Below are 71,448 nucleotides of genomic sequence, written 5' to 3'. Positions count from 1 at the left end.
GAAAAAGATATTCCATGCAAATGGAAATCAAAAGAAAGCTGGAGTAGCTATACTCATATCAGATAAAATAGACTTTAAAATAAAGAATGTTACAAGAGACAAGGAAGGACACTACATAATGATCCAGGGATCAATCCAAGAAGAAGATATAACAATTATAAATATATATGCACCCAACATAGGAGCACCTCAATACATAAGGCAACTGCTAACAGCTATAAAAGAGGAAATCGACAGTAACACAATAATAGTGGGGGACTTTAACACCTCACTTACACCAATGGACAGATCATCCAAAATGAAAATAAATAAGGAAACAGAAGCTTTAAATGACACAATAGACCAGATAGATTTAATTGATATATATAGGACATTCCATCCAAAAACGGCAGATTACACGTTCTTCTCAAGTGCACACGGAACATTCTCCAGGATAGATCACATCTTGGGTCACAAATCAAGCCTCAGTAAATTTAAGAAAATTGAAATCATATCAAGCATCTTTTCTGACCACAACGCTATGAGATTAGAAATGAATTACAGGGAAAAAAACGTAAAAAAGACAAACACATGGAGGCTAAACAATACGTTACTAAATAACCAAGAGATCACTGAAGAAATCAAACAGGAAATAAAAAAATACCTAGAGACAAATGACAATGAAAACACGACGACCCAAAACCTATGGGATGCAGCAAAAGCAGTTCTAAGAGGGAAGTTTATAGCTATACAAGCCTACCTAAAGAAACAAGAAAAATCTCAAGTAAACAATCTAACTTTACACCTAAAGAAACTAGAGAAAGAAGAACAAACAAAACCCAAAGTTAGCAGAAGGAAAGAAATCATAAAGATCAGAGCAGAAATAAATGAAATAGAAACAAAGAAAACAATAGCAAAGATCAATAAAACTAAAAGTTGGTTCTTTGAGAAGATAAACAAAATTGATAAGCCATTAGCCAGACTCATCAAGAAAAAGAGGGAGAGGACTCAAATCAATAAAATCAGAAATGAAAAAGGAGAAGTTACAACAGACACCGCAGAAATACAAAACATCCTAAGAGACTACTACAAGCAACTTTATGCCAATAAAATGGACAACCTGGAAGAAATGGACAAATTCTTAGAAAGGTATAACCTTCCAAGACTGAACCAGGAAGAAACAGAAAATATCAACAGACCAATCACAAGTAATGAAATTGAAACTGTGATTAAAAATCTTCCAACAAACAAAAGTCCAGGACCAGATGGCTTCACAGGTGAATTCTATCAAACATTTAGAGAAGAGCTAACACCCATCCTTCTCAAACTCTTCCAAAAAATTGCAGAGGAAGGAACTCTCCCAAACTCATTCTATGAGGCCACCATCACCCTGATACCAAAACCAGACAAAGACACTACAAAAAAAGAAAATTACAGACCAATATCACTGATGAATATAGATGCAAAAATCCTCAACAAAATACTAGCAAACAGAATCCAACAACACATTAAAAGGATCATACACCACGATCAAGTGGGATTTATCCCAGGGATGCAAGGATTCTTCAATATACGCAAATCAATCAATGTGATACACCATATTAACAAATTGAAGAATAAAAACCATATGATCATCTCAATAGATGCAGAAAAAGCTTTTGACAAAATGCAACACCCATTTCTGATAAAAACTCTCCAGAAAGTGGGCATAGAGGGAACCTACCTCAACATAATAAAGGCCATATATGACAAACCCACAGCAAACATCATTCTCAATGGTGAAAAACTGAAAGCATTTCCTCTAAGATCAGGAACGAGACAAGGATGTCCACTCTCACCACTATTATTCAACATAGTTCTGGAAGTCCTAGCCACGGCAATCAGAGAAGAAAAAGAAATAAAAGGAATACAAATTGGAAAAGAAGAAGTAAAACTGTCACTGTTTGCGGATGACATGATACTATACATAGAGAATCCTAAAACTGCCACCAGAAAACTGCTAGAGCTAATTAATGAATATGGTAAAGTTGCAGGTTACAAAATTAATGCACAGAAATCTCTTGCATTCCTATACACTAATGATGAAAAATCTGAAAGAGAAATTATGGAAACACTCCCATTTACCATTGCAACAAAAAGAATAAAATACCTAGGAATAAACCTACCTAGGGAGACAAAAGACCTGTATGCAGAAAACTATAAGACACTGATGAAAGAAATTAAAGATGATACCAACAGATGGAGAGATATACCATGTTCTTGGATTGGAAGAATCAACATTGTGAAAATGAGTATACTACCCAAAGCAATCTACAGATTCAATGCAATCCCTATCAAATTACCAATGGCATTTTTTACGGAGCTAGAACAAATCATCTTAAAATTTGTATGGAGACACAAAAGACCCCGAATAGCCAAAGCAGTCTTGAGGCAAAAAAATGGAGCTGGAGGAATCAGACTCCCTGACTTCAGACTATACTATAAAGCTACAGTAATCAAGACAATATGGTACTGGCACAAAAACAGAAACATAGATCAATGGAACAAGATAGAAAGCCCAGAGATTAACCCACGCACCTATGGTCAACTAATCTATGACAAAGGAGGCAAAGATATACAATGGAGAAAAGACAGTCTCTTCAATAAGTGGTGCTGGGAAAACTGGACAGCCACATGTAAAAGAATGAAATTAGAATACTCCCTAACACCATACACAAAAATAAACTCAAAATGGATTAGAGACCTAAATATAAGACTGGACACTATAAAACTCTTAGAGGAAAACATAGGAAGAACACTCTTTGACATAAATCACAGCAAGATCTTTTTCGATCCACCTCCTAGAGTAATGGAAATAAAAACAAAAATAAACAAGTGGGACCTAATGAAACTTCAAAGCTTTTGCACAGCAAAGGAAACCATAAACAAGACGAAAAGACAACCCTCAGAATGGGAGAAAATATTTGCAAATGAATCAACGGACAAAGGATTAATCTCCAAAATATATAAACAGCTCATTCAGCTCAATATCAAAGAAACAAACACCCCAATCCAAAAATGGGCAGAAGACCTAAATAGACATTTCTCCAAAGAAGACATACAGACGGCCACGAAGCACATGAAAAGATGCTCAACATCACTAATTATTAGAGAAATGCAAATCAAAACTACAATGAGGTATCACCTCACTCCTGTTAGAATGGGCATCATCAGAAAATCTACAAACAACAAATGCTGGAGAGGGTGTGGAGAAAAGGGAACCCTCTTGCACTGTTGGTGGGAATGTAAATTGATACAGCCACTATGGAGAACAATATGGAGGTTCCTTAAAAAACTAAAAATAGAATTACCATACGACCCAGCAATCCCACTACTGGGCATATACCCAGAGAAAACCGTAATTCAAAAAGACACGTGCACCCGAATGTTCATTGCAGCACTATTTACAATAGCCAGGTCATGGAAGCAACCTAAATGCCCATCAACAGACGAATGGATAAAGAAGTTGTGGTACATATATACGATGGAATATTATTCAGCCATAAAAAGGAACGAAATTGAGTCATTTGTTGAGAAGTGGATGGATCTAGAGACTGTCATACAGAGTGAAGTAAGTCAGAAAGAGAAAAACAAATATCGTATGTTAATGCATGTATGTGGAACGTAGAAAAATGGTACAGATGAGCCAGTTTGCAGGGCAGAAGTTGAGACACAGATGTAGAGAATGGACATATGGACACCAAGGGGGGAAAACTGCGATGAGGTGGGGATGGTGATGTGCTGAATTGGGCGATTGGGATTGACATGTATACACTGATGTGTATAAAACTGATGCCTAATAAGAACCTGCAGTATAAAAAAACAAACAAAACAACTAATACTAAACTTTCATTGGGTTATTTGTATGGAAATATGTTAATATAAATGTTTCAGACATTACATGAAATTTCTAAAAATCTTATATTTGTATTTGTATGGAAATATGTATGGAAATATGTTAATATAAATGTTTCAGACAGTACATGAAATTTCTAAAAATCTTATATTTGTATTTGTATGGAAATATGTTAATATAAATGTTTCAGACATTACAGGAAACGTCTAAAAATCTTATATGTTCTGGTATAATGTTATAAGTAATAATCCTAGTTATTACTTTAAAATGTATATCTCAGAAATAACTAATTTTCTTGTCAACTGCATTATTATGAACTTTCATCAAATCTTTAACCATGGTCATTTTTAAGTCTTTTGTCATTTACAGACAGTTCTGGGTGTACTCTGATGATTTTGCAAATATGTTCCTATAAAAGAGTTTCATCTTCGAGAAATTCATGGAAAAGACTCTGACAAGTACAGGTTTCTGGTAACTGACTGTACTGCTGAACTGAATGAATAAGCATTTTCAGAACTCTAATGAAAAACTGATGAACTCATAAAAGTGCTAACAAAAGATCAAGATGAAAAAAAAGAAATTAATTACATGGGACTGAGTGAACTGATGAGGATGAGTATAATTTTTGTGACTTTCTGTCTGAATTAAAAAAAAAAAAATCCCACAAGGACTCAGAGGAAAAGAATATACAAATCAATTTTCACTGCAAAGTAAAGGAGCTGTTACAGTGGAGGATTACTGGACTGAATGTCAATGTTATGACATAGTATAAGTGTGTTTCATGTTTGGTAATTGCAATCATTGTTGCTTTTGTTGTGGTCATCCATGTACAATGCTTGGTGTCAGTCTATCTATCTCTTGTAAAAATAAAATACAGTGTGTGCGTGTGGAAAAAAAAAAATTGTAGTATCATAATTACAAATTTTATGTGGGTCACATGTGGATGTGTTCATTTTCATTGTTTGCAGTTCTAAATATTTCATCCTCTTTTTCTTTTTCTCTTTCCAGCTCTTTTTCTTTTGTGAGCTCACATTTTTTCCTGCTGCCCTCCTCCCCCGCTGCTTTATTGAGATATAATCAATATATAACATTGTGTAAGTTTAAGGTGTATAACACATTAATTTGATACATTTATATATCGCAAAATGATACCACCATAGCATTGGCTAACACCTCCATCTTGTCACATAATTACAATTTCTTTTTTGTGGTGAGAACATTTAAGATCTAATCTCTTAGCAACTTTCAAGTATATAATACAGCATTATTAACTATAATCACCACGTTATACATTAGATTCCCTAGAACTTATTCATCTTATAAATGCAAGTTTGTACCCTTTAACCAATACCTCCCCATTTCCCCCACCCCCCAGCCCCTGGCAACCACTAATCTGTTCTCTATTTCTATGAGTTTGTTTTTTTTTAGATTCCATGTAAAAGTGATATACAGTATTTGTCTCTCTGTTGTCTGGCTTATTTCACTTAGAATAATGCCCTCAAGTTTCATCCAAGTTGTCAAAAATGGTAGAATTTCCTTATTTCTCGTGTCTAAGTAATATTCCATTGTATGTGTGTGTGTGTGTGTGTGTGTGTGTGTGTGTGTATCTCACATCTTCTCTTTATCCAGTCAACTGTTGATGGACATTTTCAAATTTCTTAATTCTTATTTATCACATTTTGACTTGTACTCGTTCTCATTGACCTAAAAAAATTTTAAATGTCTTCCTTCAAACTGTAAAAGATTTGAAGATATTTTCACCAAAAATGCAGATTAAAGTAAATGTAGAAGATTTTCCAAACAGAATAACTTTCATGTTTTCAAGAAAGTCATTTTCTTCTACAGTATTTAAATATGTTAAAGTTAAAAGGCAAATATGAATGATAATTGATAAATATAGAATTTTTCTGCAGCAGCCTGGGTGGGAGGGGAGTTTGGGGGAGAATGAATACATGTATATGTATGGCTGAGTCGCTTTGCTGTGCACCTGAAACTATCACAACATTGTTAATCGGCTATACTCCAATATAAAATAAAAAGTTTTAAAAAAATGAAAAAAAAACTACCTTTCTAAAAGCTCTGTCCAGTCTTTCGGTCTATAATTCTGCTCCATATCTGGCAAAAATAAGAATTCCTGCTTGTGATAAGACTTAGATGCTTAATCCTCTATAAAAATATTTCCCAAAGGAAAAGAAATATAAGATTTTTCATTAAAATTATTTTAAGCTGAAAGTTTATCTAATAGAAAAAAACTTTATTTAAATCATATTGAATACCTTTATAAAAATAAAACTATTTACAATTCTAGAGTTCAGTGTCTATTTATCTGCCAGTGTAAAGAATCAGTGCCTTGCTTTTTAAATATTATGCATATTATGCTAGCTACAAATGTCTAAACTTAAGAGTAATGTAAATTGTTTAACATGCAAAGCGTTTTTCATCTGCCATGTGCAACCTGGGCTAGTCTGTGCGTCTCTGTGTAACTACAAATTGGTATGCAAAGAGAAGCAACAAAATAGACAGTTGGGCACTACTGGGCAATGATAATTTTTTATACAAGAACTTCCTGCATTCATGTTTTCAGAGAGGACAAGTTTGACAAGTTAATTCATTTGTTTTTCTCTGTCTGAAGAGCTCCTGCCATTCAAACCTCTTCTCATGAGGTATCCACCTCATAGTGCCACAGCCCACCAACTTAACAGTATTTGGACACAACTGCTTTTTATTTTGAGGACAAAGGGCAAGAGGTGTGGATCAGCATTTCTCTGGGGGAGTAAAACATGTCAGTTACAAGGGTTCTATGTCCTTAGGCTATCACTGGACACTAGATCTTCAGGGTAGAAGCACCACTGTGTTTTTTAATAAGTCCATTTTGGGCTATGTTTATGATATGAGTCCCTCTAAAATATGAGGTGTAGGGCAGGATCCCTTTGCCAGAATCAGAGTGTTACTGACACTAGCAGTTGTCTTAAATATTGTTTAGTTTATTAGCATTGGTGATGAGCAGCCATACTTTTTTTGGCTTTACCTCAACTGTCAGCTATAACATCAACAGCCTTATTATATATCCTGAATTTCAAACTCTTTTCCAGTTATGCCATTGTTTTTTTTCTCTTTTTTTTTTCTTTATCTTTTTCTCCTCCATTTGGTAATAAAATTCTGCTTTTCTAGAAACTGTAGCTTCCTAACCCTGGGCTAGGTTCAGAGGATGGAATTTTCTGATGGACCAACCTGGATTATTCACCAAAGACAGCCTTGGAAGAGATGGGGTCGCACAACCGTGCTTGGCCATCAGAGTTGTCTTCCCCACTCCACACATGATGATTAGTTCAGAGATGGGCACATGGTCCCAGCAGGGACAGTTTTTTTTTCAGAGATTGATACAATCTTTGAGATTTCTCTGCTTCAAACTTATAAGCACTGAGGGCCATGTAAGCCTAAAGATGCCACCAGCTATTTTTTTCTACAAACTAAATAATGGTTACCTGAGAAAAAACCCACACAGAAGAATAAAGAGATAAGAGATTAAGAGGACAACTGATGACGTCATTTGAGCTCCTGGATCCATCCTCACCTACTGTGGATTTTTGAGTTGTATGAACAATTAAATTCTTTTATACTTGTCTTTAAAAAAAAAAATATCTAATTCAGGTTAAATTTCCATCATTTATCGCCAAAATGTTCCAAATAATACACAGTCTTCCTCCCATCTGGTTTCTGGTTTTGTTCTTTTATGTTCTTCACTTTAGCATTTTCAACATGACTTCCCCATTCAAGTCTCTGTGACATTGAATAAAAGAGTGAATGAAGCTAACAATGACTTACTGTTTTTTTCCCACATATGGAAACATTTACCACATCCTCCATGTTTAATTAATGTCTTTGAGATGTGAATTATTATTCTCATGATTACAAGTGAGGAAATATCTGCTCACAAAGTTTCAGTATCTTGCCCAAGATAGTGGGAAAACTGAAGCAGGATTTGGAGCCTGGAAGGACTGACTCCAAAGACTAAACTGTCCATCCCCCTTATACTGAATCACCATTTAAAAAAACAAAACAAAATAAACAAATAAATAAACCCTCCAAAACAACATTTGTTTGTTTTAGATGCCCTAGATGCAGTTGTTTCTTGCCTTTCTCTTCATAGTTCCATGGTTCTCTTTGCCACCATTTCTTCCCATTTACTTCTTTTCCTATTGTCTGAAAACCACTTAGTTTAATATTTCATAGTTTTCAGGTTTGCCTTTTATACTTAGGATTTTTAGGATTTTCCTTTAATATCCCCAGAACCAAGCATAGTCCCTGGCACATGGTAGGTTCTCTAGGCTACTGGTCTATGGACATATGTTGGGGAATTACTTGGACCATTGATTACTTGCTTCCCTATAAGATAACTCCTTCACCCTGTAAAAATAACTACTGTGTTCTCCTTGAGTCTCCTCTCTTTCCAGAGTAAACTTTCTTAGTCCTTTCAGTTCTTTCTGAAACAGGTTCCAGTTGAGGAGAGTTTAGGCTTACTGTAGTTTTATAAGTATAAAGATCCAATTCCCTAGGAAGATTAATTTTGTTTTCATTTACAAGTTGGCTAAAAGGGGAAAGAGGCAGGAAGCAAAAGGTCCAGTGATGTTCTATCACAGGAACAAGTTATGCATGTATCATGGCCCTTATCATCACATATAATATTCATTCATTTGTTTTTCTCCACAAACTGTAAACTTCTTGTGAATGGAAATACTGTCTTATTCTTTCTTTTTTTTTGAATGCCCAGCACAAAGCACATGACCTCATACCTGATATTAAGCACGTACACGGGCTTTGAAGCCAGACTACTGAGGTTCCAATCTTGGATCAACCACATATAGGCTCTAAGCAGTGGCAAGCCACCTAATTTCCAAAACTCTTTATTTCCTTATCTTTAAATGGGGATAATAATCATTCCTATCTCATATAGTCATTGTGAAGATCAAACTAGATAATCCATAGAAAGTGTTTAGCATAATGACTGGCACAGATGAAGCGCTCAGAAATGCCTGTTGCTGCTGTTGTTGTTATTAATACAGAGGTCCTTATAAGTATTTTGAAATGAATTAGTTACGTGGCTCCAGGCCCTCGCTTTTCCTGTCTCTAACCTCTCCATACTTAACCATATCGTAATGCTCCCCACATTTAACCAACATATCAGACAAGATGCAACCAATGAAAGGTCATGAACACTGGTCACCTCCCTTTTGCATGGTTATCTTTCTCATCTAATCAGGAGTTAACACATAGTGTGTATGCCAGACCCCTGGGCTTTCTCAAACATGTGCCATTTATCAACTTGTCCTGCGGAATCTAGGGGTAGAAATGATGGATTCACCAGCCTAAAATCTAGCACTTAGGATGATAGCATTGGCTTCGAAATGAGGTGTGGACCTGAGGGCAAGATAAAAAGGACATTGGTTCCTCAGTGACCCAGGAAAACAAGGAAAATAACTCTAGACCTGGGGCTGGGCGGGGGGAGAACAAAAGTTAAAACTAGAAAGCAGGATAAAGACAACAGTAAGGACTTGCTTTATGTGTCAGCAAATGCCAAGCTGAAGTAATAAAACTATGCTTATAAGGATTCACCCAGACGTAGTTTATACCCTGAGAGCTCTGTATGTATCCCCATAAAGCATCTTTGTACTCTGAAACAGCTGTGAGGGAGGGGCAGAGCAGAGGTGAAGGGGAAAGGATGTGGGTTCTGGGGCATGATCTTCGGAGGAGCCACTCACTCTTGCCTTCTGTGGTGGCAGTGGAAATGTACTCAGCAGCAAAAGTGGCCACAGAGCCTGCTGTTTGGGAGCTGCTCTGGGCACCCGCATTATCACATGTTCACAGATCATGTGCTTTCACCAGTCCAGATGGACGCCACCTGTTTCTGTGCCAACATCCTGAACTTGTGGTCACTGAGCAGTGGTCAAAATGTTATGCCCCGACCTAATCGTAGCTGTGGGCCTGAGCCCTGCCACTGAACTAAAAGTGTTTCTCCATGCCCTTGTTACTGCTCTCTCTGTGTGGAGAGGGGCCCACGGCTCAGGCACTAGTGGGCAAACACCAGTACCTCCCTGCTCTGAGGTGTATGTGGGACTGAGCCAGGAGAGCCTCTAGTTCAGATAGGGAGCTCGGTCCTCTTTTGAATAAATCTTTCTCCAGGTTTCAGATTTTAAAAATGCATAATAAATATTTATTTATGGGGTTGATTCATTGATTAATGAATTAAAATGTTGCTTCTAAACTTAATTTTTGGCTTCTGTAAGAAACATTTAAGCCTCCGTTTCCTCTGATCCGCCCAAAGATAAAAGTCCCCTTTCTCTCAAACTCAAAACTCCTTGAGAAAATGCCTTATGGGACCCAGTCCCAGATTGGTCCTTTTGGGACCAGTTTTTTCTCCTGGGTTGCATATAAAGACACTTTAAAAACAGAAAATAATTAAAGTCAGAAAGAAAATTGTCTGATCTCTATTTGATTCTCTCAAAGAACATTTAAGGAAATCCCATTCAGAATCCACATTTCTGGCACAGATCAAGCATTCCATACACAGCGGTTTTGCTTATGCTTTTATTACTAGTTTTCATTTATTGTTGTTCTCTTTTACAACGCCCCCCACCCCCAGAGTTCCGCCTCTACTGGGGCTCTGTCCTGGAACCCTAAATTCCTTTTGTGAAAGCTCTTGTTGAAACACACATCTTATATGAATCACACAGAAAGTCATTATCAGCCAGAACCATAGCTTACATTTTATCAGATTGGCTTCAACCACTTGCCAGAGACCAAAGTAGCAGAACCATGGAACCCAGTGAGTAAAAAAGAAGTGTCCTTGCCCCCAAATTGAAGAGCATTCAAAGTGGCACTGGTAAGAGGCTCAAATTTCCTAGTCTAAACAAAAACCAAATCCTTTGAATGACTATGACAGAAAAACAATAATCCACCCATAGTGGATGGAATTGCTTCTCATACACTTGGAGAAAGTAACCACCTCTAAATGCTGTGAATGTGAAAGAAGATGAATTTGCAGACTTTCTATGTCATAAGGCAAGTGATATAATACAAATGGAACAGTAAGGTTCTACTTTGTTACCTTCTACAAGAAGCACTGAAACGAAGAGTGTATGTCTCTAGCATTGACTTAAAGATGCAGTTCAATTATTCAATTATTGAAAAATATACCTTAACAAGAGAAGGTCAATTTACCAATCAACAGAAACTTTTAAAGTGTTAGCTTTTTTTTTTTTAACATCTTTATTGGAGTATAATTGCTTTACAATGTCGTGTTAGTTTATGCTGTATAACAAAGTGAATCAGCTATATGTATACATATATCCCCATATCCCCTCCCTCTTGTGTCTCCCTCCCACCCTCCCTACCCTACCCCTCTAAGTGGTCACAAAAAACAACAACAACAAAACAAACAAACAAACAAACAAATCTTGGGTATATCCATACAATGGAATATTACTTGGCCATAAAGAAGAAGGAAGTAATAATTCATGCTACAATGGGGAGGAATCTTAAAAGCATGCTGCTGAAAGAAACCAGTCAAAAATGCTACCTATTGTAAGATTCTATTTATATGTAATGCATGGAATGGACAAATATATAGGGACAAAAAGTAGATTCATGATTGTTTAAGACTAGGGGCACAGGCGGTGCTGGGAGATGAAAGCTGAAGGGTATGGAGCTTCTTTCTGAAGTGGTGAAAGTGTTTTAAAATTGATTGTGGTGATTGTTTCACAACTCTGTGAGTATACCAAAACCCACTGAATTATAGACTTTAAATGGGTGAACTGTATGGTATGTGAATTCTATTTTAATAAAGTGGTTGTTTAAAATTTTTTTTTTAAATTAGCTTTTAAGAACATTCCACTGCTTAAATTCTGAATTCTACAATTGCTAAATAGCTTTATGTTCTCTGCTTTGCCAACTGTGTGACCTTAGTCAAGGCACTTAAATTTCTGGGCATATCTTTAAACATTCAATGAAAAGGCTGGGCTACATAATCACTGCATGACTTTCAAGGGCTAAGAGATGTGTAAATTATAATCATTTATAATTTTATCTGCTGAGTAGAGCAACCTACCGCAAATCTAGTATAAGAGCGCTAGTCCCACTACTTTTTTCTAAATAAATTTATTTATTTATTTATTTTTGGCTCCGTTGGGTCTTCATTGCTGTGTGTGGGCTTTTCTCTAGTTGCAGCGAGTGGGGGCTACTCTTCATTGGGGTGTGCGGGCTTCTCATTGCGGTGGCTTCTCTAGTTGTGGAGCACGGGCTCTAGGTGCGTGAGCTTCAGTAGTTGTGGCTCGTGGGTTCTAGAGCGCAGGCTCAGTAGTTGTGGTGCACAGGCTTAGTTGCTCTGCAGCATGTGGGATCTTCCCGGACCAGGGATCGAACCCGTGTCCCCTGCATTGGCAGGTGGATTCTTAACCACTGTGCCACCAGAGAAGTCCTAGTTCCACTTCTTAATATTTATATGCAAACCTCATTTTATGGTGTTTTGCTTTATTGTGCTTCTCAAATACTGCATTTTTTACAAACCAAAGCTTTGTGGCAACCCTGCGCTGAGCAAGTCTATTGGCCCCATTTTTCCAACAGTATTTGCTTACTCTGTGTCTCTGTATCACATTTTGGTAATTCTTGCAATATTTCAAACTTTTTCATTATTTTTTTTTAACATCTTTATTGGAGTATAATTGCTTTACAATGGTGTGTTAGTTTCTGCTTTATAACAAAGTGAATCAGCTATATATATATATACATATATCCCCATATCTCCTCCCTCTTGTGTCTCCCTCCCACCCTCCCTATCCCACCCCTCTAGGTGGTCACAAAACACCAAGCTGATTTCCCTCTGCTATGCGGCTGTTTCCCACTAGCTATCTATTTTATATTTGGTAGTGTATATATGTCCATTCCATTATTCTTTTATTTGTTATGGTGATCTGTAATCAGTGAACTCTGATGTTACTATTGCAAAAAGATTATGACTCTGAAGGCTCAGATGATGGTTAACATTTTTTAGCAATAAAGTATTTTTTAATTAAGGTATATACATTTTTAAAAGACATAATGTTATTGCACATTTCATAGACTACAATATGGTATAAAAATAACTTTTATATGCACTGGGAAACCAAAAAGTTGTGACTCTCTTTATTGCGGTATTTGCTTTATTGCGGTGGTCTGGAACCTACAATATCTCTGAGATATGCATGTATGTAATGTGCATCTTTTTCTGTTTATGTTGCTACCTCTATTTATCTTTAGGCTGGACTGATTAGCCTACTTCTTGTGAACAATATTATTGTTCACACTGAATATCATATTATAGTTTACAAAGTGCTGTCAGGCTAGAAGACAGGCAATAGGGCATAATCATAAAAGAGTGGTGGCTCAGGAGCCACGTTGCCTGGTCTTGATACCTCCTCTACTACTTCCTAGTTGCATGACCTTGGAACAGGTCCTGGTGCCTCAGTGATGTCAGCTATACAAAAGGAATACAAAAATAGTTACATCGTAGGGTTACTGTGAAGATTAAATAAATTAATACTTTAAAGTGCTTCAGACAGTTGCACAGCCCATAGCAAACACTCAGTGACCATTAGCTACAATGTTAATTATTATCATGTCCCTTGTTCTTCACAAGGCTGAAGAGGCGTTTCCAGGGACACTTCAGAAGAAGCAGCTGTAGGTTAAGACAAGCTGGACTGATGGCCAAAAGTCACCAAATGCAGAAGTGTCTAGTGATGAGAGCAGACCTGAAGCACTCTAGTTTCCAATCCAGTGATCTCTCTATACACTGCTTCACTGTGAAACTAAGGGCTGGAGTTTGGCCATTCACTGGTCTGATGAGCTTCACTCCAGCAGAATCTGCCTGGTAGGTCAGACAGTACCCCACAGTGTTCCACCAGCCATCTCAAAGTTCTCAGCTTGAGAACCTTCAAACAAGGCTAATAACTATAAAGCTTTCTGTGTGAGGCACAAACCTGTACATATAGAACCTCCCAAAGACTGCTGCCTTTACTTCCTTTTCACTGGAAGTAATTCATCTCTTCTTTTAATAGCCACATCACTTTATCTGCACCTCTTCCATTTGGCATCATTCACTTCCCAGCACACGTTATGGCATCCTGCACACATGTCTTATCTGCTCTGCTACACTGCTCACTCGTTGAGTAAACTGTTGCTGCCTTATTCTTTTTATACCTGATTGTGTACTTTATCAGTATCTGTTGATTGAATGGATGGATGAATGAATGAATGAATGAAGGTATCCTTGAGGGATTGAAGTATTTGGGATCAGAATCAAACCCCTGCAGAAAGACACAGTTTAATTCAGCTCTAGTCAATTTTGAGTGGTGAAAATATCCCTGGCACTTTACCAGATGTTATAGGGGATCCAAAACATATGTCATAGTCTCTTAAAATTTTTTGGATGGGCAAAGACTTATCTTCATGGAGAAATTATACCTGAGGGAGAAAAAAGGAAATGATATAAGAGAGTCCTGGCAGTGCTTAAATTAGAAGCCTTCTCCAAAATTTCATTTTTTGTTAGTTGTTGGAAATTTGGAGTACATTTATGTATGAAAACATTGTCATAAATTGTGGTCTGTTTTCAATATTGGTCCACAATATTTTGCCAGAAAAGTCAAAGACGGAAAGGACTTCAGAATTTATCTGGTGAAAACCTTTCATTTTATAGAAAATACAGTGTGGCTTTCTCAGGATCACACAGTGAGTGAACTGAGACTAGAATCTGAATCTCTTGACTTCCTATTGTGTTCATTTTAGTAACACTCAGTACTAATGACAGAAAAAACCATCATTATGACAGTGTACTGTATTTATATAAATATTTATCAAACACCCATTATGTGACAGACACTGCAAATGTTTTTTCACCCAGACTACTGCAGACTCAGGCATCATCCTTGACTGCTCCATCTCCTTCCTCTACCTTCTCTCCTACCTTGTCCTGCTTATTTTACTGCCTAGATATTCCTCAGATCCATCCCCTTCTCCCCATCCCTACCATCACTTTCTTAGTTCAGGCCATCTTAACTCTTATCTGGCCAATTACAGCAGCTTTCTATACAATCTCCAAAGTGATTTGTCTCTGATATCTTAAAAACAAACCATATCATCTCATTTCTCTGCTCAAAATCTTTTCATGAGTCCACACTGTCAATAGGATAAAATGTACGCTCCCTAACTTGTTCTGCGAAGTTCCCCATAGTCTAGCCCTCCCTACCTCCCTGTCACTCCCTGCCTCCCACTGGGTGCTACAGTAACACACACCTGCTTGCCATTCTCTGCTCAGACCATGATGTTGTTCCTCCCTGTGTCAGCTCAGTCCTCCCTTCTGCCTGAATCCGCACCTCCCCACTCCTCTCACCTAGCTAGTCTTTATCTGCCCTTAGGTACCAGAAGTATCCATTTCACTCTCTCCAGGTTGCTTCCAACCATCTACTGAGTACAGGTTCTTGAACTCCTTACCCAACGGACTGTGATAGAGGAAAATTCAAAGCAATTCTTTCACCCCCTTATTAAATGACCAGAGAGTTTCTAAAGATTTAAAGTGTCCAAGAGCTTTGCTTGGGTAAGAATCCTCAGTATTGCTGGATGCACTGCACTGACTGAAGAGCTGTGGATGGCCTCTCTGAGGCAGAGACAGCTTGCATGCAGTGACTCTGAGTACCCAGAGAGCAAGAATGGTCAGGGTTCCAGATGTAGATGGCCAGCTACCCTGGCAGGAGGATTGTCCCCAGCAGCCACTGCTGGAGTGGTCCTCTATGTAGGTGCTACATCCAGGTAGCCAGTTCTCTTGTCCACCAGCCCTGGCCTTTCCTGGCCCAGTATCCCGCCTCTATAAACTGCTCTCTCAGGGACTTAGGACCCTGACACTTTTCTTTCCTGGTCTCTCCCAGGTCCTCTCACCTTTTCTCTCAGATCTTCTCCAACAAGGGGTGATTCCACCCTCTTTATATAATAGGTGTGTTGGTCCATCAGGGCCCATACATTTTCTTAAAAGCCTATTTAGCAGGTTATGATCTGGGCCATCTGGCAATTTCTCTTGTCCAGTCTTTAAACCCAAAGGTTGATCATTTTCCCAATGAGGGCAAGAAGGTGTTTATTTTGTGCCACAACATTATCTCTCTAGTTAGAAAGAGACTGGTGACATTTATTTACAACAGGGCATTTTGCTAAGCTTTGAGACTTAGCTCAACATCACCACTGACCAGAAGTCACTCTAGCAAGCAGTATTTTCTCCACTCCCCTCCCGCTGGTCTGGGTGCCTCTCCTCTGTGTCCCTTAATAGGCAGAACAATATCTCTCTCGTTGCACTTATTGCACTGTGTTGCAATGATCTGTTTATATGCCTATCTTCACAATGCCTATGAGTTTCTGAGATAAGACAAACATGTCTTATTTGTATTCTTTATCCCAACAAGTGTCTGACACATAGTAGATGCTCAATAAATGATTGATGTTGTTTCACTGACCTCCTTGGCTAATTGGAGTAAATCAGAAAGCTGGCCCCTGCCCTCAAGGAACTTACCTCCCATTTAACATTGATTATTACTACTATGAATGATGAACTTTTCCTGATAGGAGGGGTAGCTGAGACACCAAGAATTACTATGAAGATGGGAGACACATAGAAATACATTTAGCTAACCAACAACCATCAGATCAGCTGAATGGCTAGCTGTGATGATTCAGCATCAGTCAGAGGCCTGTGATAAGAAGTCCACCAGGAGCCCAGGTATCTTACATTCTCTGCAGGGTTCTGGATGAGATATACACTTTGTGGAGGGGTGGCGAGGGCTCTGACCCACAGAGCACAGAGTCAGATACCAAAGGGGTATTTAGCAGATACTTCTTTCAAAGCAGCTCCATGTCGAGGAAAAATCCTAAAGTCTGGAGAAGAGCTGATGAAAAATAAATAAATAAATCTAGCAGAGTCTTAGGAATGCATGAAGGGTGCTTAGAATAGGAAGTCTTCTGGGAACTTTCATTCTTACAGAGGAGATGAGGCAGGTCCTTGTGCAATTGGCATATAGATATCTTTCTAACTTCTTTTCTCCAAATTGCAAAAATTGGCAGAGAAGCAAGATCTAGTGGTGATGAGGGACTTCAGCTAGCAGGACATCTGCTGGAGGTCTCATGCAGAATAGCTGATGAATTCTTGCCTTGCCTTGCTGACAACTTAATCTCTCAGTTGGTAGAAAAAGCAATGAGGGGGAACTGCTACTCAGGACTTAATTATGACCAGTAAGAAAGACCTGGATCATGAGGTATATGTTGTAGGAAACTGGGGGAAAGTGACTATGGCATTTCTGAAAACTAATAATAAATGATAGGGTATCCTCTTATTATAATAAAATATGGCAACCATCTCAATACCTTTTGGGCAGCATTATATGAACACATTAGTTAAAATATTCAGATCAGTGTACCCCAGACACCAGGAGAGCAGATTTCTGAAAGTTCAGAGCAAAGGATTATAATCTTGTGACCCATGATGCAAAATAATAATGGAGCTCCACTCTCTAATGGGATGGGCACTTCTAAGAAATGAAATTCAAGTAACATAACCATGAGTCATCCTGATAAAAAAAGGAGAAGGCAGCTAACAAAACCCATGGGGCTTCATAAAGAGTTCTTTGATGAGCTCAGATTGAATAAAGCCCTGCACAAAAGATATAAGGAGGAAAGTGTAACTCATAACAAATCCAAAAGTTCACATGGTCCTATAAAGACAGTAATAATATTAATGCCCAATATTTACTGAGGATTTGCTGTTGTGCCAGGTATTGTTCTCAGCACTTTACATATATTAACTCATGGATTCCTTGGAAGAATATTATGAAGTAGGGGTAAAATTTATCTTGCTTTTACAGAGGAAGGTTCTAAGAAAACAAAGTGATTAAATTACTGACCCAGGGTCAAAAAACCAAAAAGTTGGGATTTGAATCCAAGCAAGCTGGCTCCGGAGTCGGCACTCTTCACCACTATGCTCTACTTTTATCTACTTCACAACTCTTCTCAGGCCACTGTAGGCAGGTTAAAGAGCAGAATGCATAGGTCTTTGGCAAAATAATAATTTGATATGGCTTTTAAAGGGGATATTCCTGTAACAGGAAGAAGAAGGAAATATAGACTTAATGGAGGAGACAAAATGGGAACAGATGTCAAAGGAAAAGCAGTCCTATTAAACTCTTATTTTGTTGCCATTTTCTTTGAAGCGAGGATTTTTAAGTCGGAAAAGGTAGATTAAACATGGTTGTAATACGGAAGCCAAAATAAAAAGGAAAATGTTTCTTGTTGCTCCAAAATAATAGCTGTCCTGGATTCTGGGGATTTTAGCTGGCCAGAAAGGAAACAAGACCCATTTGTGCTGTGATGGCATACAGGGTTCCCCTGTCAGGAGGGGTAAAGGGGTGATAGGCATGGAACCCGGGACCCTAAAGACCACCCAATTCAGCTCTTTGTCTCATTTCACTCCATATAGTTGACTAGATTTTGCTCAGTTCTGGGCAGACTATTTTGTGGGAAGCATTCATCAACCAGTCCATCCATGTCCAGAGGAGGAAAAGCTGATGGTATAGAGTAGATGCTGTGCTGTACGAAGATCTCCTGATGGAAATGGGGCCCCCTGTGACTACAGATGTAACGTTTGCATGGTACATCACCACTCGGAGAGTGCTTTCAGGTACATCACCTTCCTTGATCCGCACAATATTCTTCAGCAGTAGATGCTCCTGGCCTATTTGATAAGAAGGTTAGAGGAGGAACCCAACACTCTTGCAGAACTGGAAATTCGTTTACACCAAAAACTCTGCCCACTATCCCAGGCTCCCTCGTGGTTGCTGTCTTCAATCATCTGAAGGGCAGTTGTGTAGTACAGGGGTTATATTTGTTCTCTTAGCTCTATCTGGGATCCAAAGGGAAAGGAATTTCCCAGCAGGGTGGCACCCTGATCCTGGAAGTGTTCAAGTGGAACCCAGAGATTAGTTTATAAGGTTATGCTACTGATTGGAGTTTGGTCTGATACCATAGTGGTCCTCAGACTTAAATTTCATGAACAAAACAGCGACAACAACAACAATAATGATAATAAATGGAGGACCGACATAGGATTAACACTCTTACCATCTGCCTTTTATCAGCTCGTTAAAAAAAGGAAACTGAACACCGAGAGAATAGTCTACTGCTACATTGCTTTTTTTGTTTTCACATTTTGCTGTAGACTGGTAAAAAATTTGTCACAAACTGGCAACATTCCACAGCCCATTATTTGGGAAACATTGGATTAGAGGGTTTTTAAGGTTCTTTCTAATTCCAAAAATTGTACTCCTCTAAATCATACATTTTGTTACCTAATTATGCCTTTCTTATATTTTAGCTAACATCCTGAAAGCATTCTCAGTGCCAAGCAATGTGTTAAGTTCTTTACATGTCAGGCAACTTAATCCTCTAAATAACCCTATGTCATCGGTAGTTGCTGGTCCACTTTCAATGGAGACAGACTCAGAGAAGTTCTATGACTTATCCCAGGTCACACAGCTGCGAATTCAACTTTGCTCTCTGCCTTCAATGCCTCTGCTCTCAACGACAGTATCACATGTTTTATTATTAAATACAAACAAAGTATTTCAAATATCTTCCTAGACTCTGAGTTCCTAGATGGCAGGGTGTGTACATTTTAGCTTCCAAATCCCACGACTGATGTTAGCACAGTACCTCTACTGCATTCAACAAAATTAGAAGGTATTTATTAAATACCTACTGTAGTTCAGCTCAGGGCTTCCTGAGGCACACAGAAGATATTTGTTGATTAGCTGATCAACAAATTAGTATAGGAGAATGTTGAATCTATGAAATTGGTAAAACAGTTCTCTTATTTCACTTATATGCTGTCTGAGTATTCAATTTCACAGGAATCACCAACAAGGAGAGTCTTTTCTCTGACTTACTAACTCAAAGGAGGAATGTCCTGATGTTCTATTGCTTCTCAGACTCCCCTCCCATGCCAAGGAGAACAGCAAGGACCCTGTCCTTTATTTCCTGTGTTCTCCAAGCAGCACCAGCTACCTGCCTTGCAGCCTGAAAGACCAAATAGACTCCCCTCTGGGTCTTTTTGAGCCTCTGCACTGTTAAAAGGCTGTTGGGAAGAACCCACTGTGAGCCAAATAGCGGGAAGAGCTGGTTCTCTGAGAAAAGGGGAGAGGACTTGGGATAATATGGTGAAGAGGAAAGATTCTAAAGGGACCAAGAGCCCGATGGTTGACTTCACAGTTTATATTCATATAATGTTCATGATGTGCCCACTGTCCTGTGTGCAGAAGGGGTTTTATTGTATTGCACTGCCACCAGGACAGTGAGAAACCATGTAACTTGCCAAGAACGTCCAATCAGCATAGTTGTTATCTTAGTCTGAGCACAGCAGATGTGACTGAGCAGCCTCCCCCAGCTTGTCCTGAGGACAGGGACTCAGGCGAGGCTGCTGGAGCTGCCCTTGCTGCCCCCCTCTCTGCCACCAAGCTGGAGCTGGGTGTTCCTGTCCCCCTGTCAGCACTGCCCTTCCCACAACACCTATGCACAATCATCCAGTGTCAAGGCTCCGGGATTGTGGGCAGATGAGAAGGAAAGTGAGAAGAGCAAAATCTATCCATGACAACCTGAAGGTGGCAATAATCACATTTACTTGAAAATTGCCTAAGAATGAACTATGCACTCTTGGGTGGGTATGCAAATGTATGCAAATGAACCCAAATGAGAGACCCTCTTAACTAGTTTCTGCATCTGGATGTGGCCCTTGTGGTGAGGCCAGAAGGAAATGGGCTCTAAGTGATGGATTCTGCCCAGTTCTCCCTTTGGGCTTGGGGGGGCAGGGGTGGCTGGATAAACATATTCTTTGTTCTCTAGGCCACCTTTTTGCCATAGCTGGGATTTGGGATTTGAGATTTGGGCACGTAGCTCTTGATCAATCAATATATATTGCTTTGCTTCAGTGTGATCTGATCTGGAGAAGATGGGCTTTGTGTTCTCTGGCCCCTTCCTCATTCCCCAGCCACTCTCATCCGAACCTGGCCCAGACCATGATGTGATAATATGACAACATTATCATGTTGCTCTCAGTACCACAATAAAAAGGGAACGTTCTATACCCCTGAGCTTCAACCATTAGCTAGAAAACAAGAAGGCAGAAACTGATTCACTTTAAGGTCCCTCCCAGAAGGTCAGATCTGAATGCCTGGAATCGCTGACGGAAAATATAGCAACAGGGCTGTGCTGTGATGACTCATCACCAGCTGGATGCAAGAGAGGAAGAAGCAAGGGCTTTAAAGTTGAAGTCGTTCTGGAACACAGACCCAGGTTCAAATCTTAGATTTTTCTGGTTCCTAACCATTTATGCTTGAACAAGTTGCATAATTTCTGATTAGATATTCCCTTTTGGTACTTAACCTCTGTCCTCCATACACGCGTTAATACACACAACAGACATTTAACATTTAAAATGCATACTTTGTGTCCGGTACTGGGCTGGGTTATAGAAATTGAAAGATAAGGAAGCCATAGACTCTGTTCTTAAGACACCTAGTCTAGTGAGAGCAACACACAGGGACAGAGACTAAATAACACAGGGTAAAGTAACTATTGTGCCCAAGATGCTTTGGGAGCACAGAACAGGTGCACCTAATTCACCAACCCAGCCTATGAGGATACAGAGGATGGTTACAGGTTAGGGGACACTTGAGTCGAATCTTGAAAGACAAGTTTAGGCATTGACCAGACAAAGGGGAGGTGTAGAGTGCTTTTCAGTCCAATGGAGCATCCCCATGCAAAGGCATGGGGCCCTGAGAGAAGGTGATTTGATTTTGGGGAGTTGTGCGTCATGTCTGGAACTCAGGATGTTTGGCGAGGCTGGAGAGGTGGGTTAGGGGAAGCTTAGGGAGGACTGTAGGTGCCATGCTAAAGCTTGGCTTTCCTCTAGGATGATGGGCCCATCAGGAGGCTGGAAATGCTAGTTCCTCCACTTGCCCCAAGAAGCTGGATCTGTGTAATCCCAGCCCACATCCTACACAGTGGACCAGAGCTACTCCTTGGCACAATTGTGAGGCTGGGAGAGTCTATCTGGGCTCCCCCACCTCTGCTCCTCCTTCCATTTGGCTCTTTGTTCCTCCTCAGCTGCCTGATTTTCTCCTGTTGCCCTCGACCCTCCTTGCAGCAACATTTCTGATAAATTGACTTGCACTTGGTGTCTGTTTCTTAATTCATTGCCCCTCTTAAGGGAATATCTATGTTAAAAGAGGAACCCGGTTGAGGGCAACGTTTACCAATGAGAGAGAGCTTTCTAACAGCAGTCATTTCAGGAATCAGCAGAGTGGACATGGGTGGCAGGAACTGGACTATGAGGCCTTCCCCACCATCCCGTCCCCTCCCCTTCCCATCCCCGACACTCCCAGACCACACAGTAGATCCGAGACAGCCTGCTGGAGTTACGTCTGTGCCACCAAATGCAGACAAGCCCTGGCCCGTGAGGATGGGGCAGCATGGCCTTTGCCTAAAGGACACGGTGCCCAGACAGCATCTGGAAGGGGAATGTGATGTGTGGCTGTGCCCACAGGCAAGCGTGAGTGTGCCTGCCTGCCTCTGTGTATGGTGTGAGCCTGTGCGGTCCCCTCGCTACCTAGAGGGAGTGATCCTTTTCCATTCTGTGGCTGGCAACCCCTCAACACCTGGTCACTTCTTATCCTCTCTTACCTCATATCTGACTTACTGACAGTTTCCCACAGTTGCCCTTCCTAGAGATCTCGCTCACCCACAGTAAGAGGAGAAAAGAAAGGTAGAAAGACTATATTCCCCATTGCCCCACAGCCCTCAAACCAGTGCCATTTGGGGCAAGACTTGAGGAAGGTCTATCCATCTGGGACAGAGGGAGCCTGGGAAGGAACCTGGGTGTGGTTTTTATCTCACTTTGTCTAAAGCATGGAAACTGTGCAGGGCCTCCCCGCCCTGCATGGTAATTCCTGAATTTTGAAGTGGAGTCTGGAAGGCAGGGAGACTGGAGAAGGGGAAGGTTCAGGACACCAGGTCTCCTACCTGCTGGGGGTGGGGTGGTAGATGGGGGACGCTGGATGAAAACAGAGCCCAGGTTGAATATCCAGCAAAGTGTGCGGTGCTCCCCAAACTTCCATGAGCCAAAAAATCACCTGGGATCTTGTTAAAGTGCAGATTCTGATTCAGCCGTGGGTCTGGGGTGGAGCCTGAGAGTCTGTATTTACTACAAGCTCCCAGGTCTTGCCAATATTGGGATCCATGACCCCCACTTTGAGTGGCAAGGGTGTAGAATATGTAGCATTAATCTTTCCCAAAGAGTTGGGGGAAGCTCACCGGCTGCTGAGCAGGCAAGTTCTCCCACAATAAGGAGCCTCCAAAAGATGCCATATTCCAAGGGACAGAAACTCTAGGAGAGAACATGTGAGAAGAGCTGGAATGTGGTCGTTTTAGGGTCCCTGGGGAAAGGTTAGGTATCATAAACAGCATTTAGGTGATATCACTTTTTGGCATTCCAGGAACACTTTGTGCTCTGCCCTAAATAGTACTGTAATGCAGCAAAAGCCAGCCCAAATGCCAGCAAGATGCCTGCAACAGTCCCTATTATTACCACCACCATCACCCCCACTGGGTCAGCCTCTCTTTTAAAGGCACACTTCCTGGGAGCTTCCTATTAAACTGTCTCAGACAGATTCTGTTAGCCCTTTGGTCACAGGGTTAAATGGAGACACAAGGACAGAGGTGGAGGTGAGTCTCAGCAGTCCAGCTCAGTCTATGTACTATTGCCTTTGTAAAAACGTTTCAGTGGAATGGCCCAGAAGGTAATGGACAATTTTCCCAATTGCCTGCCCGGCAAATTTTAATACTAATTGCATTGTATTTCCTCCTAGCTGTAACTCATTTTACAGCTTCCACATCTGCGAGTTCATTTAATCTTTATGTCAGATCTGTAAGCTAGGCAGGCCAATGTCATTACCTGCTTTTTCTCAGGTGGGAAAACTAAACCTCAAAAAGCTGGTAAATGACACATTTCAGAATGCCATGATCCCTGTCTCCCAACTCAACCCAATGCTCTATCCAAATACCCATTCCTCATATATTTTGTATTTTCCCAGGGAATTGAAATGACCCGTGGAGTCCCTAATTGATGGCCTAGTGTCCTGGGGAGTTGTCAACTCTGGTTTTTAGAAGTTACCTAAATTGAGATCATCTAAGACATGGCAAGGGGCAGGAGGAATTTGGTAAGCAATTTCTCAGTTTTACCATTTCTATTTATTAACATTAATTCTAGTGAATAACTTTCTAAAATATGTATTTAGACTTCTCTGCTTTATTTTCATAAGGCCCCTCATCTTCATAGAGCCTGTGTCAGAAAATAATTCTCTGGCTAAACGGGGGTCTGGAGACGTGGAGCTGAAGTGATAATTTCTGACCACTAGAGGGACCCCAGGCACCAGCTACAATTTTTCTGCAGCAGCTGGTGCCTGGAATGGTACCCACCAGCCTGGAAAAATTCAGGTCAGGTGCATATCTGGCTAAGAATCCCTTTATTGTTCTACAAACCAGGTCTGGAAGAGACCAAAGCATCCCAGCTCTGAACCAGAGGACTTTAATTCGAGGATCCAAGCAAAGAGATTAAAATCGTCACAAGTGAGACCTAGACGCCAGAATCAAAGAATATGCGTTTTAGTCTAGCTCTTTCATTTAACATATCACCTTAGGGTTTTCAGAGTCTTGTAGTCCCAACTATTCGGGTTCAGAATATCCTGAATTGAGTCAAGGACTGTTGAAAAAATCTCTCCCTGGGAGATTCTGATGCACTGCCAATTTGGGAAAAAGCTGCTGGACTGGCCCTGGCTCTATGCCAAAGCATGGGATATCCCTCGACTATATTTTGATGATTTGTTAACTGTCCAGCCTCAGCTTGAGTCCTTTCTGTGACTGTGAAATCCTGACTCAAATCAGTTCTATCCTCTTATTCTTTTCCATGGCACCGGTTCTTTTCTCTTATAACAGCATTTGTAATTTATCTGTGTGTTTAGTCTCTGATCTCTGCCTCTCTTATTGTCTCTAAACTTGACAAAAGCAAGGCCCTCATTCGATATGCTCATTGCTGTGAAACAAGAACACAGAGCAGTATACAGCACATAGTGTGTGTGTGTGTGTACGTGTATGTGCATGTGTGTGTGTATTATTGTTTTGCATTATCAAGAATGCCACAGCCCATCCCTGTAATCTGCAATCCTGTTGAGGAAAGCCTTTCCTAACATTCAGTCAAAATCAATCTCTGTTATTTCTCCGCATCCCGTGTTTCTAGTTCTAAGGCTCCAGCTACATATATGTTTGATGCTTCTTTCAAGGACAACTCTTCAGTTATACAAAGATAGCTATGTATTTTTCTATTTTTCCAGTGTCAATGCCCCACCCGCACTCAACCCTGCTCTTTCAGCCCCTGCTTATAGAAGAGGCATGGTCTCCGGAGTGGCATCATTTTGGCAACCCCCCTTGGAAGAGCTCTGATTTGTTAGTGTCCCTTTCAACATTTGGTACCCAGAGTTGAGCCGTTTATCCCCCAAATGGCCTGTCCTGGGCAGGAGAGGATGGTGTAGGGATGGTGTCCTCGCTTGTCCTGTACACCGCATCTCTTAATGCAGCTGGAGTCTGCATTAGCTTTTTTGGCTGCTACACACACTATTGAATCATCTTTAGCCTGTGCCCAAGCGAAACCTCTAAATTTTTTTTTTTTTTTCATAAGAACTTTTGTTGAGCCAGGCCTCTTCCATCCTGCTTTTGTGCAACGGATTTTTTAAAACACAGGTTTTGCATTAATCTCTCAAACTTTATTTAATTTCTGCAAAATTTTTTTCTATCTCAGTGACCTTCCCTCCAACTTACTCCTTTCACACTTCCAGAGCTATCCATAGATCTTCCTCTGTCAATCAATCAAGAATGTGAAGTGAGCAGCCCTCTTCTGGGGACTGAAGGAGTGGGTGTAGAGGAGGAGAAACATGGTCATATTTTTGGAAGCTTCCAGGCTGATAGTCAAGAGAGTCCACTTCTTCCTCACCTCTCTCTCAGGTCACAGACAGAAAAGGGCCAACTGATTTGCAAACAACTTTCTTTTCCAATGCTCCACACCCATCCCCTCTTTTCTGGGTAATTGGCCTTCATTGCACTGGCTTCCAGAATCCACCACATCTACCTTATAAGAGTGTGAAAGGAAAAATGTCCTGTATTCTTGTATCTTCTCTGTATCTGTACATAAAGAACATTCTGGATGTGACAGTGAGACAGAACTAACCATTGGCCGGGGGCTTTATGGCTTGCTAAGGGTCTGTAGCTGTGAAACAGAGGCCTGGACGGAGCGGTCTATGTGACGGAGGGCCTTGTGGATTTCCAGTGTGTCCTGGGATCCGGATATGTTCAGGGTTATTAGGGAGAGGGCTGGGAAAGCCTGCGAACCAAGGAAGGAAGGGGACAGGAGGGGACCAGATGAGTCCAGAGAGATGCTGATGTCCAGAATTGTGTCTGATTCACTTCTGTGTCTTCTGGGACCTCTCACAGTGTCTTGAACTTAGAAGGCACTCAATACATCCTTTAAATGAAATGAATTATACACCCCTAAGTGCCTTAAAGGATTAACCCGACCAAGTACCTAGAACTGCAGAGAGATAAATGCCACATTCTGGCTACAGAGGCCAGAATGGGAAAGAAGAAACCAGAGTTCACAGGTTGGGAAAGGCTAGGGGGCAGGGGCACTAACCTGGAACTAAAGAAGAGGAGGAGGGAGAACAGAGAAGAAAAAAATCAGCAAGGAGACAGAAATGACTTTTAGATCCAAGGAGGGTGTGGGCTCTCCCGCTGAATGTGATGAAATGTGAGGAGGTGGCTAGGCTCCAAATTTGGTTCTGAGCCAATGGAAAACTGTCTCGCAGAACTCTGGTGAGTCTCCTGGGACTCACTTTTCCACAAGTAAAGACGAAGAATGACAGCGCTTCCCAGCTTTCCCCTGCTGTCCAAAGCTCGCAGCTTTGTCCCAAAGGAAAGCACGCATTATTCCTCCGACGTGGCTGGGGAACTGTGGTGAAGTGGTGAAGTCCCCCAGCTCCAGCCACCTGAAAGTTGATCCAGAAAACAGGTTCTCAGAATTTGTGTGCTGACAGCCCTCCAGTCTCTTCAGCCCCCAAATGCTTGCATGGTGTGGGAGAGATGGCCTATAGGACTTAGGGAGAGGAGCTCTGTTTTCTGGCAGTTCTTCTGTGCTAATTCTTTGCTTACTTGTTCCTCTTCCCCACGGGACTGTAAACCCTCCAGGGTGGGGACCATGCTTTCTTCATATAAAATTAATTAATTCCCATATTTAGCACATGTTTACTGAGCTCTGACTATGCTCCAGTCACAAAAGGGGAAAAGTTCTTGCACTCTTGGTGCTTGTTTTCTAGTGGTGGGAAGAAGGGTAGATTAGCAATAAGTTGGTAAGCAAACAAATGAAGAAAGACACGATTTCAATGTGTGATACATGGTACACTGGAAACGTCCCAGGTGAATTGGTGGGGAATCAGTAGGTGCGTGAGGTGGCTGGGGGCTATAGCCCATTGGATGTCAGGGAAGGTCATTCTTGGAGGAGGCGAGATTTGCATTGAGATCTCAAGTATGGGAAGGTGTCAGTCATGGAAAAAGCACAAGAATGAGAGTTCTGGGTAAAAGAGATGTCAAGGGCAAAGACTCTTATAGTGGAAACAGGACTTGCCCATTCAAAGAACAGAAAGTCCCCTAGGCCACTGGGCCTCTGGCTTACTGAGCAGGGAGGAGACTTATGGAAGTCCCAATAGGCAGTGGGAAAGCATTTGAGTTTAGCTCTGGGTACAGCAGGGGAGAACTAAATACCAAATTTGGGGTGTAATATTATATTTTCCTGAAAAGAGACTTCACAACTTTCATCAGATTTTCCAAGAGACCTGTGATCTCTCCTCCCCCATACGCTAATGATACCTGATGTAGAGGGAGAAGAGAAGGCCCAGGCCCTTCAGAAACATCCAGTTTGGAGTCACATGCAGTGTATTCTTCCAGGATGCAGAGAATTACCCAGGAAAAAAAGTACAAAGAATGATCCTTGAGGAGGTCAAGGGTGGAACTTGGGACATTATCTGTGAAATCTTAGGGAGTAAACAACTTCTAAGTGTCCCCCAAATATGGTAGGAACATACCCAAAAATATGGGGAGAAATGGCAGGGTTGGGAATGTTGGGGATCTCATGGAAGACATCAAATTTGCAAGCAACTGGACAATGAATCAGAGATATTTGAGCATTACAAGGACCTCTTCCTCTTGTTTCTACAACTGTGTCTAAAAGGTTTCTAAAAGTCTAAGGGTGAGGTAAAGATGCCTAAAATCCCCCTAATACTATGCCCCTAGATTTCCCTAAATCAGTTTTTTCAAGGACCCCTTTCTCCTGGAGATTCCCCCTTCCCTTCACCAGATAGTTATAGGGAAGATGAAAGCTGACATGCATTTTGGCTGAATGGACTTCTAACCTCCCCCCACACCCTGCGTGCCCCACGCCCCTCCTGCCCAAATCACGAGAAGATGTGCAGAGATGATGTGGAAGGGCTTGGACTTGTTTATTAACCTAAACAGTCACATTTGTCTGCAAGGTGTGTTATTGTTAATTAAAACTGCGATTCTCCTTGTGCCCAGAGAATAATTGGATAGCATACAATGGTTTTCATACAAATCCCTGGCAATTAGAGCTGGCGATGAATTGGGTTTGAAACCCCAGTGAAGTTTTCAATCAGAATTCTCTGAGGGTGGTTTCTGGAGGAAGGTGATGATGGGGCTGGGGGTTTACACAAATAGGAGTAGATAAAAGGGTGTGAGGACCAGGTATTTGCTTCCTAAATCCTTTGGGAGGGGTTGCAGTTTGAAATCAATGAACTATGGGTGTCAATGTGATCTTCCATCTTCCCTTAGGGAATAAGTCTCTCTCCATAAAGAAGCAATGCAGACTGACCCTCCCCAGGGCGTGGAGTGTTCCCAAGAGCTTGCTCCCTGGCTGTCATCTTTCTGAGAGGATTTTTTTCTTTAGGCCCAATAACTCATACACAACTAAAGTCTTTGCCTTCCCTGAGATTAAATTCTTAAGGGTTCAAAGGAAATAGGATTTGTATTCCTGAAGGGTTGCAGAAAAGATGCCAGAGTTAGACTAGTTTGGGAGTGGTTGGTGGCATTCAGTGGGTTAAATGGACTGGGGTGACAGAACCCCAGGAAAGCCTTAAAGAAATGACTGAGGCCAGGGTTAGACTTACAGAAGAACTATCCAAATGCAGTGTAGATAACACAGGGAAAGGCCAGTCCCCTAGGGGACTGGGGCAAAGCTGTAGAGGTGGAATGGGGAGGAGATAGCCATGGGGAGGCGTCTCCAACCCATCCTGACCTCTTATCAGCTGCAGGCTTCTGCCTCTGCCTTTCTTTTGTGAAAGATGTGAGAGCTGCAGAGCTATCTGAGGGTCTCTCTAACAGGACTGAGCAAAGAGGGATTTCTATCTGGAGGCATGGCTTGGGGTGTAGATAAGACAACCCCAGTGGTCTTAAATTAAGCCTCCCTTGCATCAGGTTGACACTGGAAGATTCAACAAGCAAGTCGAAAATGCCCTCTCCTCCCCCCTTAACTAGGTCAGCCTCCGAATCCAGTAGCTTGTAAGGGAGTTGGCCAATGTCTGAAGGACTGAGAGTGGTCAGGTGCTGCAGGGGGCAAACTATGAGAATAGGCGGGAAAGGGAGTAAGAAAAAAGAGAACACTGGGACACATGCATAAACTGTGGTTGGAGACCTTAGCATAATTTAGGTTTGTAAATTATGTCTTTTTTCTTCATTTTCTCTGTCTTCCTTTCTGTTTCAGAATGTCTCCCGCCTCTCAATAGGTCCCTAAATCCCACCTTTCAATTTAGGATACACCAATCGGCAGCTAATCTGGTGGTTGCTAGGAGACAGGAGGTGGGGGATTGAGAGGATTTGTCACTGCACCCACCCAGGGAAATTCCCCGAGCCTAGGATGCTCTAACTCATCTCTGCTCCTCTCTTGCACTCTCCTACTTATCTCCAAAGTCCAGAGTCAAGCAGAAACGGTTTAGGGGAGAAACCAGTTATAGCACATCTTTGAAAAATGAAAGATCATACCTAGATTCAGACAGATGTAAGGTACCTCTCAAGTCTCCCCAGCTTTTTAACTGGGTTGGAGGGAGAAACTCATTTGTGTGTGTGTGGTATCTTGGGTAGACGGTGAATTTGTTGGTGCCAGTAGAAGTTGTTCCCCTTATGAAGTGGGGTTTATTCATGGTCCTTCCCATCATCACCCGAACTTGGCTGAGAAAAAGCCCTCAGGATCGTGACTAAGCATCCCGAGAAAGGGGCGGGGGGGGGGGGGGGGGCGCCCAGGGTGAAAGGGTACAGCGTGGAAAGCGGAAGGATATATTTGTGTGGCAAACAAAAAAGGTTTATTTTGAGAGCTGAAAGGTGTTTGAAAGGGAAATTTGGGGGATTCCAAGAAGATGACCCAGCCAGATCAGGCCCTTTCCCATTAAGTATCTCAGGCTTCACAATTTCTTGGTTTTTTTAGTTCCCTCTACACAGCCTTCCACGGAGAAGACTAGATACAGAAACCGGAGTAAGGAAAACTCATTTGGTAAGGAGTGAGTTACAAATCCTGATTCCATATCCTGAAAACAAGGAAGGAGAACAGAATGAGGTGGAGGGAGAGGACTGAGAGAGATCAGAGCACACACAAATGCAAATCAGACACTGATGGAGAGGCAAGTATACACGTAGACATCTGTTATTACATGCATGCATCAAACGTGGATATGGGTTCTAACAGATTGAGGACAGACAGATGCACACATGCACACACACACACACACGGGCATTAGGATTATGCTGAGGAGTAAACCTCGGAGAGATGACTCCTGGGAAGTGGCTTTAGGATTATCTTGATATGTTCCCTGGACTAAGTAAGGTCCCCCAGGATGCTTCTCTCCACCTTCCCTACCACCACCCTGATCTCTAAGCAAAGCCAACAGGGAGACAGAAGGCAGGGAGGAAGGCTGGACAGGCTGAGCAGAGAGGAGGAGTCATGCTCTGGCCTCATCTTCAGTTTTCTCTGTTTTTCTCTCTCTGGCTTCTATTCGATTTCATTTGCTTTCTGCAACAGCTTCTCTTCTTTCTTTACTAGCTAAGCCATCTCTTCTAGTTTAGGTTTAGCTGCTCTCCTCATATTCTGGTCCCCCTGCTCTCCCCCCTTGAGATGGCAGTAACCCCACACCTCAAGAGAACATCTGTGTGCCCTGAGGATGTTTGCACATCATTCATTTTCTCCCCAGGTCAGCCAGAGAAGCAGACGCTGCCAGGAAAGTCTGGTGTGAAATCTCTCTCTCTCTCTCTCTCCATTCTCCCCCCTCTCCTCTACATCCCCAGACAAAACAAGAAACCACCAGCTTCATAAAAAACAGCATAGACTTTAATTCAGGTTGACAGGTGGGAAGAGAGCTAGGATTTGCATCCAAGGATGTCCAGATGAGAAGACTGTGCTGCCGAGAGAGGCAGGGAGGGCAGAGAAGTTTGAATGGCCTGGTAGCAGACCTGGGCGAGGAGCAGGGGTGTAGCCACACAGTGCAATATTGCCAGGGCTTCTGCCAGGTCCAGCAGCACGTCCAGGGTCTGCTGGGCCAGACATGTTGACACCACCATGGCCCTGGACCTCACCAGGGAGTCCAATCCCAGAACCATGCCCTGAGGCCACCAGAAAATGAACCAGATGCATAGGATATCAACCCAGGGACATGGCCCCCTGCCCAATGCCTTCTTCAGCCCCTTGGCTCCCAACAAACCCAGTGGCAACAAGATGAAGATGGCAAAACAGGCTGCAGCATGTATGTACCGCAGAATTTCCCATTCCCCGCTGAAGGTCACTGTGCAGAGTCCATGGGAAGTGTCACTGCCCAGCGTGATTGGCAGTGACAATAGGGCAGCCACTCCCCAAAGTCCCACACTGATCCCCAGCCTGAGGCCTGGGACGTGACCTATACCCAGTTTGGGGCCCAGGCAGGCATGGCACCCTATCAGCAGAGCTTGGGCAAAGGCTGAGCCATATGAGACCAAGTGAGCTAGGTGGCACAGGGAGGTGATGAGGGCCCCACTTAGCCCCCGTGCCAGGATGGGCACCATAATGCTGAAGAGAGCGCTGCCCACAGCCAACTGCACCAGGATAGACCGGTTCTGGTAGACCCGACGGGGGAACAGAGGTCTGAGAAACGCGTAGAGGACGGCTCCACTCATCAGGATGCCCAGGACACTGGCGAGGATGAAGAAGGGCAGTGAGGAGTTGTCGAGCAGGATACAGGAGTGGCAGGGCGCAGCTGCTTCCACATCGGTGAAGTTATAGTCTGCATCGTACAACTCAAAAAATTCACTCCAATTCTTGTCTTCAACGGCCATCTTAGTAGAGTTGTCATCAGCCACCTGGAGGACATTCTCAGAAGGGGCAATCAGAGCATCTAGTTACCCCACTGAAGGGTATCCTGGGAACCGAGGGCAAGAGGTGGGGAGAGAAAGACAGTGGGGACGTGGGGGCTGGAAGAGCTGGATGGAGTGGGGATGGTGGGAGAGGACAAGGCAGGGCGACTCAGGAGGAGCCAAGAGTCGTAGAAAAGCAAGGGAAGGGATTTCTCTGGTGGTCCAGTGCAGGGGGTGCGGGTTTGATCCCTGGTCGGGGAGCTAAAATCCCACATGCCTCGCGGCCAAAAAACCAAAACATAAAACAGAAGCAATATTGTAACAAATTCAATAAAGACTTAAAAAAATGGTCCATGTCAAAAAAAATCTTTAAAAAAAAAAAAAAAAGAAAAGCAAGGGAAGGGGAGTGGACAGGACTGGGAGAGCGGGGAGCGGGGAGGTCTGGATGGAACTGACAAAGATGAATGAGGAGGCAAATAATGGGGGACCTAGGACACTGAGGTAACAAGGGGAGAAGGAAAACGAGGGAAGGGACAAGAGATGAGAGGAGGAGAGAGGTATACAGACGCGAGGGGCAGACAGAAGGAGTGGTGGGGGGCAGAGAGGGAGGGGCTGTGGGCTCAGCCCCACACTCACCGGGTGCAGACAGTTCCCCATGACACTGCTGGGCTCAGGGCAGGCAGAGAGATGGGCTGGGATAATTCTGTCAGTGGCTGTGGTTCCCAGATAAGTGCCAGGGACTAATGAAGGCCATTGGCTCTGGGCAGGGCTATGGGGCGGGCAGTGCAGGATGGGGATGCATTCAGGAAGTCTTTACCCCACGCCCACTGCCTGCCTGAGCCTCAGGACCACTTGAGGCCCTGGCCCGGGGCTTCCTGTTTTGAGGGTGGATTCCGCTGGTGGGGACCTGCACTCAGGAAAGGAAAAAGGTGGGGACCAGAAGGTGGGTATTTTCCCGAAGGTGGAAAGGGAGGCTTTCCGAAGGTGGAGAAGCCAGGGGGTTCCCAGCATAAAGGGATTCTTCAAGCACAAGGAAGGAAGAGGGGGCCAGAGGTGAAGTGTGAGACAGAGATAAGAGATGTGCTGGGAAGTTGGAGGGAAAGGGCAGCTGATGGCTCTCGCTGCTTCTCTGTCCCCTTGAACTTGATCCAAGGAAAGATAGTTCAAAAGGGACGTGTTTGTGGGAGGGGGTATTAGTGCTGCTTGTGGCTGGATCCATGTGATGTTGACAGCCTGAGCCACATGTGTGTGAGCAGAGGCTCTTTGTGTATCAGTCTGGGTGTAGGAATGTACTTACTTATCTGTACTTGTCTCTGTGTGTGGCTGTGTATTGTGTATCCTGTGTATCATATCTTAGTGCTAGGTTTTAGGCACGTGTCTTGGTGTGTGCACTGCTATCTCCAGGTCTGAGTGTTTCAGTGTGAGAGGAGGGAGGGCTTGGGGGCAGCTGTCAAGGTTGCATAATGAAGCTACTTCAGGGAGCGATTGGGCACTTGCCCAGCCACCTATGGGCACAGCGAATGCATCTTCCATACCAAGCAGAACACATGACGTGACAAGTTAAAGCAGGCTCCGGGGGACAATGGGACAGCATATTTTAAAATGGGACTGTTGCCTATGGGGTAATCTCTATTCATATTTCTGTTGGGGGACATAAAAGCTCTGGAAATGCTACACTGGCCTGGCACCTTAGCAAGATGTAAAAGTTTCTTGTGGTGGGGGAGAGCTATTTCTCTCCAGTTGGCACAGGGAGAAAAGGCGTGTACCCTGAAGAAGGATGCCGCTAAACCGACACCTCTGCTCCTTGGTACCCCCTCTCCCCACCATCCCACTGCTTTCACGTGATCTCTGCTCTTTTGTTCCCTCCACCCCTACCCTGCATTTTATTTCCTCACGTGGGGACACTTAGCCTGGACATTGGGAGGGGTGAGTCATGGAGTGTCCGAGTTGGAACGATGAGATAAACAGAGTTGGTTAGGCGACACTGTTTCATTTGTCCAGGAAAGCGCGGGATGTGGTAGCGTCAGTTCTGACGAGTGGTCTTTCCCACTCACACAGCGCCGCCTGGAGGCGGAAGCAAAGGTGCAGAGGGATGGCCATCTTGCTAAGATGGTCCCCTTTCTCCCAGGACTCCAGCTTCAGTTTCAGGTTCAACATGAGGTGGGCTAGAAAGGGAGTTTGGGGGGGGGGGGTCTGTTGAAGTGGTCCTGGCATGGTGTTGGGGGGGAGGGTCTCCTCCTTCTCCAGCACAGCCTGGCAGAGGGCACGGGGAGCAGTCAGGTGCTGTGGAATGAAAGGACCTGGCCAAAGGGGATGAACGCACTTCTCTCCCTTGGAGAGTTATATCCATTCCATACAAGATGCCCTGGGGGGAGCAGCACGGCAAGGCACACACCACCCCTGGAGGCGCCATGTGCAGGGGGACTAGCAGAACAGCCCTTACGCACACGCATCCCAACAGGAGCAAGAGCGGCAAGAAGGAGGCAGCCGAAGGACACGGATAATCCAGATATATTGAGGGTGGCCCCTCTGAGATTAGCACAGGAGAGTTAGAAAGATTATAAAGATACACGATGCCCTCGCTGCTCCCTGCCCCGCCCCCCCCCCCAGACAGACACACACACAGCACAACGGCCCCTCTCCCCCTCCCCCCGCCCCCGTACAAATATGGCTTCTGTGTAATATGGACAGAGTGGTTCAGCTCAAAGAGGAAAAGTCATTTTCCCAAAAGCGGGTGCTGGGAGGCAGGGAGCCCACAGGCCTGGGGCCCTAGGCTGCCTTGCTGCTGTAAGAGGAGGGGACCCCGGGCTCTAACCAGCGGCTGGAAGATTCACAACGGTATTACCTGAACTGAAAAGGGTGGCAGATCTGCTGCCTGCAGCTGCCCCCACTTTGCACGCCCCTGGGTTGTCAGGGCAGGAGGACATGCTGGAGGAGGGGGAGAGCAGTGCCAAGGGGCACCCTGGGTCTGAGGCAGGGCGGCCGGCTGGCGGGGAGGGGCGAGCAGTCTCGTCTCCACGGCAACCGGCTCGGCCACAAGGAAGACAGAAAATCAAAAGCAGGGGTGGAGATGGGAAGGAGACAGGCAGCATCACTCCCAGCCCTCAACGCGCCGGGTACAGACTATGGGAACAAGAAGTGACAGTGGTCATTCCAGGGGGTCAGCGCCAGGGAGAGGCTGAGGGATGCATAGCAAAGGCTGTGGCACTGACTCCATGGCTCTGAGAGGGGAGATGGAGGCGGGGGTTGAATGCCCTGTGTTTTAGGGAGAGATGAGGCGGACGTGAGCAAAAACACACCCTGGCACTGTTTTCTCCATGACAGATGGGCGCTGGGGACGGCATGGAAAATACCAGGATGGGGCAACATCCCAGGTGAGGTACACAGCCTGCCTAGGGACCGTCAGCTCCCAAAGCCCTCCTTTACAGGAGCCCTCCTCCCACAGCCCACCCACAAGCCCAGGAGCCCCTCTGCCTCTCACTCACACACACATATGTGCACAGACACACACAGACATGCACTCACATTATTCCCTTCGTTTGGGCAGGAAACAGCTCAGTGCAGTGAAGCTCCTTTTAGTATTTTTGTTGTTATGTCTGCCTGGCTGCTGAGGGAGGGAGGGAGGACTAAGGGACAGCTTCGGGAACAAGAAGGGGCACAGGGCAGCACGAGACAGGGAGGAGGAGTTGCCGAGCAATGCCGTAAGATGAGTGGTTGCCACAGTCCAGGGCTCGGGTGAGAGCGAAGGGCCCCTCGGCGGGGAAGCGGATGCAGTTTAGGGCCCAGAGCAGTGCCTCTCCCACAGCTGCTGGAGCAAGGAGGGCAGCCTTGCTCTGCTATCCCCACCGAGGGCGGTTCCTGGGAAAAGGGCCTGGCTTCATTCATCGTGGGGGGCCATCTCTGCCATCCTTCCTCTCCAAGTCTGCCCCTCCTGCAAGGACCTGTGTCCTCCCCCACGGGGAAGCCCTGGGCCCCCGCACACGTGGCTGCATGCCACCTGCAGGTCACATCCCCTCGGGGACCCCCATTCACTCCTTTCCTGTTGGGGTGGAGAAGGGGGTGTCAGATGGTACCTGCTCCTCTGTCCAGAGCTCAAGGTGTGCGACTAACAGAGGAAAAGCCACCTCCAGCTCCTGCTCACAACCTCCCCGTCCCTGGAGAAGTCCAGGAAGAGCTCCTGCTGTAGAAGATGGAGGGCTGGTGAGAGCCCCCCACCAAACTGACCCCGCTTCTTTCCTGCCCTTACCCTCTCCTAATTCTCCTCCTAACACTCTGGGTTTTTTTAATTTTGTTTTTGTTTTCTTTTTTGTTTTTTGCTTTCCTCACCCCAGGACCCCTGCCCCTCCAGCCTGGAGACGGATTTGATTTGGGATTGTTACAAAAATAATAATAACCCAAACGCAGAGAAGCCATGGAAAGGGCTGAGGGCAACCTTCCCTCCCCCCGCCCTCCTCCCTCCCCATTCCAAACCGAGTACAAAACCGCACCCAAAGCAGACATTCTGTACAGGGGGGTGTGGGGGGGGGGCTGGGGAGCAAGCGGGAGGGGCGGCCCTGGGGTCGCTCTGTACAAGTCCAGGTTGGTGATGGCCCCAGCAGTCCCCACGGGGTCCCTGGGGGGCTGCCCCTAGATGAAATATTCCTTCTTGTCGTCCCCGCCCGACTGCCCGCCTTCTGCGTTGATGATGGCTGTGTCCGCATCTGGGGCGTCATCAGAGCCTTTCGCCTCGTGTGTCAGGTAGGTTCCTGGGGAGAGAGAGAGGCTCCTTCTTTTAGGAGCAGTTTCCAAACCTCTGAAGCCCCTCTGTCCACTTTCCCACCACCCACCCACACCTTGCTTCTGTAATTTTTCTCCTGCCTAGAGCTTTCTTCCTCCCCGCCTGCCCTAATTTGCATCTTGCTGCCAACATCCATCACCTGACCACACCTCCAAGAATTAATGAATCCTGCCTTTAATTAGAGTCTGATCTATAATACAGGCCAAAAAAAAAAAATGGTGTGTGTATGTTGTGTATATGTGTGTGTATGTGTGTATATATGTGTGTGTGCATGTAAGGTGGTGATAGGGAAACTGCTAGGTCAGCTCCATGACAATGAACCTGAGATCTGGCTAGCATTTGCCCAGTCCACGTAAGTCCAGCTGCTGGCTAGAAGGAATAACAGAGGGGGAGGTCTGAGAGGAAGGCGTGTGAGAAAAGGGGAGGGAGAGATGGCAGGGATACAGGAGAGGAGAGAAAAGTAAAGGGGTGGTGTGAGGACAAGGCACAGGGAGACCAAAGGACAAAAAACACGAGGCTAAACAGAAAGGAGGAAAGTGCAGGAAGGAATGGGAAGAAGATGCAGAGTTTTCGGCAGTCCTCTGTCTTAACGGCAGGAGACTCTGGAGGCAGAGCAGCAGGAGGGAAGCAGCTGCTGACTGAGTGGGAAGGTTTGATTTTACTTGGATGATCACCAAGTGATCACGCTCTGCTGTGGGGTTGGAGGTGCTCAGTTTATCACAGGGTTGGCTGTGTTCTTTCCTCCTCAAACTCTCCAAGGGGCCAACTGAGTCTCCAAAGGCCCTTCCTGCAGCCTGCTCCTACCGGCCTGCCCTTCACTCACTGATCTCCCTACCCATGCCCACGTCCTCCTGATGCTTCCCTCACGCCTCTGACCTTTGTGCCGGATCAAGTAGTGGCCAAGGAAGATGAGCAGGATGAGCAGCAGGAAGACGATGAAAGCTACAATCCCACCAATGATGGCGTGGTAGGTGCTGGAGGATGAGGGCACCGGACTGGGATCTGGAGGGAGGTGGGATGCACAACAGTCAGGTCTGGGAAGAACCCTTTATCGTACAGCATTTCTGACCTGGCCATGGATCATCTTACACGGCACAGAACATGGACTAACATCAGGAGAATGGAGTGGCATCATCCAGCAAAAAGGGATACGTCTTATTTTGTACCTAGTTTCTTACAGGGTATCTGGAACAGAGTAATTGTTTTAAAATAATGTAATCATGAATACATAGATACATCTGCTCACACTGAACCTTTTGAGTTCGTGAACCTGAAGCTTGACCTTGGTCAAAGATCATCACTTTCATGTCTAAATCATCTCTTGTTCTCTCTCTCTCTCTGTGTGTGTGTGTGTGTGTGTGTGTATGTGTGTGTGGTGTGTCTGTCTGTCTCTCTCTTTCTTTCAATTTCTGGTTATCAGAGTATTTCTTCCCTATCCCCCATGCTCTCTTACCCTCCCGTCTGCTTTATATTCTGAGCTGGCCTTTCTAGGGGGGCTTCTCACCATATCCACCCATTGTCCTGATATCAGATAGGGAAGGAGAAGTGAAAAACTGATGGAGCCAGGAAGAGGCACTTTGAGAGCACCTTACAAAAGACGATGGAATGTGACTCCCTGCATAAAGAACAGTGTTCCTTCTTGGTAGGGGAGCTTAGAGTTCCAGCAACACCCAATCCTCCAGCAGGTCTCATTAGAGAGGTCTGGGACTCCATCTTCACTTCCCTACCAACCAAAGGTTTGTGGGAAGGACAAAGACTGAACTGCTTCCTCCCATGATGGCAAGGTCTCGGCCACTGGATATAGAGAATCTGTCCTCCATAGCAGCATCTATAGAGGACAGATTCCCAAGCACAGGTTTGGCCAGGCATGCGAAGGAGAGCCACAGCCTTAGTCAGAGTTCCGCAGATCTGAGGAGACAGTGCACAGGCCCAGGACACAGTTCTGATGTGTCTCAAATTACATGACCTGTAGTTGCGGCTCTCCCACCCATGGGAGAGCTACTGTTTTTTTTTATAGACTCAGCTTGAGCCTTGATGCCTCATTGACTCCTCATACATTTTGTCTCTCCTGCCTTATGTCTCCTCAGGCTTGACTGGACCAGCTTTTTAGTTCCTTGCCTGTCTCCGCCTTATTTGGAAAAAAAAAACTTATGCTCTGGTTTTTATGCTCTGCTTGGGAGGGAGGGAGAAGAAGGTCCCTGGGGCTCTATGATAGGAGGGGTGGGTGTGATGGTGTAATCTGGAGGAAGCACAGTGAGGTTATCCACTGTTCTTCCTCTTCTCTCCCCTCTCCCCCCCGCCCCCGGGAGAATGTGAGACACAATCTACATTAAAAATCAGTCCTGGATAATTATCCCAGAGGCTGTGGGAATGTAAATTCCCTAGAAGAGCATAGATATGCACGACCAAAATGACCTCTGGGGTCACAATTACATGTCACTGTCTCTAGGTAGAGCTCCATTTAATTTCACTCCAGGTAGTTGGGAGACAACACGGTTTAGGATTATTTCTGGAAGGAGATGCAGTAACTCATGCTACCACCAGGAGTCAGCACTGGCAGCAGATGCCGTCAAACAGGACCGCGCTTTCCAGCACAGGGTTGGGGGGGATCAGCAAGAGACCAACCACAAGGGCACAGGAATTTTCTTTCACTGCCAATCATAGTCAGAGATCTGGGGGCAGACACAGGACCTCAGTGCATTGTCCTTGCTCCTGGCACCCTACAATAGCTTTGTTTGTTGTGCTGAGGCAGCTCCCACATGCTGAGGTCTGCTCCTGGAGTTGGAATCACCCCATCTAGACACTTTGGTCCCGAGATCTCCGATCTCTTATCCCTGGGAGGTCTGGCTACTATACCTACACTGCTTTAATGTGCATTTCACATACGGGAGTCTCTCATGTTCCCCTGCCGATGCATTTCCCCTATTCTGAGGAAAGGCTTATTAAGGCTTTCTGGCAGGACCCCACTGCTGTTGGGGTCTTCAAAAAACATCCTGCCACCTCTGCATAAAGAGGCCTCTGTCCTAGCCTATCACTTCTCCTGAAGCTGGATTATGTGGTCACACCTTTGGGAAGAACTTCAGAGAAGGAGCATCATGTAGTCTCTCTAGAAAATATAGCATCTGAGAAAAGATTCTGACTGTCTCTCAGCATAGTACGAACTTATCTCTATCTTCCACCTGGATTCTATATAGTGTGTCCAAGGTCTGCAGAAAAAGGAGATGACAGCAGCAGCATGCATCCTGTACTAGTCACAGGAGAAGCAACTCTGAGGAGAGCCTGTTGCAAAGGGAGACGCATCTACACTCACACTTGAGCGGCTCTGGGGCCTCTACACACAGAATTCTTATTCTTGTTGCCAGGTGAGTGCAGGGGCTGGAGGATGGTGTTGCCTGGGTCACCACTGCTAAACAAAGGCAGATGAAAGTCCACCATTCCACTGATTTTTCCTTATTCCACATTCTAGAATGGACCTAGAGCCTAAGTCCTCAGGCCCTCTGGTAGTGGGCTGTTGCCCTACTAGCCCACTCCCAACTATGGTCTGGGGATGCTATCAGGAGATGGAAAGACCAGGGTACCAGATGGCAGAGGAGAGGAGAAGGGGTTTGCTGGAGGAGAGCTACACAGGGCTTACCGTTCACATTGAGAGTGTAGTAAGCCTTATAGCTGCCCATGTTGCTGGTGGCTGTGCAGCCGTAGGTGCCGCTGTCACTCTTGTTGAGGAAGGGGAAGATCAGGGCGCTCTCCTGGGTCATCTTTAGCGGTGGCACACTGCCCTCCTTCTCCCATAGGTACTGCTGGGGGCTGTTGAGGCAGAGAAGTCGAAGTGTTCAGAAAAGAGTAGGGCAGGGAGCTAAAGAAGGACAAAACAAAACAACACAAAACTGGGAGCAAGGAAGTCAAGGACAGTTTGATGAGGGCTCGAGCAGTTATAGGGGCCAGAGACACTGAGCTGCTCAGAGGCAGGCGGAGAGTGACTCCTTGGGGTTCAGTCTGGGGACGAGGAAGATTGCCTAGCTTGTATCTAACTGTGACTTGGTTCCTTACAGGAACCTCAGGGGCTCATCCAGGGGGCGGCCCCTCCCCACTTCTGCTGCTCTGCAGGAGAAGCAGTCAGAGGATGGGCGTTGTTAGACAGTGTCAGGGAAAATGAGAGGCTCAGACAGGACGAAGGAGATGGGAAGACTTTAGGCAAAGTCTTAGTCTGTAGAGGTGTATTACAATCCAGGAAATGGATCTCCTTACGCGGGATTGCCACGCCCCTCGCAGTGGAGCAACAGCTTCTGGCCCTCGCGGGGATGCGGAGGGTCTGGCCTAATCTTCGCTGTTGGTGTGTCTGTGGAGAAGGAAATGGGGTCAACGTGAAACTCAAGGTCACCTCGATCTCAGAATCATCCAGTTATGCATTTCAGCCGCCACCCCTAAAGGCCCAGGAGCCCAAGAGGCTGTGAACAAAAAGACCACCCCCCAACCTCTGTGAGCAAAGACCACTATTGCTGTTGGATGTGTGAGGGAGTCATACGGCAACCTTGCAGAGGTAGGATTATGGAAGGTCTGTCCTTGCTGGGGACCCAAGGGATGTCTTAACAGCTGAGAAGGGGGATCACTGGATCATCTGTGCCTAGCACATAAATGGGACTTAATACATGTTTCTGACGGAACAAATAAACTTGAATTTGATCACTGATTGAGTTCACAACCTCTCCGTCCTCTCTGCAAGGGAGCTTAAACGGGAAGCAATGCCTTAATGCAGAACATCATTTTTAGTGGCTGGTCCAAAAATGAAGTGAGAGCTTTGAAACAGCAAGAGATGGAGGTCATATTTTGGCTGCAAAAAGGCCCTGACACAATATAGATGGGTTCTGGGAAGGAATGATGGCATCTGCTACCAATGCCGAAGGGCTGCTTAGGAGGCTGGGTCCAGATGGCCGCATAGAACAATACAACCAGATGCCGGTTTAGAACAACAGATAAAGAGGCCGAGCTTCCCCTAAGGATAGAGCCAACCTTAACATCCGGTTAATGAACGTGTTTCAGTCCAATCAAACGGGACAAAGAGAATCAGGCCAGGTGAGAGAACAGGTGTTCCAGGGGCCCACAGCCAGAGAAGCCTCTAGTGCAGCACCTGGAGGATAGCATTTGTTGACTGACTGCTGATCACAGTTGGGCCAAAATGATCCCTGGAGAGTAACTGCCAGATGGTCCAGTACCTAACAGAGAAGTCTCTGGGGCTCAGACAGGGGATGGCCTTCTTTAGCCCTGGCCAGGGACCAGGCCCTGGACAAGGAGCCCAAGGCCAGGGGCTTTACATTCAGAACTAGTAATCAGAGAAACACCTTATAGCAATAGAGAACTTTGAAGTTTACAAAGTTCTTTCATTATATAGCGTTTTATTTATCCTCATGAAAATTCACTGAAGTAAGAAGGGGCCGCTACGAGATTAAATGCTTTGGTGAAAGTGACATAGCTAGTAAGCAGTGGCTCTGCGGCTAGAATCCAGGTTATCTGTTTCCAGATTGAGAGTCTGCTAAACGGACAGTGACACCACCCCAAACCTACCTCATGGTCAAGTTTCAGCAATGGGTCTAGCAATTGATTTAAAGAGCACTGAAGTCAGGCCTAGATCTTCCATAAGGAAGAGATGAAAGGTTTGAGTTATTTTAGAAAAACACCCAGCCTTTAGATAAGTTAGGACAAGAAGTGCATTCTTTTATAACTCATTATCTTCTGCCTTTCTACTTCATTTTTTTTCCCCTTGACTTTTCTACTCAGAAAAGTTATTTTTGAAAATTTGTAAATTTCCTCAGGTGAGTGGGTCATTTCCTACCCATATTCAAGGCAGATTCCATAGAGGGATGAGGATCCTTGGAAAGGTTGGGAGTAGTGATTTTGACAATGGCCACTTCAGGTCAGAATCCCAAGAAAAATCATAGACCTGGGGCAGACTAGTGGGGGTACTATAAGGAAAAATCTGGGAATAATGATGCCAGAGAGAGCATGTTTTCCTACCACCTGTTTTCTTGAACTTATAGTATGTTAGACCAAGAAGAAGCCTTTGTGATTCCATGTCCATCTTCTCATTTAGCAAATAAAGAATAAAGCTCAGTGGGGTAATTTCCTTAACATCACTCAGCTAGTAAGCGGTGGAGGGCAGACTAGAATCTGTCTTCTAATTCTTGATTTGCTACATTTACTGCTACAATTTACAATCTAGATGCATAACACTGGCCTAGCCTAGGAGATGGTAAATTTACCTATCGGGCCAAATCCTGCCAGCTACATGTTTCTGTAAATAAAGTCTTATTGGAACATAGATACGTTCATTTGTTTACATATGATCTATGGCTACATTCCTGCAGCAACAGCAGAGTTAAGTAGTTGAGACAGAGACCACATGGCCCTCAAAACCTAAAGCGTTGACTATTGGGCCATTCATAGAAAAAGTTTGCTGACCCTTGGCCTAACCCTGGCAACTCTTGTCTTTTTTTTTTTAACCTATTTACTTATCTGTGCCTGGTGCTTCATATACAGTAACCCGCACGTTTCTTTTCCCCACTCCCCATCTCATACCGGACACTCTTCACTCACAAGCCCATGACATACATAAAACTTCAATGCGTTGAGCGGTGGATCTGTCAGCTCCCTTTAGAGATTCATGGTTCACAGAGCATACAATGTCTGCCCCGTCATCCTCCCTGGTGACCTGGAAGGTGACTGAGCTGCTCACGGTGAAGGTTTTGCCATTGGGATCTTCCTGTATTCGGGTTGGTTCCCCTAGAGAGCAGAAACAGACACACACTCGCACACACACATAGACACAGAGTGAGCCCTAACATGCAGAGATTGTGTGGGCCCCACTGTAGACATACAGATGGTGCGTCTCAACTTAGGCAGACTTAGGAAGTTGTGAAATGGATATGTACACACAAGGAGGATGGAGTCCCCAACGCACGCACGCGCGCACACACACACACACACACACACGACTGTACACAGAATATCTGTCATTCCCCTTTCTTCTTCTACACCATGCCTTATGTGCACATACACATGCATATAGACATGTACCCCTCACTCCCTCTCTCCTCCCCGCTGTCCCAGCACCACCTCCTCCTGTCACCCCCAAGGCAGGAGGAACTTACCATGAAGCTCTTGGTCACCCTTCCTCCAGGTGAGCTGGGCTGCAGGTTTGCTCCCAGAAGACTGACAGTTTAGGGTAGTTGTATCCTTTTCCCGTAACGATGACTTGTAGCCAGTGATTATGGGCTTCTGTGGGATTCCTGCCATGGATAGGGAATGGCCAGGATAGGAAAGAAAAGCACCCTGAGGTCACACCTCATCTCTCCCTGCCGAGACAGACTCTCTGAGGGTTAGGATATCTGAGTTCTATTTTGGTTTATGATGGGTAGAAGGCTAGAGAAATTATCTTTCTCTTTGATAAGAGAAAGACCACCCCAGGGGGAGGAGATATGGTGGTGGGAGATTTACCATATCTGAGATGATACATGACCCAACAACCCAAAAGCACAACTGGGTGGCCACAGACATAGTGTGAGGCTCAGGGGAGCAAAGAAGGAAATTGAAATGTAGGATCAAGATGAGAGCATGCAAACAACTGGGGTGCTCATCTTGGAAATTATAATCATACACTGCACATACTTCTCGTGTTTCCCTTACACAATCTTGGGAGGTAAGTGGAACAGACACTATCATCCTTTTGTTACAGGTTAGGAAAGTCAGGCTTAAAGAGGGTAAGAGATTTGTCCCAGAGCAAACAGTAAGTAAAGGAGAAAAGCTTAGACCCCACCACTCTTTGCATTTCATTCCATTGCAACGGAAACACGCGCTGAACTTTCCCAAAATGCTTGGAGACTTGCTTGGCTCTAGGCTGCTTCAGGGGCCCACCCAGGGAGATTTGTCTGCGAGGAAGCACGCTGTGGAGACACTGGGGTTTGGGAGCCTCACCGAGCACGGTGACGAGGGACTTGGCAGTTCTCACGGGCATAGTGAAGATGGAGCAAGTGTATTCACCCTCGTCTGCCAGGGCCACGTTGCTGATGCTGATGCTGAGCTCATGGGGCGTAGATCTAACCAGCTGAATCCGATTATCTCGAAGGGCTGGGGGAAATTGGGAGAATTGGAAGCAAGGCTTTTACTGGTGACATTCATCTTTATCTTCCAATCCCAGGCCAGCTTTTTTTTTTTCAAGAAAGGGTCTAGTGTGGTTTGGGGCAGGGGGAAAAAAAAAAAAAAAAAAAAAAAACTGCTCCTGAGTTTGAGTAGTCTTTAGTTTATTCAGTTACTTTCCTGGGCCATTGGGCTCAGTAGCCTCAGAGATACTCAGAAAAGTAGGTTGGATCTGTGGGCCACGTTGGGGTAACACTGACATCAGCTGTCTCTTAGGGCTCCTTTGGGGTGAGTCACTCCAGGACCCTATAAGACCATGCATGGCCTCAGTCAGAGCCATAATTATGAAGTTTCTCTGGAACCAGCTGAGGAGCCCATGGCCTGTTGCTTCCCCAAACAGCATCCCTTCATGTTTCTTAGCCTCTGGACTACAGGGACATTTCCTCTCAGCTCTGCAGCCCCCTTCTCCAGCCCATGTTTCCCATGGAGGCAGATAACTCATGGGACACTACCTCTCTTCTCCCCAAAGTAGAGAGTCTGCTGGGCAGGGTTAGACCATTGCAGGGATGAATCCTCATGATCTTTGACTTGGCACTTGAGCACCACGGTGCCACCAGCCACCACTGTCTCATCAGATGTCCAGGGCTGACTGTCTGCAGGGGTAGAATTGGGTTAGTTTCCTAAGGCAGCACTAGCCCCTCCACCCATTTCTGGGCCACAGTCCGCCTCATCTAATTCAGACCATCCAAGGCCCACGTCTCTGTATTCTCTTAACGCATCATGGGGGAAGGAATAGAGGTGGCGGTGAGGCAGGGGAAGGCAGACCTTACTTCCTCTTGCTTTGAATGCACAGAAAAACAGTCACTTGTTGAATATTTGCTGAATGAACTGACAGGGCCACAAACATTTAGAGGGATAAAGGCACCCCAGATCTACACATACCACTCCCCATGTATCTTTTCTGATAGAGTTCTACCATTCACCTTTGAAAACACACATACGAGTCTGTCATTCTGTTTTACCTTCCTGCCACCACCTGCATATAAGAGCAAGAACAGAAATGGTTGTAATAATGCCCAAACTATAAAAGCGAAGAAAAGGCCAACCCCCAAGAATGTGGGTTGCACATTCATTTACACAAGAGGTAGCTAATAAAACTGCAAAATAAACAAAAAAGATTTAAAAAAAAACCTAAAACGTTTTGACACAGACTTTTCAGTTCCTCCAACAATAAGTTCCCTTCAATCATCAGCTCCCTTAACATATTCCTTTCAGTATCAGTACTACCCGCCTCCCAAATCAACACACAAACCCAAATCACTATCCTGACGTTATTTTAAAGAATAATGGATTAAAGTTTTCCCTTCGACCTGATAGAAATACAGTTTCTAATCCCTCTCTACTTAGTCAAGTTAAACAAAAGAAGGACTAGTAAGATATTGTGAGGATGAGTCATTTGAATCCCAAATGTGCCTTCTAATCAGGCCTAGCTGTGAGCCCCTCAGTCTGTGTGACACTTGCTTCCTCCACCCAGTATTCTCCCATGTTCCCCAAAGCATGGATTCTGATTCCTAATATTGATTCCTTCATCTTCAGGTCTGACTTCCTGTGACCCAATGGCACTGACCTCTGCAGAGCTAAAATAACACCTTCTAGCTCTGATTCCTGAAACATCCACACAATTTCTTCTATGGTACTAAATTACTTAACCAGCATTGTCGCCTCTGAATCAGAAACGAAGAAACGTACTTCCTACATTCCCTAATTGAGCAATTTAAAACAATCCCCATACTCCCTACGGCACCAACCTTACCCCTGCCCTATCTGCTTATTCCTGTCTTTCCTGGTCACCAGAGCTCCATTTCCAAGGAATATTCAATGAGCGTTCCTAGCAGAGAAAGGGCCCTGAAGAGTGAAGGTGGCACCTGCCGGAGCTGACACCAAACACCAACGCTTCTGAGTGGCTGTCTCCAAATTGGAGCCCAAAGCCTGGCTGCTAGTTTTAGCGTTTAGAATCATAAAAATTAGAACTGACAGGGATCTTAGGAATCATGGAATCCAATTCCCTCATTTTACAGATGTAGACAATGAGGCAATGGAGGCGAAGTGATTGCCTAAGATCATTCTACCGATCAGTGATTCTAGTTAGGACTAGAATCCTGAGTCTCAAGGCAGTGCTCTTTTCACTGGAATGCGCCTCAGGTAATCATCTAACTTGAGAATCAAAACTACGACTTTAATGTTAGCAAGCCAGAGACTGAGCTGGCTGAATAAAGGTGGAAGTGATATCTTCCTTAAATATCTCAACGAAAGGTTTGGGAAACCTATCATTTACTGCTAGCCATAAACCGATTTTTGACTGGTAATCCCATTGTCCCTGGTTCCTTTTGAAGAATTCTATCTTGATTGTGTCTTTCCAGAACCTCTTTATTCTGAGTAATACACTCCTCCTGGAATCATTTTATTTTTGGAAAAAGGTGTAAGGGATACAGAGGTCCCTGTACCGGAGTGAGGGAAGGAGGAGTAGGTGCCAGGGGAGTTGGTGGTGTAGAACTAAGTACTAAAATGTCAAATGGAGAGGGGGAAGAGTTGTGTGGTAATGAGGGGAGTGAGAACACAGGGTGGAGGCAACATGAGTGGGAGATGATGTGAGGATGGTGGAGGGAACTGAGGGACATTGAGATGAGGGGGCCTGGATTCTCACCTTGACTGGCCAGCATGTCAGGGCTGCTCCAGACTGTGGAGCTCATGGCCTCTTCGAGTGGAGCCAGAGTCCCCAGCTCCAAATTCTGCTCTTGCCAGTAGCCTGGGGAGAGAGTCTCCATGAAGGATGAGCCCTACATTTAAGCTGCTACCGTTTGGGATCTGTACTTTCATTGTTGGGGATGGGGGAGAGGACTGGCCCCTGTGAAAAGCAGGTTCACCAGGGTACCTAAGAGAAGGTGGCTTTCTCACAAAAGGGGGAGATTAACTCAAGTCCTGAAAAGGGAAGTGAAGTCTTCCTCCGAAGGGGTGAATTAAAGGAGGATGCTAAGCTTTAGCAGTCAATCACATAACGTTAGAGCCAACAGAGATCTTAGAGGTCATCTGGTCCAGTTCTCCCAGTTCACAGGTGAGGACACTGACGCCCACTAGGGTTAAAAGTGACTTGGCGAAGGTCATACAGAAACAGGAAAGAAAACCAAAGACTTTTCATTCCTGATCCGGGATTCTTTCTGCTACACCAAATTATCTACTAAAATAATGACAGGTTTAATCATTAAAAAGTACGTTCCCATTTAATCCTTTTAATAAACCAGTTAAATAAGTACTGTTGGTATTATCACTTCTACCTTGAAGAGGGGAAACAGAATGAAGTGACTTGCCCAAGGTCCTACAAACAGAAGAACAAAGACTGGAAATTAAATGCCTGATTTCCAAATCCAAAGCTCTGTTTCAAGGTGACACCCTTAGCACTGAAGACACAGACCACAGCTGGGGATGAAAGTTAACCCACGCCTTCCTAGATTGTTACCTTCTATCCGGTGCTCCGAGTCTTAAGCTTTCCTCCTCCACTCTCAGTCCCACTCACCATTTTACATCACTGACTCTGCTCCCTCATCTGGCACAACACACGCCCAAGGCTTGAGTCACCGGCTCTCTTCCTAGTTGGTAGGCCCTAAACCCTTTTGTGAAGTACTGTATAGTTTCCATGGCCTGTTTCCCCCAACTCAACCTGAGAGACGGAGGGACAAAGAAACCGGCCTTGAGAATCTTTTCAGGATCTCCCGTTGTAAAGCCAGTAGCCAATCACATGCGCACAATTCAGTAACGTCATCGGCTGCTGAGCAGAGTCCGGAACTGCTCCTTGTCCCGGGCCTGAAGTCCGGCAGAACTTCGCCAATTGTCCCAGCGCGCCCGCTCCAGAGGCAGCGGGGGAGGGCGGTGGGAGAGGAAAGGATGAGAAGGGGGCGATGGGACCGAGGAGGATGGGTAGGGGAGGTGGGGAGGGTACGGGGTGGCAGGGGTGTGAGACTAAAAAGATAAGTGGGACGTGGTCTTAGGGTCCACGAGAAGAAAGGGGACGAGGAAGAGAGTTGCAGAATCAAAGGGAAAGAAGGGTGAGGGAGAGGAGAGAGTGGGGGAGGGAGGGAAGGGAGTACCGGGGAAGGGAGAGGGATGGGGGAAGGGAGAGGGTGTTAGAAAGAGTCCTAGCCTCGGGATAGGGCTCTAAGATAGCTTCAGAGGTTCACTGGCCTTCAAGGAGACGCCTCCCCTCTCCACTGTTCCTCAGACATCCTCCAGGAGGTCTGAGAAATGACTCTGTTCCCGAACAGGAGAAGCGCTAATGCCCAAATGCGGAGGGGTAGTAAAGCAGTGAAAAAAAGAAAAGAGTATCTGTAACAGGTAGAAGTAGGCAAGAAAGCGAACAAGGAAAGTGTTGGTGAAGAGAGGCAAGAAAGATGAGGATGGGAGAAGGAAAGGCGGCCAGGAAGAGGACCAGGGCGCTCAGATCCAACAGAGAGTCCCCCTGGGTGCCCTCGCCCTGCTGCCTTCTGTGGACATCAAGAATGGAGGCAACCGGAAGTTGGTGAGTGTTTCTCGGTATTTTCCAGGTCGTCTGTTTGTGGGCGCTTCCACACACAGTGGGAAGCCAAACTGGTTGTGCTAAAGCTTGGAATGGTGGAGGGACAGGGAGAAGCCAGAGAGGGGTCAGTGCTCCACACCACAGTATTGGTACCTAGTGCACCAAGTAAGCACTAAATAGACCTTTGCTCAAATGGATAAAATAGCCATCTCCTACGCTGGCATAGGGCTTTCAGTTTGCAGAGTGGATTTTCAATCATGAATTCATGTCAAAACAACCTTGAGGGAGAGGCAGCCAGATACAATCTTTTTTTTTTTTTTTAATTTTAATTAATTTATTTTTTTGGCTGTGTTGGGTCTTCGTTTCTGTGGGAGGGCTTTCTCCAGTTGCAGCAAGCGGGGGCCACTCTTCATCGCGGTGCGCGGGCCTCTCACTATCGCCGTCTCTCTTGTTGCGGAACACAGGCTCCAGACGCGCAGGCTCAGTAGTTGTGGCTCACGGGCCTAGTTGCTCCGCGGCATGTGGGATCTTCCCAGACCAGGGCTCGAACCCGTGTCCCGTGCATTGGCAGGCAAATTCTCAACCACTGCGCCACCAGGGAAGCCCAGAATCACTTTTTAGAGATGAGGTTTAGAGGGGTTCAGTGACTTACCTAAAGGCACACAAGTAACACCCTCTCAAGGATCCTCTTTCTCCTGCTGGTGGTGCACTCAAAGCTTTTTCAACAGCTTCGGTTTCTTATAGCATTTCAGTCCATTGTATTGCAATTTACTTGTTTCGTTATCAGCCTCCTCATCTAAACTCAGAGTTGGTGAAGAGAAGGAGCCTTCCCTTATTCATCTTTGTATTTTCAGCACTTAGCCCATAGTGGGCTCTCAGTACATTTAACTGGCTCTGGTAATTCATTCAGTCACAATTGGCACTCTGCTGTGTCCATTCTTACTCAGGCAGAGCATGTCTTCTGTCCAGACAGCATAGGTTTAGTCTTCATTCTCTTGCTCCTTATTTCATTTGTGCTGTTTTCTGCCTTCTTCTCAGTTGCTTTTCTCCTTGCTTATATTCCTTTCATCCCTCCCCTCCTCCTGCATTTTGCTGGCATTTTTTTTTTTTTTTCTGAATAGGATGAATAAGTGAAATGATGATGTCATTCAAACTAAACTGAATTGTTTAGATGAGGGGTCTGATAACTAAACAAATAATCTCCAATAAATGGCATATTAGGGATATGCCCTGATATACAGTATTGTCCCTGTAGGTTTACAAGGAACTCACTCTGGTTTGTTGTGTTTTAAGAAACTGATTAAGAAGTAGCTGGGTTTTTTTTTTTTTCCTCCTGGAGGTGATATTTTACCTTGTAATTCTCCAAAGTACTTATGATCTCATGTCTCCTCTTGAGAACTGTCTGTTAATATGCCTGAAAGTTTTCTTGCTGTTTTTATAAAATTGTACACCTGTAATGATAAATTCCGAATAGCCACTCCCCTGGGTGCAGATGAGTGATTATAATGTTATTCACAGAAACATGGATAAATGGCAGAAATTATAACCTGGAATGTGAAAGCCTTGTTCTTTGGGTTTAGAGCTTGCCAACTGTTTATGACATCAGCATAAATTCCTTCAATGGATTCAGACTCAAAAGGAAAACTTAAGAGTGCTCTGAAAAGGTGGCATGCACTTTGAAGTGGAAATAATGACAGTTCTGCTCAGGCAGGGTCATTGGAAGGAAATGCAGACTTTGAGTCCACAAGACTGTTAGTAAGGGGAGGGCCCAGGTTAATCACATTGAAAAACAGATAAAGAGAGCTCCAGTCATATGGATCATATTGTTTCCCTGCTTAGAAACCCTCACTGTCTTCCCACTGTCTGCAGATGATATCCAGATTTGTTAGCCTGGCTTATAAGATCCTGCACGGTCTGATGCCATTATGCCTTTCAGCTTTGTCTTTTCTTTATTTCACTCACCCCATATCCCAGACATATGACGCTATTTGGAATTCTTTCCATAAACCCTTTCCTTTCCTGCATACATTCCCTTTCCCACAGTCACTCTGTTGATAATGCTCTTCACCCATCGTCACACATCTAAGCCCTAAAAAGCCTCTTTTCTGTGGCACTTCCTTCAAGAAGCCTCCCCTGATTCCCTGATTGCCTCAGATGGAAATAATTTCTGATTTTTTTTTTTTGAGTCACAACACTTTATCTACTTTTCTTAAATTATGCATCACTCTTTACTTTGTACTGCAAGTTTCGCTTTCTTCCTAAATTTTAACGATTCTGCAGGTAGGGTTGATATCTGATTCGTCTCTGTATCTGGTACTGGCCCTAATACAGCATATTGCACTTAGAAGGTGCTTAATGAGTACTTATTTAATAAATGAATCCAAGATGCTTAACATCTTCAACTATGAGAGCTAGGTTCAAAATCTGCCAGTGAAGAGGAAATAGCAAACCAAAAAGGCTAGGAAGAAATGGGCCAAGGAAGAGGGTAGATCATCCAGAAGCCGAAGCTCTATAAGTTTACAAGATGGGTGGAAATCTCTATTTATTGATTACCTTCTGTGTGTCATGATCCAAGCGAGGTGCTCTATATTCATTATTCCAGAATAACCCTTTAATAGGTATTATTATGCACATGCTAAGGATGAGTTAACTAAGACTCAGAGACTAACTAAGACTCAGAAAAGTTAAGTAACTTATCCATATGATGCATCCAATAAGTGTTGGGATAAACTTAGATCTCTCTGACCACAGAGCCCAGACTTTCTGCATATCTTCAGTACACTGCCTCCCTTTGCAGGAGCATGTGCTTTGTGTGTGTGTGTGCTTTGTGTGTGTGTGTGTGTGTGTGTGTGTGTGTGGTGGGGGAGGGCAGAGGTTACAGGTGGAAAGATTCCTTCTTGCATTGCTGGCCTGGGGGTGCTCACCTAAACAAAATTCACAACGCTTACCTGCACTATGATAAAAATAACAGTGTAGCAAGTTGGAAATGAGTGCTTGTGGTGGTGGTGTGATTTGTATCCACTGAATTACATTTTTAATTGGATTTCTTGGTGTGTCTTCATCTATATCTTTGGGGGCTCACCCCAAAGGCCTTATAATTTGGGATGATTCTTCAGTTAACCAAGCAATAGACGTGTCTGGTTAAAACTAAGAGTGCCCTCACGTTTTCATAGCACTCTAGCACCTAGGCTACGAACTAAGATTGTCTTCTTATTTGCTCTCAGTTGTCTGGGAGGTTTCTTAATTCTTGGTCTATTTACTCATGGGTTCCAGTAGCTTTAAGACTCCCAGCATTTTAAAGGACAAAGTAGCCCTTTCACCCACTGATTTCCTTCTGATTAATTGTTCATATTAAGAGTAGCAGAGGTGGGAAACAGGGACTTACTAATGTGCCTTTTAAAGCATACATTGGCACCTCTGATTTCATTTTTCATCCATAGTACAGGACCTCACACATAGTAAGTGCTCAATATTTATTGAATAAATAAATAACTCAAATGAATAAAAATGTATTATGTTTCCAATTTAAGTGATGCTAGTAAGGAAGTTTATATGTCAGTATAACCCCTTATTGCTTGGTTTATGTATCTTCCCTGCCCTGTCTGTTTCGGGAATCTACATTGCATGGGCCTTAGGGCCATGTACAGGGTCACGGGTGCACATTTGGGATGGTGGGACAAGGGGACAGAGCTCCCCTGCATAACTGTTGCTGGCCTTGCCAGTGCTTGGGTCCAGAACTCCACTTCCCAGATTATAGAGAACACCAACTCCCCGAGTAGGAGTTGATGATGATGGTGATGATGATGATGATGATGATGATGATGATGATGATGATGATGATTCAGCATTTCTCTAACTCCAGAGTTAAAAATACTCTTCATCCCAGCCTACTTGTTATTCCTCACGACTACCATGACAGGTGGGTGGAGGAGTGTTATTTCCAAGGGAAAAACACATTGGGGGCTGTGGCCCAGAATGCCGGAGGGACCCACTTTTAGAATGGTTTACCCACCCCCATCACTGGGCTCCCTGGCCAGGTGATCTCACTCTGATTCTTCCCTAACACTAGCTACGCAGTGAATTCTTATATGTATTTCGATCACACACTGAAGAGAATGGCCATGAAATCAGAACTAGAACTCAGCGCCTTAATCTTTTCTTTATGCGCAGAGCCACATTTTTCTTTAGCAGTGAATGTCTGCTTCCGCATTTGGAGGAAAGTGGACCAATCTCACCTGAGGCCTGATTTAATCGATCACTCCAAGATTTGGGAGGGGAGTTACTTTGACCTGAGTAACTTTAGAGCACAACACCCTGATCACAAAGGACTCTCTTTAAACTTAATTTTCTCCATTTGCTCTTAGGTTGCCAGGAATTATGCTACTTCTGCAGAAGTTACTGTGTAGTTTCCTAGTCTAAGACACTGAGGGCAGGAGTGTCAAAATATTCTCTCATTGCCTGCTCTACGTTCCTTTCTAACTTTGTCCTCTCCAAGCTCCCGATTCGCTTCCATTCCCAATGTTATAGTGCAGTCAGACGAAAGAAAGCTGGGGCCATAGAGGTAAGAGTTATTCTGTCATGGGGGCTTGTCTGTCTTTTCAGGTGTACTTCCTTCCCTTCCTGTTGCTCTTCAGGGCAGGCCCCTGTCCCCTCCCAGGCAGTAGGATCCCCTAAAGGATCTCCTTGCTCAGCTCAGATATGCTCCGGCTCACATCCACTTCAGAGAGTCACAGCTCAGTCACGCTTCAGCTGCCTGCCTCCCTGATCTAGGCCTTCTCTCCAGCTCGCTGGCCTCTCCACCCTTTCTGGCTTGAGCTGCTGAGACCTTGCTCCTTTGTGTTCCCTCCCTCCATTATTTCTGTTGCTGTCTGGTTTTCCCTCCTGGAGTCTTGTTTATCTACTTTCTCTCTGGCTCCCAACAGCCTCTTGGGCCCGAAGTCACTACTCTCTGGGTGTAGCTTTACTCTCCCAGGAGGCGTACACGATATAAGTGAAACTGGAAGGTGAATAGGGTGGGGAAGAGAACCTTCCCTGTAAGAAGTCCCTACTATACTGATTAGCCTCATAGCTTGGTAAAGTGTGGCCAAGAGGTACAGATTTATAGAACCAGGGATCCTATTCTGTTAGATGATCCAAGAGATTTAGGTTTGGAAAGGACGGATCTGGGCTGAAACAGGTTTATTATTGCATGAAGGCAGATACCTTTTGCTTCCATCCTAAGCAGTTGTTGAAAATGAAAGGCTTTTGTTTCCTGGGTTTGGAATGGTGTGGGGCTTAGCTTTTCTAGGCTGAATGAAGGGGAGGGAATTTTTAGGGTACTTGGCTAGTTGGCTAGCTTGCCTGTGGTGGGCGTGAGGGTGGGGTTAAAACAAAAAGCACATCTTGATGTTAACCCTCTTTTCACTGAAAAATAAAAAAAACCCACTTATTCCAAATGTTTTCCTATATCCAAATGTTAAAAAAGTATACAAGTTTAAGTGCCGTGAGTAACTATATTTGATACATTTGCTAAAACCCTGCAGTCAATTTGCATGTTTTAGTCATTTTCTACTGACCCCTAATGGCCAGAGGTGGTTATTCCTAAGATCTTTTTGAGTCTTCTAGACAGAGGATGGAACTGATGTCCTTTCTGACTCCCTGTTACCAAAGTTCAGTAATTCCTTGCCTTCTCTTTCTGTACCTCATTCTTCCTAAAATATTTTCCCGTCTATGATTCTTAGAAGCATAGACTTTTAGAGTTGATAAGAATCTTAAGTAGCAGCTAGTGCAAACTTCCCATTTAAAAGATGAAGAACCAAGGCTCAGAGAGGCTTAGAAACTTAAGCATGGTCACACAGGCAGCTAGTGGGAGCTGTGGTTATAACCCCAGTCTTTTGTTCTCATTGCCATTTGACAGCAGTCCTGTGAACTAGCTAATTTGGAAGTTAAGTTGCCATTTAGTGTGATTTTACTTCCAGTGACATCCACTCTTCCTGCTTCCCATCTCCCTGTGCATTGTAGTGAGGAACCCCAGGACCCTAGATCTCAAGGGAAGTAACTCTACTAAATGCCGGGCAGGTTAGAGAAGTTGGGGTGAGATGAGGAAGGAGTCCCTGAAGGTGCGAAGAATGGCATCGTCACAAATGTCGGGGTCTTCATGGCAGATTCCGGTTCTCACAAAAGAGGAGGCCGTGGGGCAGAAGCCACTTCCATGCCCTTTAGGAGTTAGAAGGGTGATGAGGAGGACAGGCCGTGTGTACGTGTGCGTGCTGGCATCTGTGTGGTGGAGAGCTGGAGGCTGCTAACCTCATTGTGATGTGGGAGACAGAGACTAGAAGAGAGAAAAACGCAGAGGAGCTTTTCCTATTCTTGAGCTGGTGAGAGAAAAAATCTGGAGGCAGAAGTGGGCTTGCAGTAGGCTGAGGGGGGCCTCTCGGAGACTTAGTTAAGATTCTGAGGAGCAGAGACTGGGAAGTGGGTGGCAGAGAAGGAGGTGGGGACAGCTGTTGCTTTGATTTGCTATTGAGTCAGTGTTCTCGGTGCATTAGCACTGGGAGGGAGCCCTGGGCTGGCCCCCAACAAAAACAAGCCCCTCTGGAGCCAATACTTTGTTGTAGTAAGAACTGCAGTTGGGAGACAGAAAGGAAGGGGATCTAATCCCAAAAGAGCCCCTTCCTCGCCTTAGCGCCTACCTTCTAGGACTGGGCTCTGTGCTCCAGACAAGTGTCTAGTGTTTTGTACTAAGAGGCTGGGGGGAGGTGATGAGACAGAGCAGAACGGATGGCTCAGTAAGGGCTGCTGGGAGCATGGGTTCTGTGCAGGGCTTTGACTTTCATCAGTTATTTCTCAAGCAAGTCCCTAAGGTCGGGCATGAAATCACTCCAGTTGATGACAGCCTTGAGCCATTTTAGAAGTGTCCTTTTACCCCTATCTCCTCATTCCCTTCCCACCATGCTCACATACTCAGAAATCACAACAGGTATGACCTGGAGTCTGTATTTTAATGCAACAGAGAGTCGCGAGTCTAGACTTTGAACTCTCAGATGTCCCTTGAACCAAGTACAGGCACTTTTATACCCTTTCCCTGAATGTATCTAGCTGCTTTCACACGTATGTAATAGAACTGGGGAAAAAAATCACCCCATCTTAGGAAAGTACTTAGGAAAGGATACATAACAGAGTCAATGTGGAGTAAATGAAAGCATAATTCAGTTTAACTTGTTGGAAAATATGTTTAGCTATGAGAAAATAGGGACTGGGAATGGGAGGGAAAGCCCAGGGACCCTGGGGAGAAGTAAAGAACAGATTCCCTGAGGAATCTCCAGCCAGGTGCCAAAGCCTTGCTCCTAACCCTCCAGAGCCTCAATACCTGTTTGAGTGCGTGGCTGCATTCCCTTCTCAACAAGCTCTATCTCATTCTTTGCTCTTTAATGTCGCACTTTAGATATTTCAGGCTGATGGCTTGGTGTGGCGGGATAACAATGCTGTGAAAAAGTTTAATTTGTTAGAAGTCAGGCAAGAAAGCACTCATCTCGGCTGGCTCTCATTTTACTGACTTGTTTTTACTGTTTCTCTTCACTGGGTCATCAGAATCAGGGTGTGGATGACAGGTGCAGGACAGTGATTAGGAGGATCACATGGAGAAAAAGGTGGTCTGCTCTACACACCCACACTGCTCCGGGTTCCCCTCTTCTGCCAATCCTAGCTGAGATGTAGTCTCTGCCCTTCACTTTTCTCACCTAAAAATGTATTTTTCAGCAGGTGGTTGTTCTATTAGCCTAACTTTGGGCCTTCCTGGGAATTTAACCCTTCTGTGAGATAGACACATTCTCCCAAGTCTGCAGACCTCACAGTTCCCGATATGGCCAATAATTCTGTTCTGACCCAGAGATCTCCTCCTCTCCTTAAATCTTCATTGAGAGTCTCTTCTTCAATGTGGATATACATTCGATTTTGTTCCCCAAGATGCACATATATTCCAACCTGGTTACTCTCTTTTTCTCCTTCAGTATGTGTCCCTCACTACACACATGACAACTACCATTTTCACTCTTCGTATCTCTGTTTTCATTTGTTTTGGTCATAAACATAGCTTTTTCTTATGACCCAGATACAGAGCCCTTTTCACCAGCCTGTTATTAATCAGAACCCCTAATGTCCAGAAAACCATATGGTTTAAACTCAGATTCTCCCCAAAGCAGAATTCAGGCTCTCTCTCCTGCTCAAACTCCCCAGGAGAGGGCCAGAATCCTCTTCTCCCCAGGGCTGAGGCTCAGTCCATCTGTCACTGACACTGGACTCCGGGGCTTGGAAACCAGAAGAGAGTTGGCATTAAGCAGCAGTAGAGGATAAATGAGAATGTGTGAGGCCCACGGGCTTAGTGATGGTGGCTTTTATATTTGTTTGAGATTATAGGATGGAGATTATAGGAGGAAATATATAATATGTGTTTGGAAATATCTCATCCTTAAGAACTAGAGTAAGAACTAGTAAGAACAAGTGAGTATAATTGTCTCACTGTTAAGTTTGCATTTGCTGAGGGACAAATGATTAGGAGCAGACGGTAAAATGGGCCCTTCATTTTATGATAATGAGAGAACTTGACTCCAGGCTCTTCAAAGACTGACCTAGGCTAGGCTAAGTCTTTTAAGTTACTTGTCATCGATGTATTTATTAGAGGTTTGCTGGGTTTCCAAGGAGCATCGGGTATTTAAGTCAGAGACTCAATAAACCAGTTCACCTTCTGGAGCTTTTTACTCTGTCTGAGGCTTTGGCTGGAATTCTAGAATCCAAATTGGAAGCAAAGAGCCAGGTCCCAGAAGAAAAATGAATACAAGAAACAAGGATCTGCATATTCCCAATGAAATCTGGTATTGGAAGTATAGTTCTCCATTCTATTTTGCTAACAGCTGGGACTATATGAAGGAAATGGAGAACTAAGTAATGGCTAGCTTAGAGATGAATGGCTGAGATATCAGCCTTCATTTCTTTTTCTTTTTTCCCTAGGGTGAGGTGATGCATCTGACCTTTCTGACCCTGAACTGGAAGTAAATGAGGCAAAGGTGCTTATAATTAGCAATCAATACACAATTAGTGTAGGTCTAGCTGGGGTAAGGAAAAATAAATCCTTAGAGAAAGCAACATTTTAGTTCTTTGTATTATTTAGCTTTCTTATTCTCCTGGAGACATCCAGGAGAAAGATGGAGAGAGATGAGAGGCTAAAGAATCCCAGAGGTAAGAGCTCACATAGAAGAATGATACACATATTGAAAAAAATGTTGGAGTCTCTGCATTAGAATCCTTTCAGAAACATGTCTGCTCTTTATGAGAACGGGGTCTCAGGGAGATGAGTAGATGGGAGAAACTCCAGCTGTTACCATAACCCTAATTCTGTCTTCTTGAAGGCTCGCTCATGGAGATAAATCACTTCCATTACCTGTCCTTGAGGAATGAAGTTTCTCCTTGTATCAAATAAGGAAATGGAAGAGGGGTCCTGGAAATTAATTCTGGAAACCTGTCTCCCCAGCCTCACTCTGGTGTAGGTCATTCATAAGTGTTAACTATTATATGAACTATTATGCAAAACTGACATGGGGAAATCAGCATTTAGGGGAAGAGAAGCTTGTGTAGCTTTGATGTGATGGTAGGAACAGGCTATCTAGTCTCAGACTGGCAGGGGCTGAACATTCTCATTGGGATCATTGGCAGTACCCCAAAAGAGTAGCAGAGTCCAGTTTAAAGATCCATCTCCTGAGATCTGGCCAAGGACTTGGACTCTGGGATAGGATGGTTATATTTAAAGCCATGTAGTCTGTACTAGATGGTTATAATGATGAGGGACATGAGTCAGGGATTTGATATTTATCTTCTATGCCTCTCATATATTGAATTCCTCTATTATCTATTCTGATAACCTATTCTATATGTTGTCTTTACGTTTACTGCTAAGGCTGAGGGGACAGGAACAATGGGTACCATGACAGGACAATTAGAGTTGGTTGTCAGGCTCAGAGTGGTGTTAAGAGGTACATGCTCATAAACTGAGTAGGACTCATTTTGCATTCCACATTTATAGTGTATATGTGGTTATAATATATGAGCAATGTTGTCTCAATCTAAACCACGACTATTTGTAGTTCTGTTTTAAATCTATGAGTCCAAATATGGCAAAACATTCAGTTCTTTTGAGGCCATCTGAGGTCACTCTATGTTCTAGTCTCCTGAACATTGCAAACAACACTTCTTTTCAACCTCAGTATTATTTGCTCTTTCTGTCCCCTTCCTACAGGGGATTAGGTGGTAATGAAGAATCTCCAGATCTATATCTACAGGTCTTGTTTACCTCTTTCTGGTGGAGCAGGTCAGGGATCATAACGAAGATCATGTGTGTGTTTGTGGTAGGGAGAGGGAAATTCCAGCCCCGTTCTGAGGGCTGCACTGTAGAGAATAAAGAGATTAGGAGCTTGGATGGGGAGCAGGACCACGGAGAGCAGCAAGAAGAGCCTGGAGTGTCCCTGTCAGGGGCTAGCACCATGGAGAGCTCAAAGCACCTGTGGTGTGTTCCACAAAGAACAGGGCAACCAGGATCGTAGGTGAAGGCAGCCAGCTCTCAAACAAACCAAACAGACCAGACATCAGGGCTTCTGCTAGGATCACGCCACACACATCACTTGCTCTCAAAGGCCTCCTGAAGTACTCTGTTTGAACCTGCCACACATACAACCAAGAGATTGTGCTAAAAAGTGAGGACCGCCACCAGACTGAGTTGGTCAACATAAGCCTCAGTAATTATGAAAATTACATTAGTATCAGTGGTGGTGGAAGAGGTTTTGACTTGCTACAACCAATTATGAATGAAATTAATAGTATCTTTCACTGTGGGAAAAAGAGCACCACAAAGCCTGTGTCCCCTCAGAGACACACTAGGCATGAGGAAACCAAAATCTGTATTACAGTCAGATAGGGTATGAGATGTATCAGAGTCCGAGTGCTCTAAGGCACCCCAAATTGCTGTGAACAGTCCAGTTTTGATCATACACAGGAAAATGGAATGGATTATGACTCTTAAAAAGGGTACTGTCCTCAGGACTTAGAGGCCTCTGTGTTAGTTGGGAAATTTGGCCACTCTCTTTAGACTTAGGGGAATTTCAGTAAAGGGACAGATAGTTCTCTCTTTCAGTACGTGTTGCTTCCATGAAGAATAGGTAGCTTTAATGAGCTTATATTTTGTAAAAATCTCAGCAGCTTCATGTGTTCAAGACTCTTGACAACTTGACTTCTCAGTGCTAGAATGGATGGATCTCCTTGTTATAACAGGATTGGATTGGGTTTTTACTTGGGTTATAAAACCTCTGAGCATCAGCTGGTTCTGACTTTGTAAAGAATCATCTCTGCTGCTGGTCCTAGAGGAAGAAGCAGATCTTTGGCCCCAGAGACTTGTTCTTCTCTATTTTACAATTATGTGGAGTGTTTGTTCTTAATTTGACTGAGTTCTTAGAGACCCTGAATCTTTTTCTGATGGCTTGCTTTTCTGGTGGTTTGTTTCTATTTCTTATAAGCATTCCCATGAGGATTGCTATTCTCGGAATTTATGGATGGACCTCTAGGACATGACCTTATCCAGGAAACAAAATGTTCCAGTACGTGGACCTGTAGCCAATGATTCAACAGGAAATACTAACTTTTAGCCTGAAAAATGAAAGGAGAAGATATAATTAACAAAACTATCTAATACCCTGGCTTTTTCATTCAGTAGTCAGTAAGGAGCTGGTCCAGTCCACAGCTTGCTTTCATGGAGAACCTGGAGCCTAGATTACCACCCTTCAGTGAAATTCCGTTACTGAGAAATAGATGACAAAAAAGGGATTGTTGAGCTGGTTCTATTGGAGTAGGAAACAACAAAGAATGTGACTAGCCACAGCCCCAGGGGTTTTATTATTTCTCTGATGATAACCGTGAGGATCTTTTCCTAGGTTATTTTTTTGTGACCTAAGGACAAGCAGCTTTTGATTCTATTGTATATATTATTTGGACTGCAAGAAAGTAGTAGTAATAACAAGGGGTACCAAAATCAGATCTAAGGATTTTCAGAGCAATGGCACAACTACTTAGTCTGCTGTTTCAAAGTGACCAGAGCACCAAAAAGATGCCATCTGTGGAATTTTATGGCTGCAGAACTATGAGTCATTCTTCAAGTGAATAGTGAATGTCTCCAACAAGGCGCTCTTGAAATTAGATTTGGCCCTCCTTTTCTCCTCAGTTGGAAGAAGAGAGAGAGAGAGAGAAGACACCTAAGGGTAGTGAGCTGTCTCATTTACTGTCAGTCTAGGGCAGAGGATTTCAAACTGTATGTGGCAGAACCTCTGTCTGTGCCTTAAGGATTAGGGGGAGTGTAGGGGAAGCCAAGAAGAAGGGTGACAGGGCTCCAGGTCTTACTTATCTGCTTCAATAAGAGTAATTCTCCTTGGATCTGTTTCATTTACTTGATAAAGGAATTTCACATCTTTAAAGATAAAAGTGAGAAAACCACTGCACTAAAAGAAACTACTAAAACCAACAGTGCTACCTAGCCCTAGGGAGAGCTTAGGACAGAATCTTTGGTGTAACTGCTGGATAGGCAGCTGATATGCCACAGCTTGGACCCCACATCAGGCAGACTGGTTCTGCATAGTATCAACTCAACTCTATGATACCAGTGTCTCTCTGATGGTTTCAACTTCTTTGTGCCAGAAAATGCACATGTCTGAAGGGAGAGCATCTCCTTCCCAGGGGTTCCCAGCTGCAACTGGGAAGAAAACAGGAACAGTAACAGAACAGCTACAGCTGCAACTAGGAACAGAAACTGGATGGAGTAGGTCTGCCAAGCAGATCTGTGGGCAGCTCTAGAGTGAATGCCTGCTGGACTTCTCCGGCACACTGGGCATGATCTCTGCACTGGGCACCTGGCCAGGGGGCTGCAGAATGGATGGCAGTGGACGGAAGGTCATTGGAAAGGGAAAGATATTCATGTGTGAGGCAGTGCAGTCCAAAGTTAAACTGCTATATCCTGGTATAAAGCAAAGTGACGCTGCCCACTTGTCTTGTCTCTGCACTAGATCAACGCACAGAGTGCTGGAAATAACTTGAAAAGGAAGAATCCAAGGAAGTCTGGTTACAATGTTGAATGTTGAGCTGCTCACCAGAAAGACAACCGCAGAATACATTAAGTTCACAGGCCTTGTATCCCCCAAAGCTGGAACTGCCAACTTCTGCCAATACTAGTGGACAAACGTGAGAAGGAAGGGGCAGGTGGCAAACTCTGAATATCTAAGCCATTCCTGAGTTTCTAGCCACAGCACTCATGGCCGGGTTCAGATAACAGTCGTTTGCCCTTCTCCAACCTCTCAATCCCTGTTCAGCCTTATGAAACCTAAAAAAAAAAAGGTATGCTGTACTTCAGGGAGCTGTATACCCCAGCAGCATATGAAGTTTGTTTTCCTCATTCTAAATGGAAATAGCTGCTCTGCCATACACCCTTGACCACTCCAGCATCTGTGTATTAGGATATCTTGTCCTTAAACTTTCACACCACATCTCTTCTTGTTTTGGTCAAATGTTACCAGGTAAGCAATCTACTGCCTAGCTCCCTGCCCAGGGTCCTCAGGCCAAGTCAGGGGTACTAGACACACCTTCTTCATGATCCTGGGCAGAATGGCCTTAGGATCACCACCCATGAGCATTAAATCTATGCACCTACCTCCCCCATCAGAGTGGGTCTTTTTTGATCCTGAAGCTAAGAAGTAGAATTAATTTAGATAGACGATCACATGTGGTTGTGCCTCTTGTACATCAGTACATCCTGAGACATTACAACCAGACATATGTCCACTGTCTGGACAGATGATGCTCTACAAGGAAAATGATGCTTGATTTGACTCTTTCTTGGGAACAGATCTCCCTCCCCATCCCCAAATTCTCAATCCCTCCTCCGGACATTCTCCATTCAAAATTTACTGCCTTCCACTCTTCCCTCAAGCCACTGCTCTGAAATATATATATGGATAAAGCATTTCTCTTCCTCTAAACCTTAAAGCCTGAGTAGGGGCTGGAGCCCAAATTGAAGACCAAGAAAGAATAGTGCAGTAGGTGAAGAAAGACTTGGCTAGGATATGGATTTACTCTCTTCTCCAATGTTTACATCCTAGAATTGAGCTCACAGCTTTCTGGGATGACTTCATTCTGTTTAGGTCTCAGCCTGGCCCCATCAGTTCCCATTGCCGAACAGGGGCAGTTTGGGTCATGCTCGTCTCTCTTAAACCCAGCTACCAGGATGGGAAGGCCAGGGGCTGCAGCTGAAAGTCAAGGCTTAGTAGAGACTCGTTATTGTGGTACATACACCCAGTAGCCTCTCCTTGCCTTGCACTTAGCCTGCCCTCCCTCAGGACTCTCTTCACCTCCGCAGTGAGTAGGGTCATCAGTACAGTCCTCTAGGGAAGGGGGATTCCACACAGGGGAGAGGAGGGGCCGCTGTCTCTATGGTGACTTGGGCAGGAACTCCCTTGGGGAGTGTTAATGGGTACAGAGTAGAAGGACTCAGCCAGCCAGCTGTAGGTAGGGGATCCCCAGTGTCCTCATACCAGCAGAAACTCCTTTATCATGATGGAGACAGGGCTGGGGGAGCAGGTCAGGAGAGATGGAGCAATTATTCCTCCAGCACCCTGGCTCTTCGCCTGTTTCCTTCAGATGAAATTCTCTACATCATCATCCCCAGTTTCAACCCCTCCCCTCTCCACCCCCGCCCCGCCCTGTGCCCATCCCTTCTGGCCACTGGGTCCATCACCCAGGAGCCGCCTCCCCTTTCTCCTCCCCTGCGGTTCTTTCTGTTTTTCGTTGGCATCTGGCCGGGCATAGCCACCACCCTCCCCTTCACTGTCCCCACATCCCTTGGCTCTGCAGAGGTCCCGGTCCCTCTTCCCCTCCCCCAGCCCAGCCTGCCTCAGATAGGGGCGGGGGAGACCGAAGGATGCATTCCTTTAGTCCCTTCACAGCCTGCCCTCCCTCCTCCAGGGACCTGAGGCTCGAAGCTGTGTCTCCCTTCCTGGTCTCCCTACAAACTGCCCCCGCCACCCCATTAATCGTCAGCAGCCTTTAAGAAAGCTGAGGTGCCCCGACACAGCTGACCTACATAGCCCGGTCCAGGGCAGGAGGGGGCCCCAAGTCCCCTCACCCCTGGCCCCGCCTCCTTCCCCCCACCCCTTTCTTCATCTTTCTACCGTGACAAACCCAAGAAGGTTTGAGTTCCTGACTGAAGCAAAGGGGGCTAGGCAAGACACCCCACCCCAAATTTGGCAAATCAATCCTTAGCCCAGGAAAGCTTTGGGTTTTCTATGCATTTCTCCTCCCCAAATATCTTCATCCTTCCCTTTGCCCAGCCTCTCCCCACTGCCCCCCCGCCCCCCTCCTCCGCTCTCGTCTGGGTTTCTTTTACCAGCTTCTGCCACCGCTAGGGATGTTGCCATCCCGGGGCCCTCTCCGCCCAGTGTTGTTGTTTTGCTCCAAGGAGAAGCCCCCCACTTCCTTGCCCACGCCCCCCTCAAGAGCCTCACCCAGGCTCCCTTCCCTGCCCACTCGGAGCTCCGCCGTGGGTGGGGGGGACAGGCTGGGGAGCAGAAATGTTTGCATACAGCAGTTTGGGGGATTGCACTGGCTACCCAACCCCTCCAGACATACATACACAAACACCCGACACACGCCCTGACTGAAACAGCGACAAATCTCACTCCGCCCCCAACACACACTGACACAGACATACACACAGATACTGACACAGAAACGCAGAACCAGACACCAACACAGACGCGCACACCCAGACACACACACGGACATCAACACATCCATACCCCGGGATGCTCATAACAGACCCAAACCCCGACTGCACACGCAGACACACTCGACGGTGTACAAGGAGGGGGCATACCCGGCACACCCCACGATCCACAGAGACACGGACGCTCAGAGACAGACACAGGGGTATCAGCAGCGGCTGGCGACTTTAACCCCCGCTTCCAAACAAAGCCAACAGGCTCCCTCCGCCCCCGCAGCCGGTCGGAACCCCCGCCCCGGTCCCTCCCCACCTCCCCTGGCGCCGCCCCCTCCCTCACTCACCGTCCTGGGAGAGGTTGGCCCCGCCGGGCGCCCAGCAGCTGGCGAAAAGCAGGAGCAGGGGCAGGGCGGAAGGGGCCCCCATCGCGCTTCCCGGCCGGCTCCCTGGCTGGGCGCTGGCGAGCCTGGGTCCCCAGGGGCTGGGGCTGGGGAGGGGGTAGACGACGACACTGACCGAAAGGGCGCCCCCGAGCCGCTTCGGAGCCCGGGGCCGAGGCGGGGACCGGGAGGGAGCCGGCGCTGCTGCAGTCGCGGGGATTAAATAGGGCGCTCGGAGCAAACCATTCGGTTGGAGGTGGAGGGGGGGGTGACGGGGGCTGGGCTGGTCGCGGGGGGGACAGGTTGCCGCATTCCCCACTGCCCCCCGCCTCCTGCACCCCCTCCGTGCAGTCGTGGTGCCTTCCACCTTCTCCCTCGGGAGCTCCACCAGCCCGGCTCGGGCGTGGAGCAGAGGGAGAGAGCTGGCTCAGCAGTGGGACCTGGCGCCCACCCCTCTTAGGCTTGGGGTGGAGGGAGGCGGGGGGTCGGGCAGGGCCCTGGGCCAACTGGCGGGAGAGGCCACTGCAGGCCTGGGCAAGGGCGTGCCCACTAGCCCGAGATCCTCCAGCCCCGCCCTCCCTCCTTTGGCAACCGGGGATCCCCAGGAGCCTTGGGGTTCCCCTATCAACAGTATGCCCAGGGACATCTCTTCAATGGGTAACCAGTTACCCTGGTCATTCTCCAAAGCACTAACATCCCTAGTTCCTCTGACCAAACGAGCCCCTAGTTATACGCCCAGTAACAATTTGTGGCCCCAGGCAATTTCCTTTGAAAGGCATCTTCCAGCAAGCCCCCAGGCCATGGGAATCAACACTTCCCTCAATCCCTCCTCAAAGAAACTACTCCCCATCTAAAAACAGTGACTTCCCTTCAGACTCTGCCCAACCAAGCTACCTACAAAGCAACTCAGTGGTTTCCCACCTTAATCCTTCCTATTCCCCCACTTTACTCCCACCCCTTACCCCCAATATTTTTCTTCTTAATATTTCAAAGGAGTTTGTCCTTCCTTCTCAAATTTTAGTAAGATTCCTGGGTGAATGATCCGATCTACAGACCCTCAGGAAGCTGCTCTCTTAAGGGCCAGTGCATCTGTGGCTAATGCAGTTCTTGCCCCTGAGGCCAGATATAAGATGAATGAGAGAGGCGGGGTGTCTGTACTTGCTCTTGGCTCATGAGTCCCAAGCCCCTGGGGTTTGCTTTTTTTTTGTGATTGAAGTTCTGTGGAAGAGTCTTGGTACATCTCAGAAAGAGATCCTTCTGAGTCAGTTTTGCTCAAACTTAGCTTTTGGGAATACATTCCTAAATTTTAGAATCTCTGAATCAAAGAATTTTATGTATATAAGGATTCTTAGAAAATATTTGGTCCAATTCCTTACTACACAGGTGCAACTGAGATCCAAAGGGTATGAATTGATCTACCCAGGGTTATACTGACAATAGTAGAAAACACAAGTGTTGCCGAGGACATGGAATCATATGATTTTTAAAGTGCCATCCAATCTTGGGAGGCCAATTTTGTCCCTAGATGAGGGATTTGGGCACCTGTCTTCTAAGCCCTGGACCAGTCCCCTCTCTGAACTGCCTGTACCTCGCTGTGCTAATCTTCAACGTTTGGGTAATCTTTCCTCCTCTCAGATAGGCTTTCACAGCTGTTTGTGATGGACTTAATGTCTCTGTCACCTAGTAACTCAAGGACAAGGATGTGGATAGTACTTTGTAATCAGTAAAGCTCTATATAAATGTTAGTCACTGGTGGAGAGGATGAGAGAGAATATTCTCCAGGAAGACCCTTGAGGATAGCCAGAAAGCTGCCCCTCTGTTTTTCTTCTCGCTGTTCGTGGAGTTTATCTATGGTTTCTGGGAGAAGAGCTCTGCCTACCTCTTGAACACTTCCTGAGTGTTTGGGTGTTTATTAAGAATTATTTGTAAGAGTTTTTGACCACCTTGGGTTGCCTGACTTGCCTACCTTGACACATCTTAGTGACTCCAAACCGTTCTGCTGCCCTCGGGTTCTCTGCCTCCCTGGGGGTTCTCTGACACCTTGAAATGTGTGAGAGGCAAAGCTAGAGGGAGGAGTGTGGTTGAGGGATACAGACACCTGAATGTAAGAGAGAGGTGAGACTGGGCTATGGGGTGGGGCAGGAGGGGAGATAAGGGGAAAATTGGACCTTCTGACAGAGGTGGGATTAGGTTGGCATGAGTTTAGTCCGGCAGAGAAAAGGAACGAGTGGGTGTGTTTTCAAAGAGAGAATACGGCTTCAGAGAAGAAGGATCAGTCTATCCTAGTTAAAGAGTCTTGATGGATAAAGAGTATTATCTTTGGAGCTAGAAGAAGTTTTAGAGATCATCTAAGTGGGATTAAGAGAGGACAGGTTAGTGTTGGGGGGAATGAGAGTGGGGATGGGTGGGATTGGGATGGCAGGATGTGGGATTAGGTCCCAAGCTCCTGTAACTAATCACCTTTTCCATCTGCTACTCTGCCGTGATCCCCTTCTGCCTGCCCTTTAATTCTCTAATGACTCTGCTGGTCTGTCCCCACCCTCTACTGTAGCTGCACGGGATGAGAACTAAGGGTGGGAGGAGAGGGGGAGAGCTTTTGTGGAGAGAGAGTATCAGAGCAAGCAAATGAGACTCTGGAATGCTCTTTTCCTACTGGCTCCTTCTCTTTTCTGCATCATTAGCATCAGTTTGGCAGCACTTTAGGCCCTGGGAATAGGAAGCAGTCATTGGCTTTTAGAATTATAGGATAAAAGAGTATTAGAATTGTAAGGGACCTTCAGGATTACCTAATTAATACCCCTTGTTGAACAGATGAGGAAAATGAAACTCAGAGAAGTTAGGTGACTTCCTGTGTTCACACCGGTATGTAGTAGAGGGGTTAAGGTATTGGATAAAGGAGGCAGATATACTCTTGGGGGCAGGAGGAATAAGGAGAATCATTACTCTCCAGCAGTGTCCTCTGAGGAATTTCCTCTTCTGCGTATCTCAGAGTGAAAGGGTAGTGTCTCCTACAGAGGCAGATGTCTCCATTTGGAATAACTCATCACCTATAATCACTCTAATGCCCTTTGTCCCTGTGTACCCAGCATCTTACAGGCACCCTTTTCACTAGGAATAGAATTTTACAAAGAAAGCCTGACCTACAAGGATTATCCTCACCCTGAAAACAGGTAAAATAAAAGTATCCATGCTGCATTGTGATCTCTATGGTTACTTTTCACCCTAAAATGCTATGACATACAATCTGTGTTTCCCAGAGACTTGCACAAAGTCTGGAGTAGGTTGTCTGTGGGATTAAAGAACTGGTCACCACAGTGAAAACTGGGGGGAACAGTGAAGGGGAGTGGAGAGAAGGCGAGTTCTGGCTCCTGGGTGCCCCTATCCACTCAGCAGCAGCCTGGGTGGCTAGGGTTGAGGAATGTGGTGCTGGCACTGGTGCTGGGCTGGATGCAGCTGTGTGGGCCCTGGGCATTCCTTTCCCCATGCGCCTCCTCCCAGGGAGGGGGGAGGGCAGGAACTCGGCCTGAGTAGGGTGAATACTACATATTCATCTAGGAGGGGGATGACAGCACCTGAAGGAAAAATCTCAGAAGCCTGGCTCAGTTCTGCTTTGCCCTCTAACCCTTTGCCTCTGTATGACTTTTTCTTTATCAGTAAATCCTACACAGGTTTCCATATTTGCTTTCCCCTTTAATTTTCCACCCAACTAAACCAGTATTCCTCATATTGTTTCCTGTTTCTATTATACAGTTTTAATTAACCCTATCCTTAATAATAACCTTTGTACGTGTTTTAATTCTAACCTTAATTGAATTCTAATTTCAACCCTAACCCTAATCTATTACAGACTCTTAACTACTAATCCTAATACCAACCCCAATTTAATTGTTAATTTTAAGCAACAGCTAATTCTAACCTGTTATAAGCCACCAATTTAGGACAGCAACTTGCACGTAATAAAAATGATCACAGGTACCATTTTTTGGGAATCCGTTGTATGCCAGACTTTGCACTGGGTACTTTACAGGCACAGTATGTCATTCAGGTACCTGAAAGTACCCTAATGTGGTTGGAATTATTAGCTGCCTTACAGATATGAGGAAATAAAGGTTTAATGAGATTATGTAATTTGTAAATAGTGGATCCAAATCCACTGTTGATGTTCATCTCTCTTTCTGCTAACAAATACTTTCTGATCCATCTTTTCCTAAAATCCTAATTCTGACTAGAATAACTTCTAAAATACTGAGTTTCTTGAAAGTATATTAGTAGTTACGTTTAAAAAAAAAAATAGTGGTACAAAACAGAAACCAAACAAACCAACAAAAAGGCCCAAATTCTCCCTGCCCAGAAACCCCACTGCCACTTTAAAACATTAATGTATTTATAGAGTTAATCTAATCAAACTATGCAAAGAAACAAACTAAAAGGAAAAGCCTCCTTCTCCTCCCCAGGCTTGCGCTGCCCCTGGGGGCATTGTTCCCATTGGAGTTTTGCAGCACAGCTGCCCTGCCTCCCACTATGTATCAGGAAAGCACTTAAAGTCAAAATAAATACCTACCAATGAAATCACCGTATATATGCAAGACTTAGGCTTGAAGCCCTCTAGACAATTTGAATTTATGATTAACAATAACTGTTAAAGGCTAAGCGTGTGCCAGGTTCTATGCTAAGCTCTTTACATTTATTATCCCTTTTAATATTCACTAGCTCCTGGTGCAGAGTATGCCTTACCCCTATTTTACAGATGAGGACAGCAAGGCCTGGAGAAGCCAAATGACTGGCACAAAATCACAAAGACAGTGAATGAGAGACACAGGTTTCAAAGACAGATTTGTCTTACTACACAGCCTCAATTTTTAACCACTAGACTTAGCCAAGGAGGCTTGTTAGAGAAAGAGGTCATTTGAGCTTTGTTCTAAAGGAGAGAAGGGAAGTTGCTTGATATTAGAAAGGAGGATGACCTGTGAGACTGTAGGTAGACTCAGATCGATATGGGAGGAGACAATACAAGGGGAAAAGGAGCAAGATGGCTAGCAAATGGAGGGAAATGAGTAAAAGGTGAGAGCATAACAGGGAAACAGAACAAATATGAGCAGAGACCCAGGGAATTTTTTGTGATGAATTCAGGCAAAAATAAAATCATGTAATAAATATGTGTGCCACTGTTGTTTCAGCTACAGGCTGATTGATGTATTTTGGAAAGACAGTAGCCACACATAATCATCTGCAAACAAAAATACACATTTCAGTTACATGGGTATCTGTAGCCTCTCCAACAAAATATCTCCGCATCCCTCCCCTTACATTCCGTGCTCCATCGATATCAAATGGCTTGTAATTTCCCAA

The 71,448-nt window shown here is 45.0% G+C and overlaps 2 protein-coding genes across 5 annotated transcripts; both read right to left on the bottom strand.

The window, feature by feature from the left end:
• Positions 1-31,453: 31,453 nt before the first annotated feature.
• Positions 31,454-35,059, bottom strand: ACKR1 (atypical chemokine receptor 1 (Duffy blood group)). 2 transcript variants are annotated; one of them, XM_007171804.2, is made up of 2 exons: positions 33,107-35,059; positions 31,454-32,488 (listed from the first exon to the last, which is right to left on the bottom strand). In XM_007171804.2, the coding sequence occupies exons 1-2, from the start codon at positions 33,125-33,127 to the stop codon at positions 31,505-31,507; spliced, it is 1,005 nt and encodes a 334-aa protein (XP_007171866.2). In that variant the 5' UTR covers positions 33,128-35,059; the 3' UTR covers positions 31,454-31,504. The 2 variants fall into 2 exon arrangements, with proteins under 2 accessions (XP_007171866.2, XP_007171867.2); XM_007171805.2 differs by having other exon boundaries at positions 31,454-32,476.
• A 970-nt stretch (positions 35,060-36,029) lies between these two features.
• Positions 36,030-66,306, bottom strand: CADM3 (cell adhesion molecule 3). 3 transcript variants are annotated; one of them, XM_007171806.3, is made up of 10 exons: positions 66,064-66,305; positions 48,079-48,180; positions 45,887-46,027; positions 45,213-45,365; positions 44,390-44,527; positions 43,851-44,021; positions 41,493-41,583; positions 40,882-41,051; positions 38,124-38,249; positions 36,030-37,215 (listed from the first exon to the last, which is right to left on the bottom strand). In XM_007171806.3, the coding sequence occupies exons 1-10, from the start codon at positions 66,143-66,145 to the stop codon at positions 37,097-37,099; spliced, it is 1,293 nt and encodes a 430-aa protein (XP_007171868.2). In that variant the 5' UTR covers positions 66,146-66,305; the 3' UTR covers positions 36,030-37,096. The 3 variants fall into 3 exon arrangements, with proteins under 3 accessions (XP_007171868.2, XP_007171870.2, XP_007171869.2); XM_007171808.3 differs by lacking the exon at positions 38,124-38,249 and having other exon boundaries at positions 66,064-66,306; XM_007171807.3 differs by lacking the exon at positions 48,079-48,180.
• Between the last annotated feature and the right edge of the window lie 5,142 nt (positions 66,307-71,448).

The sequence above is a fragment of the Balaenoptera acutorostrata genome, chromosome 1 (assembly GCF_949987535.1).
Source record: "Balaenoptera acutorostrata chromosome 1, mBalAcu1.1, whole genome shotgun sequence".
In the NCBI taxonomy this organism is placed as follows: domain Eukaryota; kingdom Metazoa; phylum Chordata; class Mammalia; order Artiodactyla; family Balaenopteridae; genus Balaenoptera; species Balaenoptera acutorostrata.
This window is presented reverse-complemented; position numbering and strand designations above follow the sequence as displayed.

Excerpts from the sequence above, each read along its gene's own strand:
- ACKR1 (XM_007171804.2), bottom strand. The coding sequence starts at position 33,127 with ATGGGGAACTGTCTGCACCCG. Across the intron at positions 32,489-33,106 it reads TGGGGAACTGTCTGCACCCG|AATGTCCTCCAGGTGGCTGA; the intron begins GTGAGTGTGGGG and ends GCCCCTTCTGAG.
- CADM3 (XM_007171806.3), bottom strand. The coding sequence starts at position 66,145 with ATGGGGGCCCCTTCCGCCCTGCCCCTGCTCCTGCTTTTCGCCAGCTGC. Across the intron at positions 44,022-44,389 it reads GGGTGACCAAGAGCTTCATG|GGGAACCAACCCGAATACAG; the intron begins GTAAGTTCCTCC and ends TCTGCTCTCTAG. Across the intron at positions 38,250-40,881 it reads CTACACTCTCAATGTGAACG|ATCCCAGTCCGGTGCCCTCA; the intron begins GTAAGCCCTGTG and ends ACCTCCCTCCAG.